This window comes from Pinus tabuliformis, chromosome 7, assembly GCF_031772625.1.
Source record: "Pinus tabuliformis cultivar Carrire ecotype Pingquan chromosome 7, CPIR1, whole genome shotgun sequence".
Lineage (NCBI taxonomy): Eukaryota > Viridiplantae > Streptophyta > Pinopsida > Pinales > Pinaceae > Pinus > Pinus tabuliformis.
This window is the reverse complement of record NC_142293.1, coordinates 186,358,917-186,431,005: the sequence shown is the minus strand read 5'-3', so window position 1 is coordinate 186,431,005 and position 72,089 is coordinate 186,358,917. Positions and strand designations below refer to the sequence as shown.

At 38.9% G+C, this 72,089-nt stretch overlaps 2 protein-coding genes across 2 annotated transcripts; both read left to right on the top strand.

Moving 5' to 3' along the window:
- The first annotated feature begins 13,859 nt into the window (after window positions 1-13,859).
- LOC149246471 (ubiquitin-conjugating enzyme E2 variant 1D-like) lies at window positions 13,860-65,374 on the top strand. Its single transcript, XM_089457934.1, has 4 exons — window positions 13,860-14,035; window positions 39,986-40,125; window positions 40,338-40,463; window positions 64,785-65,374. Exons 1-4 carry the CDS (start codon window positions 14,011-14,013, stop codon window positions 64,923-64,925), a joined length of 432 nt encoding a protein of 143 aa, XP_089314060.1. The 5' UTR covers window positions 13,860-14,010; the 3' UTR covers window positions 64,926-65,374.
- Window positions 25,547-27,737, top strand: LOC149246472 (uncharacterized). The gene is made up of 2 exons (XM_089457531.1): window positions 25,547-27,473; window positions 27,597-27,737. Exon 1 carries the CDS (start codon window positions 25,547-25,549, stop codon window positions 27,233-27,235), a length of 1,689 nt encoding a protein of 562 aa, XP_089313657.1. The 3' UTR covers window positions 27,236-27,473; window positions 27,597-27,737.
- Window positions 65,375-72,089: the final 6,715 nt, after the last annotated feature.

The window sequence follows — 72,089 nt, the reverse complement described above, 5'->3', positions numbered from 1 at the left end:
TTTGGAGTTCCACGTGAATAATTATTTAATCGACGTTTCAGGCTAAATATCACAGCCCATTATTAGGAGATTCATGGAAGAATCTTGGATATATCGATTTGATCCGTGGTGTAATGTCGGCTAAATTTAAAGAGAGGTAAATTTAAAAAAAAAATAGATAGATATATATATATATATATATATATATATATATATATATATATATTACCTCTCTTTAAATTTAGACGACATTAGACCTTTAAAAAATAAAAATTAAACACTATTTATTTACACATGGATCAAATCGATATATCCAAGATTCTTCCATGAATATTCTAATGATGGGCTATGATATTTAGCCCGAAACATCGACTAAGTAATTATCCACACAAAACTCCAAAACTTTCTTCAATGCAAACCTGCGAAAACTCAAACATTAAGCCTATTAGTGGTTAAGTTTGATTACATCAACTCTTAACTAGAGTTACAAAATAGACACTTCTAGAGCATTTTACATCAAAAACACGTGGCTAGCCCCTTTTCCATGAATAATGTGGGTTGACGCGACATCCTCCTACATTATAGATGTGAAAACAAGAAGGTAAACTTCTGAGTGGCATAACTTTTGCATACAAACTCTGATTGACGCACTTCTTGCATTGTTGGAAAGATCTCTGTGTGTAGAATAGCATGAAAAGGAGCACATTATTGTAGCAAAATTTACCCCCAAAAAATGTCGTTTGATGACTCAAAATTCTCCTGGAAGGTTTCAGACCCCGTTTTGCCAAACTGGGTCTTATGGGTAAAAATGGTCCCATGCATTGATTCCTCCACTTTTCCACTCTTAATGAATTGATATGGATGAAAAACGATATAATGATACAATATGGATCACACCTCCCCATTTTGGGAGCCTTTTGGTCCCCAAAATCTTTTACTGAATGAGGTGAAGAAATTTTCCCTTCACCTTTTCTTTGGTGTACTATTTAGTTTTGCCTAGAAGTTGTCCCTTCAACCCAATATGCCAAAGTTCATGTTGCCCTTATCTTGTAGTTCTAGTTTTCTTCTGTAAAATGGTATCTTTTGTCAACTCTACCTGAGCATCTCGTGCCAAATCCTCCACAGAAGGTAGGACCTGTTCCTCTTCCTGATCTAGTATGGAAGGCTCATAAAGTTTCAAATTCTCTACATTCACAACTGAGTAAATGCGCATGTATGGTGGTAAACTGAGTCGGTAGGCATTATCACCCACCTTTTCTAGTATCTCAAAGGGACAATAGCTCAGAGCCTTGATTTTCTTCCCAGGTCCCAACAACCTCTCTTTGTTCAACTGTATCCATACCTTGTCTCCCACTTTGAACAATTTCTCTATTCTGTGTTGACCATGCCAGGCCTTATACTTCTCCTATGACTTCTACAGTGTGTCTTGTACCTCTAGATGGATCTGCATGATCTTCTCTATAAATGTTTTAGCCCTCAAAGCATCTCCTGTAAGATCTTCCCTCGCTGCGCCTTGTTGCCCATATGTAATATCCAAAGGTGAAGATGGAAAATATCCAAAACAAGTATCAAATGGGGGCTTTCCTATAGAAGTGTGGATTTCTTTGTTGTAAGAGTGTTGTATATAAACCATATTTTCATCCCAAGTCTTCAAATGCTTTTGGTTATATCCCCTTAGAAGCTGAACTAAAGTCATGTTGTCTACTTCTGTCTACCCTCTTGTCTGTGGATGGAATGTTGTAGATCTCTTCAACTTCGTGTCCATAGCCTCCCACAATGTAGTTCAAAATGCACTACGAAATATTGTATCCCTATCTGAAATGATGCTCCTTGGTATACCAAAGTGCACCCATACCTGTCCAAAGAACAAGCTTGTGGCTTCTTGTTCGTTGATGGTATTTTTAGAGGGCATTAGAACACACATCTTGCTAAACCTATCAACTACCACAAACATGCAGTCATGTCCCTTCCTGGTTGTCGGTAAACCTCCCACAAAGTCCATGGAAATGCTTTCAGGTAAGGGATAATATAGACCTTGTTTCCTATTTCTAGGCTTGTTGGTACAACAAAGCACGCACCCTCTTATGAACCTAGCTACCTTCTCTTGCATCTTGGGCCAAATCACATCCTTTGCAAGTTAGCCACGGTCTTCCATGCACCAAAGTGCCCTACAAACTTGGAGGCGTGAGCCTCTCTAATCAGCTGTAATCGCTCACCTTTAGGAACACATACCTTATCTAGCCTGTAGAGTAACCCATATTTGAGATGGTAGTCAATAATGATGTCACTATCGTGCACATGAATCTGACTCTGCAACTGTTGATAGACCTCCTTGAAGTCTTCATCCTCTAAATATGCCTCTTTGTATGCACCATGGGTGAATGACTCCATGTGCATACGAGTCCCCAAAGCTGTAATCTTTGATGTGGGTGGCCTTGAAAGCATGTCAACAAACTTGTTTGTGTTGCCATTCTTATACTTGATCACCAAATGAAACTGATGTAAAAACCCCATCCACTTGTAATGCCTCGTCTGTTGTAGCTTACCATGGGCCTGCAAGTACTGCAATAGTTGGTGATCTGTGTGGATTATTGTCTCCTTTCCCATCAAATAATACTTCCACTTCTTCACAACTTGCACCGTGGCATAGATATCCTTATCGTAGCTAGGGTAGTTAAGGACTGCACCATGAAATACTTCAAAATGGTAGCATACAAGCCTTCTTCCCTACATCAAGACAACTCCCATAACATACCCACTCGTATATGTCTCTACTTCAAAGGGTCACTGAAAGTTTGGTAATGCTAGAATGGGTGCCTGACTGATCTTCTTCTTTAACTCCTCGAAAGCCCTTCGTTGACCTTTTCCCCACTGGAAACTCTTCCCACTCGCTATTATGGCCTGGAGCGGTTCTGCTGCTGCTAAAAATGAGGCTATGAATTTCCTCAGGTATTGTGTTGCCCCAGTGAAACTCTTGACCTCATAAACATTAGTAGGCACTAACCATTTCATGATGCCCCCCATATTGAAAGGATATATCTTAAGTTCTCCTCCACCGATCACATACCCCAAATACACTAAAGATTGTTGTGCAAACTCACACTTCTTGAGATTTTCTAGCAGTTGGTGCTTCTTCAATGTTTCCAGCACCTGCGTCAAATGTGAAATATGCTCCTCCCAGGTAGCATTATATACCAGTATATCATCCAAATAGACAATAATAAATGAATCTATAAAAGGGCGCAATACATAATTCATTAATCTCATAATGCAGTTGGTGCATTACATAGACCAAATGGCATAACTAACCACTCATACAACCCTTGCCTGGTTTTGAAGGTGGTCTTCCATGTATCTTCTTCTTTGACTAGAATGTGGTGATATCCAAACTTCAAGTCCAGCTTGGTGAAGTACTTTTCTTGTTTCAACTGATCCAACAAATCATCTATCATGGGCAGAGGGTATCTATTCTTGAGCGTGATTTTGTTCAACACCCTATAATCTCTACACATTCGCCAAGTACCATCCTTGTTTGGCACAATGATGATGGGTGACCCACATGGTGATGTACTTGGTTGAATGACACCGTGTTCTAGCAGCAACTGCAATTGTTTCTTCGCTTCACTTGCTTCTATAACAAACTGCTTGTAAACCCAATATTTGGCAATTGGGAGTTTGGAAATAGCTAGATCTCATGCTCCACTTCTCTCTTAGGTGGTAACCCTTTAGGCTCTCAGAACACATTCTTATATGCTTGTAACAACTCCTCCAATTGTTGTTTTTGTTTCTTACTACACTCCTCCAAGGATTCCTTACCTCTTATTGATTCCTCTCCAGACTCACTTTCTCTTAAAAACAATAAAACATACTTCTTGTTGGAACTGGTAAATTTCTTAGCTTGGTTGGCACTTACTAGTGGAATTTTTGACTTGCCTTTATGCGCGTTGATGATGAACGATTTTCCATCATCGACGAGCCAATATTGGTTTGCTCTCTTCATGAATATTACATTAGGCATGTACATGTATGGACTCCCAAACACGACTCCACATATATCAAGGGGAACCACATATAGATCTACTTCATCAATAAAATTAGCACTGGTAACAAATCTAATTTTACACTGTTTTGTTACCTTCACCTCTGCGTCCTTATTTACCCCCCCCAGTGGATATGGGTTTGGATGGTCATGAACTTCCAGCCCCAAATTCTTGACCAGCCTTGCTGCAATGAGATTCGCCTGCGATCCTAAGTAAAACAAAGCATCAATCTTTGTCTTCTTTACCTGTATCTTTATATGGAAGAGTTTGGTCTTTTCTTTCTCTTCTTGTTGCTGAAGGCTACTCAGATTCACCTCCTTTTGCACTGACGTACAAACTATCTTCTCATAAATGTCTGAGCTACTTTCACCTTGGTTGCTCAAATCTGTGTCCATGATATTCTTCTTCTTGTTATCTTTCTTCTTGTTCTTTAGGTTTAGCTCTAGATGCAACTTTCAACATTTCTCCTCTGTATGGCCATTAATGCTGTAGTCGTTGCTAGGACCTTTGCACTGGTATGCTATGATTATTGTCTTTTTATCTTTTCCCCCTTTTTGCTTCTTCTTCCCCTCCTTACAAGCTTCCTATTGCTCCTTCTGCTTCAATCCACTTGATTGCGCTTTTTCAGGCCTATGTTCTATAGGTTCTGTGCCTGTACACAAGCCTCGTCCAATGATTTGGGCTTGAAAATAATCACTTGCTCATGCAGATGGCAGTGCAGACCCGCTAAATACTTGAGTAGCACATCTCGGTTCTTTGGAGAGATACCCAACATTATAGCCATCTTTTTTAATTGTGTGTTGTACTCCTGAATGCTTTGGCCCAAATTTTGCCAGAAGTAATGCCATTGGACCCACTGGTCCTCAATGTACCCAATGGGATAAAATTGTGACTTAATGAGGGTTTTGAAATATTCCCACTTAGTCACTGGAGGTTCACCCTCCAACCTCAGGGTTTCCGTGTGGCTCTGCCACCAAGTCAGTCCATGACCCTCCAATTTCAGTCGCGCAAATAAGATTTTATGTCGTTCCTCAATATGATGGATGCTGAAATAAACTTCCAGTTGCTGCAACCAATGGTTTAGCTTTAGAGTGTTGATCTCGCCATGGAATGGCTTGATATCAACTTTTGCTTCCATTTTAAATAGGGACTGATTCATGGCACTCGAACCAGGTTGATCTTTTTCAAATTCTTTCTTTGATTGGTTCTCTGTTTCTCCCTAATCTTTTGATCCCTGTTCAGATTTATCCTCTACATTCGAACCCCCATCTTCTCCAAATATCCCCAACTTGTTATTCAAGGCCGTCGTGGGGAGTCTTACATTGCGGTTGATATCTATGACTTGTTGTTATAGCCCTGTAAACCTTGTATTTGCAAGATCACGAGGTTCATTTACAAATTCATCGGTCATGATTAGAGTTTTACGATTTTCGGCCCCGCCGATCTGGATCCCTCCAATATCCAAAAATACCCAAGGAAACCCGTTCTGATACCAAATGATCTGTAAACTGTCATGGATATTCCACTAGACAGTTCGTCACGACAGATCTGACAATATTATATTAAAAATCCAAAATTTTACACTATTACAATTTTATTTTATTTGTAGATCTGTATATTTTACTGTAAATAGTGCATGCATGTGAATGGAAATTATGCAGAAAAGTAGAAAAAGACAAAATAAGCTCTCACACACAAATAAGACACAAGATATGATATGGGAAACCCAACTAGAAAGTGAGGTCGCTTAACTATCTTTCTCTGTCTGGAAATATGGCTGCAGGTTCAAAGAACTAATGTCTGTGGCCTGTGGGCTACTACAATGCACAAATCATCTTTGTGTTCTCTACCTCCTATCTATCTTGGCTATCTTTGCTCAACTATGGAACAAAATGTTCTCGAAAGAATGGAATGCCTCTTCCTCCTAGTGGCCCGGTTATAACTCAGCTTGATAGCCTACTAGTGGTTAAGTTTGCCTATATCAACTCTTAACTAGAGTTACAAAATAGACTCTTTTAGAGTCTTTTACATCAAAAACACGTGGCTAGCACATTTTCCATGAATAATGTGGGCTGGCGCGACATCCTCCCGAATTATAAGTGTGAAAACAAGAAGGTCAACTTTTGAGTGGCAAAATTTTTGTATACAAACTCCGATTGACACACTTCTTGCGCTGTTGGAAATACCTTTATGTGTAGAATAACATGAAAATTTGCATGCTAAAGTGGTAAATTTTTACCCCTAGAAAATGTCATTTGATGCCTCAAAAATGCTCCCGGAAGGTTTTAGACCCCGTTTCGCCAAAGTAGGTCTCGCCGATAAAAACGGTCTCATGAGTTGATTCCTCCACTTTTTCCACTCTGAATTCATAGAGATGGATGACAAATAATATAATGATCTAATCCAGATCAAAAACACAAACGAACATGAAATCTATAGGTCATGAATGCATATCTAAACATAGAAATCTGAAACTTATCCGAGAATCATCAAGAAGGTCTAATGCCCTCTCACATTAGCTACAATAACATCTACTAGGTCATGCATTCAATAACCATACATTTACTAATCAAACATGATAAGGGCCATAACTTTAATCTATCATAAAATCATGCTTATAACCAACATATAACTAGATTAATAACAATCATAAAACAATCATCAAAGCCACATAATAACAAGTACATTTATTTATAAAGTATAAGAGGAACTCAACTCTTAGTAACATATGCAAAAACCAACCTAGTCAGGGACTTCCATGTACCACCTAACCATAGATTGGGTTGAACCAAATCTTTCTTTCATCCAATCACCCCTTTGCCATATTCCAAGCATGAATGTGGGATCTCATGGGATAAACCAACACATAAAAAAACAAGGGAATACAAAGGCTAAACCACTTCCACCCTCACATTACTGCAATCTCGCCTAAATCAGTCTTGAGATCACAAAACCAAACCAAGTTTGGATGCCTTAGTATTCCTTCACCATCCCTTGAGGAATTTTCTTGTCTACACCCACTTGTTGAGGGCTTCCTAGATAAATCCCAACCCTTGGGGTTTTCCTCATACCACCTCACCCATATCCAAAACCTTATGGAAATACAAAGCTCAACCAAGAATGAAATCCATCACACCATGGCTATTCGGAAATGGAAAGGCAAGGTTGAAGCCACTGTCAAACTAGGCAAAACCCATGCTAATAACAACAAATGGACCAAATACACACATGCATGTACCATGCATGCCAAAAACCATCTAGGAAATCATACATGCAACCTGTTACATGCAAGTATTCCCACTAAAGTCGCTTGATCCATTCTTTCCTTGCTTGATCCTTGGTTTCCTTTGCTTCCTTGTCCTCCCTTTGTTGGCTTGCTTTCTTTCTCCTCTTGGTGCTCTTCTCCTCTTTGAAGCCAATTCTAGAACTCAACTGACAAAAGGGCTAAACCTGCAAAAGCAGTGAATTGATCCTCATAAGCCTTTTTATTATTGATGCCTATAATTTCTTCATTTTTCCTCTATTTTCCTTCAATTTCCTCCTGATATGCAACCTGTGACCCTTCATCTCGCTTTCTCCTAATTTCCTTTATTTTCATAAATAAAATACCAATAATGCCCTTTTGCCTTTACCAATTTCCTCTCAACCATAATTAACAAGATGTGATGCCCACTAGGATATCTTACCCAACATTAAGCTTGGAATACGTGTCCCATGACCTTAGTCTTATTTTGCCTTTATTAACTTTATTACATGAACTTGAGCCCAAGGTTGTCACACTCAAATACCTTGGAATGATTGTCCAGGACTCTTTGGAGATCTGGAGAAATGGGTGATTTCGATGTTTGAATATGGAGTGAGCATAATTGTGCAATTACACCTTGTTTTCCTTTCTTCAAAAGCCTTGCCATGCCATTAGAGCTGATTATCTTCCCTAGTTTTCCTGCGATACCCCTTAATTCAATTTCCTTCCCTTCCAAAAAAAATCAAGAAAAAGTTCTTGAAAATTAGAAGCCATCGTCCCCAAAGATTGTAACCATTAGACTCCTAATACAACATCAACACCACCCATTGGAATGGAAAGCATTGGACTATTAAATATATATTCCCCCATGGTTCGCTTGATATTATGACACTTCCTAGAGCAATTTATAGTTCCTCCATTTGCAATCATCACTTGGCACTCTGGTGCTGGATATAGAAAGCAATTCAATTCCTTGGCTAGTTACTATGAATAAAATTATGGGTACTACTTGAATCAATCAACACTATTACCATTTTCTTCTTGATATATCCTTTTATCTTGAGAGTTTGAGGAGTGGTAATTCTCGCCAATGCTTTACAAGACACTATCAGATTAATTACTTCTTTCTCTGGGTTTGGTTCCTAGTCTATAACCTTTTTATTTGAATGTTTCTTGTTCCTTTTCTTCCTTCTCTTCACAATCTATGTAAAATAACTTCTTCTCAGCACACTTATGACCTTTAGTGTATTTACTATCACAACTGTAACAAAACTCTTTTGCTCTTTTTCCTCTAGTTGTTGCGGTGTCAACCTTGTGGGTTGTGGGAGGCTAGGAGCAACAACACTTTCATATTTATGGTTGTGAATGACATACCTCCTTGTTTCCATAAATTTGCTTTCAACTTTTCTTGCCACCCTGAATGCATTTTCCAATGAATTAGGTTCCCAAAGGCAAACCTCACGTTGAATGTTATCCTTTAAAGTCCCTATGAAGACATCAACCATATGCTCCTCTGGAATATTAGTTACCTTGATATTCAATCTCTCAAAGTCTCAATGTGCTCTGCCATTGAACCCTTTTGTTTGAGAATTATCAATTGGATAAAGAATGTATTGCTCTTTGTATCCTCATAATGTGCTACCAATTCTTCCATAAAAATTGTCTAAGTAACAATTGATTTATGAGAACAAAGCCATTGACACCACATAAACTAATTGGGTTCTAAATATAAAGATGCAACACATACCATTTGTGTGTGTGGCACATCATGTAGATCAAATAATTGCTCCATTTGTATTATCCATGTTACCGGTTCCTTGCCATCAAACTTCCTCATATCGATCTTTGGAATGTGGTTGATCTTCAATCTTGAGTTAGAATCTCTAAAATCATGATTCACATTCTTTATGTTCTCATCATGAGTTTCATGAACTACCTTGTCACCGCTAAGAAACCTTTCTTGCAACAGCTTTGTCCAACCTTCCTTCAACCCTTCCATCTTGACATTCATCATTGCTTCCATATATGATTTTAAACCAATCATGTCGCCTTTTATATTTACTTTTAAACAATCCAATTCATTTTTGGTTTCTTTTTGTGAGAGTTAAATTTGTTGCACTTGGTCTAATAATTTTGATATATCATGTTGCATTTCTTCCTCTTCTTCTTGTGTCATAATAGAGCTTTTTGTTGGCCTACTAGGTGTATCCATTCTTTTGTTTCGAGTCATTTTAGAACTAAATAATGATATCTATGCTTCGATATGCCCTTTGAATCACTTCAAACTGATTTTTCAAATAAAAATTATGCAAATTTAAAAAAAATCACACATTTTTCTTACTTTTTGGAGCCTGATCTTGAAACTATTGCATCTTTATAATTTTAGCCTCCCAAGGTTTGAAAGCTCATCCTATGGTAGCTCTTTATGTCCTCATTCCAACACCACCAGTTAGACCAAGATTGGATTCTTCAAGATAAAGTTAGGCCAAATCTCTCAAGCTCACCTACTTATGAACTGATTTAGTAGAGCGAAGTTGTACAGAATGTCATGTGTCACTATTTCAGCTTTCAACTCTGAAAATGGTACCCATGAAACTACAACTTGTGTACTTTTAGCCTCTTTTTATGAAATTTAATTTGGATGCCCGAAACAAAAGTTATGAGGTTTTCCCCACGACACCTGTTTGAGACAGAATTCAAGAGCATACAAAAACCTTAACTTCATTGAATCATATCTCCGAGAATATAACGAACTAAGGCTTGAAAATTTTATAGGATGTTCACTAAAATTTCTGCTCCACGTGGTCGAAATTTCAACTTCTTAAGCCTCACAGAAAAAAGATTATAGTGGAAATTCCAAGATGACATGTTTGAAGCATTGAAACCCTAAGATCCAAAGCTCTGATACTAAATGTTATGTAGCCAAATCACAAAAACAGAAGAAATGGTAGATCGAAGACTTGGAAATAAGTCTCTTCGAAGGGGAAACCTCCTTTACATCACATAAATGAACAGTTCTTTGACAAGACATCCTTGGTATATATAGGAGTCTAAAATGTCACAATATAATCAGGGCCTACATAACAATACTAATATAAGGGCACAAAAATAACAACAGTGGGCTTCTATGGAACACAACAATAATAATATGGAGGCTACATGGGACACAACAATAATAATATGGGGGTTACACTAGTATTATAGGGACCTAACAAAATTGTTGGGATATTTTCTCAACAAGCAATCTCCTTGTTTGGAATCTGTTGGATCTCATAAGCACTATATATGGGATGTAATTTGGTTTTGATGTAATATACAAATAATTTTGTGTGTCTAATCTTTGAGCAATGTCTGCTTCTCAACTTGCTTTGTCATTACCATGGTTTTATAAAAAAGTTATTTTTGTCCATAAATAAGAGGCCTTTACTAGTGACTCATACTTTATTTTACTTAGATTTAAAATTGAGAATGAAAAAAGAACCTTTATATTTAGACCCAAAAAAAAAATATACACAATTTTTTTTAATAATGAACATAACTTATTAAGCCTATATATCATTTAATACCTAATACTTTAAATATGGGTCTCCATTCTCCTTAATCCACTTAGTAGCGAGCTAAAATATAATTAGGCATTTTGGAATCTTAATTAATGATTTTATAAGTAGGTTGAATTATTTTGTCCATAAATCAAGGTGCCTTATTAGTGATTTTTTTTCTATTTTATTTAGTTTTAAAATTAGAAATAAAAATGATAAGTCACATTTTTCAATTTTCTTTTAATAATCTATAAATTACTTTTTTTTTAATAAAAACTATAAATTATTAAATCTATGTATCATTTAATATTTTAAATATTATGCTTTTACTCTCCTTAATCATTGACTTTAGGAACATGAAATATTTTTATCATATGTATAGACAAAATTAACCCATGACCTCTTAATAGTAAATGTGCTTTAAAAACTAATTGAGCTAGAGCTAAATTTATGATTATTTTCATTATCAAAAAATCTTTTTAATACACATAACTTCCAATTCTAAAATTTAAATTCTCACCAACCCTCCTATCATAATTGGCCTTTTTTTTTTTCAATTTATATGCAAAGTTATTATTAATATTCATACCATTAACTTATATAACGGGTTACTATTCACTTTAAATAAAAAACCCTTAGAAATTAATAAACTACTTTTGATTTTTTTTTTTAATAAAAACCATAAACCATTAAAACTATATTTTAGATATTAGGACTTCGTCCTCCCATGAGTAGCTAGCTTCAAAGTCGAGATGAAATCAGGTTCTTCTTAAAAGTTGGGAATAGTTACTTGATATTTACATAATATTACACTTTAAATATTAAGAAATAAAAAAATATGAATATTTTATTTTTTAAAGATATTTATATTAAAAAATATTAGATTTTAAAGTTTTTATTTGTATTGGTAAAAAAATGTTTTGTCATTAATTTTAATAAAAGGTGATGATTAAATTTATTAAGTTGTTTGTATTTTATAAATGATTTTTTTTTTAATTATTTTATTTTATATATATATATATATTTTATGTCATATTATTGATTTCCAATTTTGAAATCTGCATTTTTATCAATCTTGTTGTTACAATTGTTTTTTTGTGCACAAAGGTGCTTTGCAGGTTAGTGTGTAAGAGATAGTTGTAATGTCTTGTCGTGTCTTCTTATGTAAAATTTTTGACTCAGTCATATTATATATTTTTTTGTAAGCTTGGTGGGACTACATCTTCATCATGTCCAATATATCACTTGGATCGGGGAGGGAATTGAATCGATGGCTTCACATCAATGAGTGCCTTAACAAAGCACCCAATCACCATCTATCCAAAACCTTTGTGGACGACTTCGTCATATTATATTAAATAAAAATAAAATAAATAAAATAAAATAAAATAAACAAATAAAATTGATGTAAAATATTTAATTTTTTTGGCTCTAGATTTTCACAACCTATGGTTTTGTGAATGGTATTCTTATGGAAGAAAAAATAAAAAATATATAATATATACAAAACTAGTCTAGATCCATCTTAACTATGGTTTTGCCAATGATATTATTAAGTAAGAAAAAAATTTAGAAATATAAATAGAAATAGAAATATACATATTAATATTATTATCTAATTTTAAGGTCACGACCAAGCTAGACACCACATTGGTGTATGAGACCCCCTTGTTTGTGGGACAATGGACCCACCTCCGCGATTTGACTGCTAAGTCTACAAAGGCATACATACTCTACCCCCTCTGGTTTTGAACTAGTGACCTCTTAGGAGGAAACACATGCTCTTAACCATTAGGCCCACACACACACAACACAACTAGCTTAGATCCATCTTAACTCTGGATCTATCAAGTTTCTTGAGGGATCACATTTCTTGAGGTGCAAACATCTTTTAGAGTGAAAATATTAGTAGATCTAGAGTTAAGAGGATTTAGGTTGGTTTGTTTATATTGATATCCTAAACTTATTGATGTTCATGCCATTTAACCTATATACCTTTTTTTTAGGCTAGTTTATTTGCATTGGTATCCTATACTTATGGATGTTCATGCCATTTCGCTTATATACTTGTTTTTTCTTTTACTCTTGTGACACAGGGCAACCGCGATAACTTTAGGTGAACCACACCACCCCATCACATAACCCATAATAAATTGGGGGATTTAAACCTCAAATTGCATGGTACGTAACACTTCATTATCACAAAGACCAACTTAATCATTATTACAAAGATCAATAATTAAAGATCATATTTAGGAGCAACTATTAAAGAAAAAACAAGGGTGCTAGTGGCACAATTGAGGACAGGGTCACATCACCTTAGATGTGAGACTCGTAGGTGGAAGATCCCTAAGGAGGTTTGGGAAGAGAGAACTTGCATTTTCTGCGATAAAGGTGTGGTGGAGACGAAATGATACTTTGTCATGGAGTGTGCAACATATAAGGATATCCACATTCAATATAAAAACAATCAAAATTAACAACATGCATCATCTATTTGACAAAAATAAAATCAATCAAATTACTAGCATCCTAATAAAGACTCATAACCAAAAATCCAACATTGAAAAAACTATAAAAATAAATTAAAATTGTTATTCTTTAGGTCATTACATTGCTTAACCTAGTAAACATCATTAAAATCATTCCATCATTCAAACTACCCCTAAAACGTTAGCTTATGTACCTATTACTAAATACTATGTATTTATCTCTTTTTATATATTTTAATTTAAAGAGGGGAAAAAGGTGCCAAGTGAAATACATTAACTCTTATCATTCTTGTGTGGATAGTAAAATCACCTTTACCAACCGCGAACTTCAAATTATCGCGTGGGGGGGTTAAAATCACCTCAATAACCACGTGGCGAATTCGGTCAAGGAGGTTGAAATTTGAAATGGAACAAACCAACTTTCAGCCTTTGAATGGTACGAACCATTTTTGGCCTTTTACCATACCTAACCTTTTTAATTTGTAATTTTTGTTTTGCCTAATGAATTTAGGCCAAATATCACTGCTTAAACGGCCCAGACCACTAAGAGTCATTCTTTATCCCTTGATCTTCCATGTATATATTTCGGAGAACGACGCTTGACTTATTGTAGTTGGCAATTGAGGTGAAGGAATCCAGAGCAGAGGAGAGCGGGAGAAGGAGCGCAGGGTAGAGGGTCTTCACCACTGCCAACGTTTTAGATCGGATCGGCTGCGATGGCCAACCACTCAACTGTTGTTGGTGAGTTCATTTGCCTCACTCCATATCAGGGCTATAGATGAGCTCCGGGCTTCTCAATTTATGCTCAATAAGGGCAAATCCTTCTCCACCCACGCAATAGACACATTTTCTTCTGTGCATTTACAACAATTTGTGTATTTCTATTGATGGGCCTTTATGTTTTATCTTTTATTTCCTTCATTTTATAAAGGGTTTCGTGCTTTTTATGGGAGGGGTTATTAGGTATTTTCGTTTTGTCAGCGACAGTGTTTTGCATGAAGTCCTAAACCAAACCTGTAACACCCGCAGAGTATATGTCAATACATAAACTGCTGCAATTTTGCGGGCTGCCATTTGTGTCATTGAAATGATGGTGAATCTTCGAAAACCTACACGTCCAATCAATTAGTGTAGCCATGCCCGTTATTCTTTTTAACAGATTTATTGTAGTAACTAAGGCAACGAACCAGATTTAGACTGGAATGGGCTTTTTGTTTTCTTGAAGATGATGCGTCCATTAATCAGAAAGTTCGCCCTAGTCAGGCAATAAGCACTCTGCAGCAGTGCAATAAAAACGGTAAATGTGTGTCCATCTTTAACCTGGCATATATACCGGTATATATATTCCACCTTTAATGCAATGCAAAGCAGGGTCCATAGCGATTGCCTTGGGGTATCTACATTCCGAATAAGTACAGAGGAGAGTCCCATAGTCAATGTGCTGAACTACCAATTAGCCGGGTCAACACACATGAAAAGAATTGACCAATGTTGCTAAAATCATGTACGCCAATAACTTGGCAAGTTCCCGAAGAATAAAAATGGGGAAAATTAAGAAATTGTTTTCTAATTTGAATCCGTGCTTAATTGGCACTTCTGATAACTCTGGAATTGACCATTCTAAAAGCCATAACTTAGAAACCATTAAAAAATAGGACCAAATTCCAAAGTTTAATGGTCCAGACTCCAAAGATCATGAAAGAAATGTAAGTCCTGGTCTTCTGGTTTATCTTACCTAGATTTTGATATGTTCTCTGTATTTGATTGATTGATGAGGTCTAGACCAGTTGGTTTGTGTGGGGTTTAGTCCTCATCAGGTTTCAGGTTTAAATCACATGGGAGGGGTTGAGGGTGGAAGCCAGTTGTGGGGATTAAAAATTGCCCGGAGGGGCATCCAGGCTTGACCATGCCGTTGCACAATCCTGGTGACATCATCTTATAGTCGGGCAGAGAATTCTAGAATTCTTCCATCCAATATGTAGGCTGTCCCTAGCCTAATCTCAGCCTAGTTCTGAAAAATAAAGGTCTGAGGTTCCTACTATTGCCACTTCTGTTCATCTTACCTGCATTAAAGTGACTATTGATACTTTATGTGGAATCTGGTATCAAAGGAAAACGTAAAATACTGGGGCTAGACATCCATACGTTATTTGTTACTCTCTAGATGGAGCTGTGCTGGTAGATTTTAGAATAGGTTGAGATTTGTTCACAGAAATGCAGGGAGGCTTCCAAGGAAGGCTGAGCTACTTAGCTGGGCTTCATCTCCAGTAATCCGTAGATATGGGCCATAATGTGTCCTTTACTGGGATGTCAACAATCAAGATAGTTCATTGACGTTTTATAATCAATCAATTACCTTGCTTTACTTGACTGCCATTGTATTTTTTTCTTGTGTATGCTTTCATCTATGTTTTTTCTTAAATATCTTCATATTCAGTGTCATTTCCATGGGAGGCACATTTTTTTTCTTCCATGATGTTATCGCTAAATATAGCAATGCTACACCAAGCCCAGGGCCATACTAGGGAGGCCAGATTTGGCTGAGAAAGGCTGTGAAACTAGCGATGGACCAATATTAATGATCAAATAAGGGTTTAATTTTGAAGTGGCTTTGTTTATGGGCAATCATAGGATTACAATAATTACAGATTATTTCTTGCCAATTACTGGAGTCTCGCTGGGAAAAGTTTTAGGTTTGATTGAAATTTTTTATGCTTTATCTCTGTAAATTGTAATTATTCCAATCCTCTATTTTTATATTTCTGTCCATTGGATGCCATGTCTAGTGAGATGGATCCCTATTCTGATGCAACATTAATATATTCAACTAGTTTTTCTGTGCAGGTAAGCACGAGTTAATTGCAAGCAAGGACAACCTAGTAGTGCTAGACAGAGACATTATTTGAGCTTTTCACTTTTTGTGTGAGATAGGGTTGAAAGAGATGCCTCAGTGAGTCAGGATCATCTGTGCGAGTTTTTTTATTTGACATATTGAAGCCCACCCAAAGTCATCATCAGCATAGACTGAATGGTGAGAAAGATAACAATTCACAGGTTAAATAAATACTGATTAAGGGTGAAACACTGCGATATGTCTGCCTAATCCTAAAGATTATTTATTCTTTTAGTTATAAATTAACCTATATTATTTTATGAGAACCTTATAAAGTAGCTCCTTCTGAGCTCCCTATAATGTCCCTCGGATACAAAGACTTTCAAAAATCCACAAGCATAATATTCTGCTCAGATCCATTTGTAACACCATTGGGTCCCTGACATATTCTCGTGCAAAATATTTGGCAAACAAGCCTAGATAATTGGGACTTACAAATTCTTTTATCAAGGATTTGATGTTGTTTGTGAACGAATTAGAAATTCAAAGGTAGACCAAGGTAATATTCTTTTTCACTCTATGTCTTGTTACTATACATGATGATCCCTATTAGTGGCTGTTAAGCTTATAAGGAAGGTCACTGACCATAAGTTAGTAGGTTTTGTTGATATTTGTCTAGAGCTATAATATTTAGTTTTTAGGATGAATTTACAAACAAACTTGTGGGCCTGCCATGGGATAATAATTTTGTAATCATATATAGGTACATTGAACAATATTTATGTAACTCATGATGACGATAAAAATGAAATGATAAGGGTTAATTTGTAAGTAGCATAAAAAATAATCTTTAGGGTTGGGCTGACTTATTGTGGCGGTTTCACCTTTAATCAATATTTATTAGACTTGCCATTTGCTATATTTCTCATGATTTATTGTATCCCAAAGTTGATCGTGAGTGGTGTTCAAAACTTCAATATGAAAAATTCTCTTGTAGATAACCCCAAGGAATATCTTTCAAAAACGTCATTCATTGCACCAACTTATTAAGTTATTATGATAAGCATATGGTGCATAACAACATAAGTGATAGTGATAGGCGTGTTTTGAATTGTATCCAATGGGTGGAGTCAAGATATATCAACTAAGGTTAGTGGGGTAATTATAACTTATCATATACCAACTTTAGGCACTAGTTCCTTTTCATGTTGTTTCAATGAGAGTATTCATGTCTTCACAATTATTGCTGATCATGTTGTACATGGAAAAATTTAGAAGTTGCATGGTGACATTAGAATCTTGATCCATTGTGGGATGCAGACCTCTAATAGATGGTGAGTTTGGTGGTATGCAAACATAATTGGTTTCCTATTATTAGAATACATTTGGCAAGTGTAGTTGAGGTTATATTCAATTGTAAACTTTTTTAGGGATTTCTAGTCTCTACTTATCAGTGAAGGATGCGAAATGGGTTCGAATCTTGATTCAATTACGATATTGATGAATTTTGGTGATTGGGGGAATTCATGGCTATGAATTTTATAATATTGTTGAGTCTAGGGGGTTGATGACCAAATCAAAATTGAGAGGTTCAAACTTCAAACCCAAATTGTTTGCCTTTGCTTATGATCCTTGATTACAATTGTTTATTTACAAAAAGAGATCATAATATTCAAAGTGTCCACACGTCCATAGAATATACACATATTTGCAGTTGGTATTTTAATAAATTGATAATGTTCCATAGTTGAATATAAAAGGCAATGTTATGAAAAGGTTGGGGGGCTTGGCATTTGAGTTTAGGGGTGGCTAAGAGACTTACCAAATTTTATTTGATGACATACATAGTTGGGATTACCAATTGCAAATATACACAACTTAACAACCAATCAACAACTAGACATGTTGAAAATTAAAACTTGAAATAGTTGAAATTGTTAATTGTTAAATTTCTTTCTAATGTGAAGATAAAATATAAGGACATATGTATAATAGATATGCATTTTTATGGTATTTGATATTGTCCCAAAAACACACTAATATTATTTACATATGTTAGCTATAATAAAGACTAATGTCATTACTGACCATTACCGACCTTAAAGAACTTGCCAATTCTTTGTCTCAACCAGTGCAACAATATTTCAACCTCCTTAGGGCTAGTGCCACCATCATTATTGTATCATTGTCCTCTCTTCCAAGTATATTTTTAATTGATGTTTTGTCCACGATGCCCACTCCTTCAAATGTGCTTTATTTTGAACTCAAATGGGATAGTGTAATAAGTCTTTTTGGGAGGTGAGTTAGTTTAAAATGTTAATTATCACTAACTTAACAAATATAAATGCTTCTATCCACTTTTTATGACTTTTTAAATATATTGTAGGTCATAGGGAATGCCTAGATCTCCTCAACAAGGATGAAGATAAGATGAGATAATTATAGGAATGTCCAACAAATGACCACAAGAAGGATGAAGAGATGCTCATCTTTTTGTGTTCTAGGATTTGCCTCGGGGTTGTTTTTGAAATGGCTGTTTTCGACCAGGGATGTTGTAGAAATATCCTCAAACCATCCTTTGTAAGGGTTTGATTGGGGATGTTCCCACCCCTTGGTAGGGGACAAGTCATTGACCTTCTAGAGCACATCCTCTACACTACTTTTTATAAGAGGGTTAAATGTTCTAGGATTTAGAATGTTTCATCATTAGAATTTTGCTAGGTAATCTTTGTTGACATTGCAATTCTTATTCGATGGAATTGTTGTTTATGGGTTCAAAAATGGATTCAATACTCTCAAAGACCTTTATCTTAGCCAAATTGGGCAATGTTAACATTTGATGTCTCCTCGTGGGACGACTCAGTGTTTAAAAAACCGGCCAAGTCGACTTCGACTCGGCCGAGTCAAACTAAGTTAGAGGCTGACCCGGACTCGGTTGGCTCAGTAACAACTCGGTCGGCTCAGTAACAACCCGGCCGACTTGGCCGAGTCCGAGTAAACTGAGTTGGCTCGGTAAGAACGGCCAATCAACGACCTTTTTTTTTAATTCGTTTTTTTGGGAACCCAAAGCTCATTCTAATGTGCCTTTGGTTTCTTTGGGGTCCATTTCCCTCTCCTAAACCCTATAAAACCCACCCAACCCCTCTCATTTCCTCACAGCCATTTCATTGCATTTGAGTGAGAATTTGTGAGGAGTTTGTGAGGAGTTGTGGAGTTTGTTTTTGGAGCAGCAGTGAGGAGTCTTGGGCAAGCATTGTAGTAAGAGTGAGGAGCTTCTTGGGTAGCCATTGGAGTAGCATTGAGGAGTTGGTTTGTTGGAGCAACTTTGAGGAGGCAGTTTGTGCCTAGAGGTATTTTTTTTCACTTCTAAAAATCTATTTTTGCTTATTTAATTTTTTTGTGCAAATCTGGAAATTGAAAAGAGTGTTTTTTGTGAAAGAAATGAACAGTGAAGCAATGCTATTTTTTTTTGTTTTCATTTCAGATTTTTTTCCTTTGATTTCCAAGTGAAAAATGGCACCTAGAGTGAAAGATGCTGCTTGGGCATATGTTGAAATGGTTGATAGTAAATTGCATTCCAAATTTTGCCATAGAAAAATTACGGATGGTCTTGGGGGCATTAATAGGCTGAAACAACACTTGGCAGGGATTAGAGGCCAAATTACTCCATGTGAATCACCAGAGATTGGGGAAATTATGAAGGATTTGTTAAATAGTTTTGAGAAGTTTAAAAAAGAAAAGGCTAGACAAAAAGAAATAGAGGTTGAAATTGGGAGGAAGAGGAGTATACAAAAAATGATGGGTACCAACCCCTATTTTGATTTTCTTCTATCCCTTGTATTGATGCATCCAACCCCTTCCGATATGTTCCTCTCTTTTTGGAGTCTATTCAAGAAAAGGGTAAGGATAAAATGAAAAAGAAGGGTGATATGAATATCAAAAGTTATTTCACTGTCACACCCTCCTCTCCATCAGATGCACATGGAGGGAGACTGCTTGATTACATGTGTAGATGGAGGTATGATGCTGATATCCTCTTCAATGCTTCCCGTTCACCATATTATGAGCCTATGTTTGATGTCATACATGTTGTTGGAAAAGGCTTTAAAGGCCCTACTATGCATGAGATAAGGAGGTATCGTTTGCAGAAAGAAATTGCCTCCATTAATGAGTATTTGAAAGATTTCAAGGACTCATGGGCAAGAACAAGATGTACCATCATGTCAGATGGATGGGTTGATCAAAGGAACCGTACCATCATAAACTTTTTTATCTTCTGCCCACAGGGAACCATGTTTCTAATATCAGTTGATGCATTTGATAGGGTGAAAGATGGACAATTGTTGTGTCAGCTATTGGATGAGGTTGTTGAGGAGGTGGGGGTGGTTATGTTGTTCAAGTCATCACAAATAATGCCTTCAACTATGTTCTTGCTGGTAAATTGTTAGAGGAAAAATACAACCATAATTTGGACTCCATGTGTTGCACATTGCATAGACCTTATGCTTGAGGATATTGGCAAATTAGGTTCGGTCAAAAACACTGTAGATCATGCCAAAAGCATAACAAAATTTATCTACAATCATTCATGGATTTTGAGCCTTATGAGGAGACACACCCGGGTAGGGATATTATTAGGCTTGCCATCACTAGATTTGCTACTCATTTTTGACATTGCAATATATGCTTTCCCAACATAGAAAATTGCAAAAGATATTTTCCAGTGATGAATGGAATCAAAGCCAGTGGTCTCTCAAACAGGAAGACAAAGAATTGAAAAAGAAAGTTAATGAAGAAATATTTTGGAGAAAGGCAGTAGAGATTGTGAAGGTTGCTGAGCCATTGGTTAAGGTGTTGCAGTTGGTGGATGGGGAAACATTGGCTGTGGGCTTCATTTATGAGGCTATGGATCAAGCAAAGGAGCAAATAAAGAGGGCATACAAGGATAAAGTGGCTAAGTATGATCCCATTTGGGCAATCATTGATGAAAGATGGAACAATCAACTCCATCACCCTATACATTCAGCTGGCTATTTTTTGAACCCACGGTATCATTATAAAGCTCTGGCGGCAGGAGCTTTGAGGATGGAGGTTAGAGATGGATTGATTGACTGCATTGATCGCATGATCCCATTGGAGTGTGATCAACTGGAGATACACCGACATGTCACAACCTTCAGCAAAGCCACATGTACCTTTGGGAAGAACCTAACAAAGATTGCAAGGGAAGCAGATGAGTTAGGTAAACAAAAATTTCAGTTTTCAAATTCTTAATACTTATTTTGTTAAATTGTTTATGATTTGAAAGTTGGATATAATTTGTAATTTTGTTGAGCTAACTCATTACACTCCTATGTTTTTTGCAGCACAATGGTGGGAGGCTTTTGGTAGCCATTGTCCTCAATTGCAGAAGTTTGCAATTCGTATTTTGAGTCAAACTTGTAGTGCTACTGGGTGTGAGTGCAATTGGTCTGTCTTTGAGAGGATTCACACGAAGAAGAGAAATCGTTTGGATAAAAAACGGTTAAATGATCTAGTCTATGTCCAATACAACCTTCGGCTCAGACACAACCAATTGCTGAACAAAAGACTTGATTCAGATCCCATTGTGTTGGAAGAAATTGATCCAACATCAGATTGGGTAGTGGAGAGTCATCCAACAGAGTTTGATTCTAATGAGGAACTTGATTTGGAGTTACAGACGGTGGCATCACTAGAACATAATGTTCAGTTGAATGTAGATCCACTTGTACCAGCCAATGTTTTAAAACTCCGACTCCGACTCCGACTCGGCTGAGGGTCGACTCCGACTCGGCCGGCTTGATTTCAGTGACTCGGTTGTTGTAAAAAATACATTAAATATTTACTTTTTATAAAAACACATAATTTTAAAGATTTTCATTCATGTTTCCAAACACACAACATTAGAATATAGATAGAAGACAACATATGATCAAAGTAGGCTCATGAATATATCCATTATATCAAAATGGCACCCAGTGCATTGTCCAATACATACACGATGATGATATAGAGATCAAAACAAAAACACATAACCAAGGAGGCTATAAATGGCCTCTACAACAAAAGTTTGTGACCAGTACTATTGGCTACTGCTAGAGTTGCCAACATCATCTGGCTCAGTGTTACTTGGGAGCAGGAGCGAAAGTGGGGAGCGAGAGCGAAAACGAGAGCGGGAGCGACATTTTCAGAAGCTCCTGGTTTGGGAGCGAATCCCAGAGGAGTTCAACAACCAATGTCACTAACATCAAGGTACATAAAGGGATTGGTGCTCTTGATTAAATACGAGTTCCAAACCCTAATACATGACAAAATTCAATGGAAACATTGCAATCCTCCAATCCTGAAATCCTGAAAAACTGATAAGTCTGCTGGATTTTGAATGAAATCTAAAATTCTACTTTCTCCATATGAAATCCAATGAGGCCGAAACCACTCTCAAACATCCTGAGTCATTTCATGGTAATGTTAAAAATTTAAGTAAAAGGATGAAAATGAAGATTAAGGAGAATGTCACTTTTATTCTTAAACATTACCATGAAATTTGAATAGCATATCAATAGTAGAGAGCATTTGAGTGTGTTAAATAGGGTTTGGGAGGGGGAAATGGACCCCAAACAACATTTAACTAATTCATAAAACACATTGGAGTCCAAACCAATTAGCAAACACTTCAAAATTTCATTAAAAAATGTCAAATCGCTGTTTTGATGGGGTTACGGGCCGCTGGTTATGACTCGGCCTACTGAACTGTTTCCTCCACCGAGTCACATTTCTGGGCAATGAAACGGATCAACTTGGCCGTTTCCGTTTCGAATCGGCTGAATTTAAAACTATGGTACCAGCCTCAGGGCTAGCCCCAAGTCCTCTAGTTGCAGGTGCTTCCTCTGCTCAGCCACGACGAAAGCGCATATCTTGTCTATCTCAGCAGCCACCAGCGGCACAGCCCGCTACTGCTACCACTTCTACAGTTGCAGTTGGAGATGATGATGAGGAGGAGCCATGGGTTTCCTTGTCTGACTCTGATTCAGAGGTTGAGCCAGATGATGTTGGGTCCTCTAGCAGTAGCCAGTAGTACTGGTCACAGTTTACTTTTGTTGTAGAGGCCATTTCTAGCCTCCTTGGTTATGTGTTTTTGTTTTGATCTCTACATCATCGTCATGTAGGTATTGGATAGTGCACTAGGTGCCATTTTGATATAATGGATATATTCATGAGATTGCTTTGATCATATGTTGTCTTCTATTTATATTCTAAAGCTTTGTGTTTGGAAACATGAATGAAAATCTTTAAAATTATGTTTTTTTTTGGTTGTGTTTTTTGTTTTTATTCATTTGGTTAAAATATAAAAAAATAAATGTTTAATGTATTTTTTACAATGGTCATTGAAATCGAGCCAGCCGAGTCGATACCGAGTCAGAGTCGGAGTCAGAGTTTTAAAACATTGGGACGACTGAGTGGTTGGCATAATGGGATGTTATCCCTCCTCTTGGTTTCAAATCCCACGAGGGGACATATTTGGCCCATTGTGTTGAAGGCTCAAGGAGTAGGCTCCTCCACCCTCGTCGAGTTTTGGCTCTTGCTAAGTCATAAATTCTTGGTATATTTGGCTTACAGGCTGTTGGGTATACTCTTGGTGTTATATTGGCAGTCGCTAGCTTTGATCTTGGGCCTCGCTTAGATTACTCCAATGAGTTACCTATTCAACATTTGATATATGCAATTCCATCAACCCAAAATGATTTTGGCAAGTTTTAAGATAAAAAATGTTACTTTCGCCTCTTGTTATCTCGAGTTGTTAGAAAAGGGCTATATTGTATTGTGCTTATATTACTGCCTTTTTTGATAGACACCCATTAGTCAACATGTGCAAGTGACACCTTTTTCAATATGAGAATTTAATGAAGTTAATATGTTTCACAATGGACAAAAGCAATCCTTCGGTTGAGATGCACAATGGGGGTATTTATTTTGCCAAATACACCCATAACATTTTTTTCTTGAGGAAAAATTGTAACTTTCCATTAATTTGAAAAATTACATGTAGTAGATGCCAGTGGCATATGCAATCCGTTGGTTGTAGCCTTCCAGTAGTAATCAAAAATCAAATGATCGAAGCCATTTCAAAATAGTAATAGTTCTGTACATATATTACCACACAAGGCATATTGATAAGTCTTTAAACAGAAAGATAAATATATACATAATATCGTCAAGTCGCTGTGCTATAAACTGCTGATAAAAAGAAAAAATAACTTAGGGCCTGTTAGCCCTTGGATATGCCCTATCAATGTAGGGCCAGTGATAGTATTGATATTGTTCATCTCCAATCTGTTCTTGTATCAACCACAGGCCTCTGGGATGTGTCGTAGCCTCCTTGGATAATTTGTCAGCAGTTGAGTTACGTTCCCTGTAAATATGTTGACATGTAATAGAATTAAAATGTGTTTTTAATAACTAGATTTCATCCAATATGTTCTTGAGAGAATGCACATGGCACGCATTTGTGTAATTGAACCTATTTATAATGATTTTAGAATCATCGAATATTTGTAAATGATTGCATGAATGAGCCAGTGCAAAATGCAAAAGATGTCTTAGGGAGATCAATTCAACAAAGTTGTTAGTTGCCACTCCTAACCCCATTTGTATTTTGAAATGGTGGTGTTCAGATCAGTGTTGTTTTTTCAAAAAATCGCGTTTTTTTCACCTTAACGCATAAATCGCGCGTTTTATCCCAAAAAATCAGCGGTTTTTTTTATAGTGCTTTTTCTGAAAAAAGCGCGTTTTTTTCGAAAAAAGCGCGCTTTTTATGTAAAAAAGCGGCGAGGCGCGGGGCAACGGGTTATAATAACCAAAATGCGATTTTTTTTTTATGTCATTTTTGACTTGGGCGCGCGTTGGAGGGGGAGAAGTGTTGGGAGAGAGGAGCTGAAGGGTTTGGAAGCAAATCCAAGTGCTTGTTGGAGAATTTCAAGAGGAGATCACAAATTTCTCCATAAAAACGGTATGTAGATTATTTTTTTTTTTGTTTTCCTTGTTTAAAAACTTTGTTTTTCATTGTTTTTGGTTGGCAAATTTCATATGGGCAGTGGGCACCATTTTCCTTTTGTTTTTAAAGAATTTATTGTATTTTTTCATTGATTTGGGATGGGTAACTTGGTATGAGTATGGGAACCAATTTTATTTTATTTTTCATTTTTTTAAAACATTGTTTATGTTTTTTCATTGTTTTTTGGCATTGCCATTTGGTTGGGTAACTTGGGTTTGGAAATTTGGATTTTGGAAATTTGTATTTTGTAAATGCTAAATTGTAATTTGTATTATGTAATCCTAAATTCCTATTTCCTAATCCTTATTTTTCCATAGGTTTGCAAATTCAAAATTCAAAAACAAACATGCCAAGGAAATTGGATCCTTTCTGGGAATATGGTGAACCTAAAGCTCCGAATGATAGACAAAACTTGAATTGCAAGTTGTGTGGAAAGGAGATAAGCGGGGGGGTGTACAGGTTGAAGTACCACCTTGCACAAATCCCTGGACATGATGTGGGGCCCTGTATAAATACAAATCCTGAACTTATCCAAAGAGCCATGAGAGCATTGGGAGAATTAGAGCACACTAGAGAGGCCAAAGAAGAACTCAAAAGGCAACTAAGAAGGTCAGCTGAAGGAAGTGGACCAAGTGGCACTGGTTCTACTGCAGCGTCAGTCAATCCGGTAGCTGCATCATCATTTTTTGTTCCTCGAACCACACCTGGTTCACAACCAACTATCGGTTCAATGCTAAAAAGAACTGAAAAAGAACAAGCTGATAGGTTGATGGCAAAATTTCTCCTCTGGAGTGATATTCCTTTCAGCATTGTAAGGAATAATCCATTTTTCCAACCTGCTATTGATGCTATTGCCAGTGTTGGCCCGGGGTACAAAATCCCTTCTTATCATGATTTCAGAGGCCGGATTCTTCAAGAGGAAAAGCGTGACTGCACCCAAAGATTGGAGGATTTTAGGGCATCATGGGCACAAACAGGATGCACTGTTATGTCAGATGGTTGGACTGACCAAAAGGGGAGAACCCTTATAAACTTCTTGGTTAGTTGTCCCAAGGGGACTATGTTTATCAAATCTATTGATGCAACTCATCAAATCAAAGATGCAAGAACTTTATGTGATTTGCTGGATGTGTTTATTTTGGAGGTGGGTGCAGAAAATGTTGTCCAAGTCATAACGGACAATGCTGCAAATTATGTTGCTGCTGGTAGAATGCTTATGGACAGGCATCCTACTTTATTTTGGACACCTTGTGCTGCCCATTGTATTGATTTGATGTTAGAGGACATAGGGAAAATTCCCTTTGTCAAAGATATTGTTGACTCATCAAAAAGCATCACAAAATTTATATATAATCATACATCTGTGCTTAGCTTGATGAGAAGATTCACCAACAACAAAAAGTTGGTGCGCCCCGCCATTACACGGTTTGCGACGAGTTTCATATCTCTTCAATCCCTTTTGAATTCTATGTGGGATTTGAAGAGAATGTTTCTTTCAGAGGAGTGGCGTGCTTCGTCAATGAGCCGCAAACCAGAAGGAGAGGCGGTATGCAGACTAGTTTCATACCAGGAAGACTTCTGGGCGGGAGTGCAGGAGGTGTGCGCCGTTACTGAACCTTTGGTAAAGGTTCTTCGGTTGGTTGATGGTGAGAAGCCCGCAATGGGCTATTTGTATGAAGCCATGGACAGGGCCATAGAAGCCATTCGGTCCTACTATGATGATAAGGGAGATGATGGGTTTCAGAAACAACTCCTTCTATGGGAAGTGATTGATGAGCGATGGAACAACACACTCCATCGTCCCATTCATGCTGCTGGGCTTTTCCTGAACCCTGCATTTTCTTATGCATGTGGGTTTGATTTTGATGCCGAGGTCGTGGAAGGATTATTAACCTGTGTCCAGAAGATGGTGAGATCTCCAGAACAACGTATAGAGATCTCTAGACAAATTGAGACATATAAGATGTCAGGTGGCACATTTGGCTTTGAGATGGCTGTCACTGATAGGACGATTAAAATGCCAGGTATTTTTTAGTTTGTACTTTGTAACTTTGTTTCAAATTTCATTGTCTCTTCAAATTCCATTTTTTTCTTATGTTTATTTAAAATTTTATTTGTAATTTTGTTGTAGACGCATGGTGGAAGATGTATGGTGGCAGAGTACCCCTTTTGCAAAAGCTTGCCGTACGCATCCTCAGCCAAACATGCAGCTCCTCAGGATGTGAGCGCAATTGGAGTGTATTTGAAAAAATACACAACAAGAAGCGCAATAGGTTAACACTTAAACATTTAAAATATTGCAAATTTCCAAATAAATTTTTGAATTCATTAAAGTTTTAAACAATATTTTTTTTATAATATTAATTATTAATTATTATTTCATGAACTTTGTACAGGTTGGAGTCCCATAGACTTAATGACATGGTCTATGTCTACTACAATCTTCGATTGTGGGTGAGGCAACTAGAGAGGACACCTGATATGGAAGCCATCTCATTGGATGGGATTGACACCACTGCTAAATGGAGGGTTGAGACCGAGAGGCCTCTCATGGATCCCACTGATGATTGGTTAGTGCAGGAGGAGGGGGAGGAGGAGGAGGAGGAGGAGGAGGAGGAGCAGGAGGAGGAGGAGGAGCAGGAGGAGGAGGTGACACCGCCTACCCGGGCTACCACTACCACTAGTAGAGGACGTGGTCTCCGTCTACCTCAGCCTCCTGTAGCTGCTACTACTAGTTCTTCAGCTTCTAGAGCACGTCAGACTCCACTGCCATTTCCACCAGCACAGGCACCAGCTTCTACATCTAGAGGGAAAGAGAAAGTTGTGCCATTTTCTCGCAAGAGGGGCAGAGGAAATCAATAGGATTAGACTTTCATTTTATTGTATATGACATTATGACATGATGAGATACATTATCATATTTTTTGTTGATATTTTGAGCCTGAGTTGGGACTCAGGACTTACTATTCAGGACATGATTCAATGTTATGTGTGATTTTAGCGCTAGAAATGATATTAAACATCTTATATATTAGTTTTTTTTATCATATTTATGTGTCAATGTATTTATTTTATGTTGTAGATGGTTTAGATATTAAAAAAATTGAAAAAAAAATGAAAAAAATGAATATTTTTGTGCCAAACGCTTTTTTCCCGCTTTTTTTCCGCTTTTGCCGATTTTTTCCGCTTTATTCCCGGCGCCGATTTAATCCCGCTCACGCTTTTAACAACATTGGTTCAGATAGATGGAGTAAAATTCTCCCTCCACATCCCTGTGCTTTGGCTGCGCCATCAAAGTAAGCCCATGGTATAGAAAAATCAATATGTTCAGGAGATACTACTCGGTTTGCTTGAGTGTGATCCTCGTCCGGTAATTCATGATAAGCAGCTATGATTTTAGTTGTGATGTATGGCCATCTAGCCTCTTTTCCCCTGAAAATAATCCCATTCCTTTGAATCGCCGCTCGCAGCTCTCCAGAGATCCCAAGCTTTAGATGCAGGTTGACCATGCCATCTGATAGATTTGGAAAGCATATCCACCCATAACTTGCCCTTTAAACTCATGAAATTACCCACTTACACAGACAAGAGGACCCATGAAGGGTGAGCTTCTGTTTAGGGGGATTTGAATCTTAGTTCGAAGGGGTGGATAACGACACCCATGCTTTACTAGCTAACCAAGCCCATGTTGATTTACTACAAAACCTTGACAAAAACAATTTCCTTTTAGAACATTGTGTATTGCATGACTTGGCTATTGTCATTGAATTTCAATTTCACTTTATACTGTTAATATCATAAGAAACTTATAGACTTTATCTTCTCACTAATTGAGGGTATCAGGAAAATAATAAACACATTGATGCTTTAAGAATCTATTGTCTAAACAATTTCTGAAAGTCAACCATTGTTTATCATTAATCATCATAGCCATCGATTAACCTTTTAGATACTAGTTGGTGAACAACCCTTAATCAATTGGCAGTGTATTGAAAGTAATCGATCATTGTCCATCATTAAATGGAGTGATATGTAAAATAGTCAATCAGTGATTGATTTGAAGATCTTGATGTTTTCCTTATTTGTTGATTGTAAGTATTCTTTGGTGGCTTGTTAATAGGTAATTTGTCAATTCCAACTGTTGAAACATTGGAATTCATATTTCTTAGGCAAAGGCAAATTCAGGCAACTTTCAACAGGTTGTATAGATTCATATAGTTGTATGTGCAGGTCATATGGGCAGGTCTTATATTCAATCGTATAGTCGTACAACAATCATATTCTCTCATTAGATTGTTTCGCTTAAGTTTTGGATGTTTTTTTTTTGGTATCTTTGTATTGTTGCTTTTTATGGGCTGCTTGTGGAGGTTTCCTTGTAAGTTTTTTGAAGGAATGGAAAATTGATTTGAAGGAGTAATTTTGTTTTTTGTTGGCGTTACTCATGGGGATTTGAACCTTGAATCTCATTGTTTACGTAATGCTTCATGTCATGGTGATCACCAATTGAGTTGCCTCCGTGGGCGATTTGAAGGACTAATTATACGTGTACATGTGAAATTAATTTTTATGTTTCTACTATCTAATTTCTTGCTATTGTGTATTGATGCTATGGTTTGAAATTGAATTTCAACGTTAATTAAATTGAACAATCTACTTGTTTGATTGAGATCATAAGGGCATTAGTCACCCAGGGCTTGAAATTTTCACCTCAAGAGATTTGTTCCATCTTGACGCCTGATAGATTTAGAGTTAAGACGGATCTATGTTGGTTCTTTATCACACTGTTTATATATATATATATATATATATATATATATATATATATATTTCACATCTCTAGATATAGAAATATTTTTATTTTTAATTCTATTAAAACACTCATAATACATATAACTACATACGTATACACATGACATTTTTATTTGACATGTTTTTATAATTATTTTTTGAATGTGATAGACATCAATCACACACAAAAAATTTAGAAAAAAAAGTTTATTGTAAGTATTTGCATTATATATATATATTTTAAATTCTACTAAAACCCCTAGAATACATATAACTACATACATATGTATATGACATTTTTCTTTGACACGTTTTATATTTTTTTTCAATTTTTTTTTTTAATGTGATATGTATAGCATTGAAAAAAAGAGTATAATGTAAGTATTAAGTTTTTATATGGTTATTATCTAAATTAAAACATGAGATTTTGAACTATATGATGGTTTCGAATATGTAATGTAATTATTTAAATTTCATTTAATGTGAAAAAGGCATATTATGAATTTTTTTTTGGGAAAAAATTGTTTGTAATTTTATTAATAAAAACAAAATTGCAATACAAGAAATTGACTTGAGTTGACTTCTTACTTTTATTACATTTTTGAATGGATATCGTGTTTTTTCATTATTATTTTTTGATACAATGCCTTTGGATTTAACGCTCTATTACATCTTCCCCATACTGGGTTGTAGAGTGCTTGTTGGTACAATGTGCCACTCTTCCTACATGAACATATCTAGCTTGGTAATGTTATCTCCTCCACCATGTCTTGATCTCCTTCCTTTTCATTTTGGATAATGTGGTTCTTTTGGCCTTTACCCAGAGGGTTAGAGAGATAATTGGATGCCTTGTCTAGCCTTTGTGATCTTTGATAGCGAATGATCAACTTGGGTAAAGTAAAGGTTATGCTTTTTGAATGGGTCGAAGAATGTCCTAGACTACCATTTTTATATCCAAGGGGTGGAGATTGAGATGACCACAACTTACACATACTTGAGGGGTTCAATTCTCAGGGCATAGATTTGGTTCAAGGAAAGCTCTCTAGGTTGGGATCAACAAGTGCTATGGGTTTCTCACACTTTTCAAGAGACAAATGCTTTTACATCCTTTTATAGCACATATTGCCCAAGATGGACTTTATGGATGACATTATTAGGCTCATAGCTTAGTATGGATATTAGGTTTGGGTCCCTAGTTTTTTAGAGTCAAACCAGGCCATGATGGAGAGAGTTCAAGTCTTCATGCTTTGTTGCATCATGAGGATGGTTCACTAACATATTTTCTTAAGATGGAGTTTGTAGTGCCTCTTTATGGGATTTAGGCTTTAGGCCATTTTTGGATATGTTCATCATTTGGGACATAGCCCTTAAGTCATATCCCCATTCCATTCGATCCACTTCCACCTCCCCAAAAACCAACTCCTGTCCTATGAACCATTAGTATGACAAAGGATGCAAGGCTCTCCATTGCCAACTTCCCATGCTTTCCCCAACGTCAAAGCCTCCTATTGTGATCTTCTTTGCTGCAAGAAATGCCTTTTTGTCTCTCGGAGGAGAATGCGAGGCTCTCCACTGCGAACTTCAGTTCATGCACACCCATTCTCACCCCACTTAACTGAAATAGGTTGGAGTCTACAACGACATCAATAAATGTTTAGCGGTCATTATTTTAGGTTTACATGCTAGATACTTAATATGAATATGATGATCAGTGATTATTAGAAGAAGCAGGAGAAAAGTAGTGGACATACCATTTTTTTCCAGGGAAAAAGGCACAATTTTCATTATATATTTAAGAAAATTACATGTTGTATCAGTCCAGCATGTATGAGATGCAGTCACAGTAGGTAGCAAATCATAAGTTTAGAAACCGGTTATACAAATTTACATCATGGAAGTCCATAGAGATAATATGTGTAAAGGATAAACAAAAAATACATAGTATATGTCCTTAAAGTAACTATAACTGCAATAGGACAAAAAGCAAAAAGAGAGTGATCATAGATCACTCTAATAGATCCCTGTTCATCTCTATAAACGGCTTGTGGAAGAAATGGTAGAAGACACCTTCCCTGAATTCCTGAATTTCCCATTGTCCTCTGTTTAGCTGCGTGGCCTCTTTGGAAAGATGATCAATGATCTCATTCCTTTCCCTGTATATGTGAGAGCATACAATAAAATCAAATTGAGGTTTTAATGATAAGATATCCTCCATCGAGTGTTCGAGTGTGTGCAAGTGACAATTATAAACTTCATTAAACCAATTGATAACTAGTTGTGAATCCTCGAAAATCTGAATCTTTTGGCAATTTTTTTCCCTCGCAAAAAGGAGGTGGTGTTTTAGACTGCTTAGCTCGACAAAATTATTGGAACCCTTGCCCAATCCAACTTGAATTTTGTAGGACACTATTGTTGATGTGCAAAATAGCCCCTCCCCCACAACCCTCAGCTTGGGCCGAGCCATCAAAATATCCCCATGGGAAACTGAAGTCGATAGATTCAGGAGAGATAACTCGAGGAGGTTTGCTATCCGGATCATCTGGGATCAAATTGTAAATGGCTAACAAATTTGAACAGGAAGTTAACCAGTTGATCGAGGCATCCAGGAAGACTTTTCTGTTTCTGTTGATCCAGATACCCCAACAAATGATCAGGGGATGGTTTCTGGCTTTGTGAGATATAGCCCCAGACCACCAATTATGCCAAGCCTCCCCAAAATTTTGCCCAGACCAGCCTGTCGGCAAATTCAGACTGGCCCAGAAACTGACTGTCATCGGACATGACAAAAACAGGTGGTTTGTGTCCTCTTCTTACTCTTTGCGAAAACAACATCTTGAGGGTCCTTGAAAAGCCCGACATCTAAGGTTTAACTCAGTTGGGGCTTTTTCTGAGAGAATGCACCACATGAACAGTCTGGATTTTGGGGGAGCTTTTAATTTCCAGAGGTGGTGCCACCACTAGATGCTATCACCCATTTCCCGAGCGGCCATAGTTGCCACATAACCAGCTTTGGGAGTGTATCTACTGAGAGTATCTGTGGCCCAAATGAGAACATCTTCCTGGTCAGATAATCTTATATTGGCATTCTCAAGGGCCCCAATGTAACATTGCCAGTCCTCAATCCATCTAACTGGGATGTTTAAGTCCCTATGGTCCATCCAACGCTGGGGCATCCATTGATCATGACCCGCAACAACAATCTGTGAGAGATGAGTGTAACCAGACCTTGAAAGGTAATGACACAGATCACGTGGGAGAATATGTGCATTACTGCATCCACCCCAGGCATCCGTGCCTAATCTCACCTGAATACCTTGTCCAATTTTCCATGCCAGCCCGTTTTTTATGATAGGAAGGGAGTGGGTAATAGCCTTCTAGATGATAGAAGCTCCAGGCAGGAGCAAGTTGGGCTTGCAGATCCAATCCATCATTGAGAGGGGGTGGATGTATTTGAAATACATAACCTCCTGCCAAAGGCTCCAAGAATTGATAATATGCCAACCCATTTTTGCCACAAGAGCCCTTGCAAATAACTGAAGATTTTTTATGCCCCATCCCCCCAATTTTTTGGTTTTGGCAATCTGGTCCTAGCTTACCCAAGTGAAGGTCTTCCCTGAATTTTGGCCCCTCCAGAGGAAGTGGTAGTAGATTTGTTGGATTCTTTTTAGAATGCCTTTAGGGATCCAAGCCAGCGACATCCAGTAAATAGGGATAGCCTCCAGAACTGCTTTTATAAGGGTGAGACGACCCACTCTGGAGAGCCAACACTGCTACCATATATTGATTATGTTTTCGATTTTTGCTAGGAGCCAAGCCCAATCAACAATATGGTATCCATTCGGCTTCAGACGAAAGCCCAAATATTTTAACCCTGCATCTAGCTCGTGACAAACATAGGCATACAATTGAGATGCGAATCTTGCCTCATTAGGAAGGCATGTTACAAAGATGATCGAGGACTTCGCATAATTTGGTTCCATACCTGTTGCTTTACAAAAGAGAGAAAGGATATTCTTGAAAACTTGTGAGTCACGAATAGAGCCATTTAGAAAAACAAGTACATCATCAACAAACAGAAGGTGAGAGAGAGTGGTCATATCCGAAATTTGGACACCCCCCAAATCTCTAGCCACATGAGCATTTTTAATCAATCTGCTAAAACCTTCCATAATGAGAAGGAAGAGTAAGGGGGAGAGAGGGCAGCCCTGCCTAAGCCCTCGTTTCGCATGAAAGAAACCAGAGGCAACACCATTTATGAGAACACTAAAGGAAGCAAAAGTGAAACAACACATAATCCAGGCAAGAAAAGCATGGGGGAAGCCTATATGAATAAGAGTGAGCTGAAGAAAAGTCCAACTAGCCCTGTCGAAAGCTTTGGAGAGGTCGATCTTAAGAATGATGGACTTTTTATTCTGCTTTTTGATTGAATGAAGGGCTTCCTGAGCTGTCCCTATAGCTTCATGAATCTGGCATTGACTGAGGAAAGCAAACTGCTCCAAAGAGATCATTCGAGATAGAAAAGGTTTAACTCGAAGAGAAATGATCTTAGCAATGATTTTGTAGATACTGTTGCAGAGGGAGATGGGGCAAAAGTCATCAAAGGATGAGGGGTTGTTTGATTTGGGGATGAGGGCCAAGAAGGTCGCATTAAAACTCCCATACATTCAGCTTGTGCTTCTGTAGTCCTTGATGACCAATATTAGATCGTTGCCAATAAGATCCAGGAAGGCGCTGTAGAATTCCACTGGCCACCCATCCGGACTAGGACATTTGTCCCTTTTGAAGCATTTTAGCATAGCCTCCAGTTCCCCTGTAATTTTTTTTGTTATTTGTCTTTCTTTGTTTATTGTGTTATTTGGTTCTTTTCTTTTTCTTTTTTTCTTGTTTGTTTTGGTTGGTTGTTTTGTTTTGTTTTTCTTGTTTTTTTTCTTTTATTTTTTGTGTTTTTTCTTTATTTGTTTGTATCTGCACTGGCTAAGCCCCTGCAGTTGAAGGAGAGGCACTTCATGGGAGATCGATAAGTGGGTTACCCTTTGCTCTAAGGACCCAATCAATGGGATGTTGCACTCCCAAAGCCACTTCAACACTCTGCCCTCTTAATAGCTTTGGTGATTTTAGATTGATTGCCATGGGGGGGTTTTAAGGGGAAGAGGATCCGCTTCCAAACCGAAGGCCGTGGACTGTGAGGCAAGGAGAGAGCGGAGGAAATATTGGTGAGAGCCACTGGAGGTCGGGTTGCCCCCCTCCCCCGACTAAGGACGAACAACAACGAGTTGGTAGCGGGAGAGGATTCAGGGTAGGAGGGAGGGGCCGATAGAATCGGACACACCGGGGAGCACAACTTGCTAACCTCAGGGAGCAACCCAGACGAACATATAGAAGTAGAAACAGAATCAGAAACCATACATTCAACTGTAAACAAACGAGAAGGGGGGGAAGAAGTACTTGCAAAAGCCGAGTCTCTGGCCCATGGGCTGGTGAGTGGAGTCGCGACAGTCAAAGAGGTTGGCTGAGTGGTGGGTTCCTTCGTGCCCAGCATCTGCGGCTCCATATACACAGGATGCACCTCCAGTGAAGGAAAGTCTGAGTCCACCGTTTGTGTGCTAGTCGAAACCAAAGATTTGGGAGGTTCCTGATGTGCCCCGGACATAAGAGGGCAATCCTTGTACAAATGACCCACCTTGTGGCACCTTCGGCATCGGAAAGGGATGCCCTCATAGTCCAGAATCTGCCTACGCGTAATGTCCCCCATCTCGAGCAGATAGCTCTCCACCAGGCCCTCTTTGGTGTCAAGGTGCACCAAAATGCGAGCCAGAGCCAAACAACCTGTGTCCTGATAAGCCCGATTGTGGTCGAGGCACACCCAATGTTTTAAAACTCCGACTCTGACTCCGACTCCGACTCGGCCGAGGGTCGACTCTGACTCCGTATCGACTCGGTTGGGTCGATTTCAATGACTCGATTGTTGTAAAAATACATTAAATATTTGTTTTTTTATAAAAACACATAATTTTAAAGATTTTCATTCATGTTTCCAAACACACAGCATTAGAATATAGATAGAAGACAACATATGATCAAAGTAGGCTCATGAATATATCCATTACATCAAAATGGCACCCAGTGCACTGTCCAATACATACACGATGATGATATAGAGATCAAAACAAAAACACATAACCAAGGAGACTATAAATTGCCTCTACAACAAAAGTCTATGACCAGTACCACTGGGTACTGCTAGAGTTGCCAACATCATCTGGCTCAGTGTTACTTGGGAGCGGGAGCAAAAGCGGGGAGCGAGAGCGAAAATCGGAGCTGGAGCGACATTTTCAGAAGCTCCCGGTTTGGGAGCGAATCTCAGAGGAGTTCGACAACCAATGTCACTAACATCAAGGTACATAGAGGGATTGGTGCTCTTGATTAAATACGAGTTCCATACCCTAATACATGAAAAATTCAATGGAAACATTGCAATCCCCCAATCCTAAAATCCTTAAAAATTGATAAGTCTGTTGGATTTTGAATGAAATCTAAAATTCTACTTTCTCCATATGAAATCCAATGAGGCTGGAATCACTCTCAAACATCATTACCATGAAATTTGAATAGCATATCAATACTAGGAGAGGGGAATGGACCCCAAAGACCAAAAAACCAATTAATAAAACCATTTGGAGTCCCCCACACTTGGAAAAAACATAAAAAATAAAAAAAATTGCGTTTTTGGGGGTTCACTGGTTGCTTTCCTTGACCTGGCCGGGTTGATATGGACTCGGCCGAGTCATGCAATGACTCGGTCGACCGAACCGGTTCAACCACCGAGTTGAATATTTTTTGGTTGACTTGGACCAACTCGACCGAGTCGGTTCCGAGCCGGTCGGGTTTAAAAACACTGGGTACACCACTAAATCATCACCAATGACTCTGAAGACCTCCTTTGCCCAAAACTGGAGTGGAAGGCCTGGCAGGCGAACCCATTTCGGACCAGCACCTAGGTTTTCTTTGTTCGGGTCGAACAGTGGAGACCATCGCTTCAGTAGTACCGGGGTCATTTCGATATGCCAGTATCTCGTCAACACCCAATCGACCTGGACAAGCTGAGAGAAGATCAGGGCAAACCACCCTTGAGACAGGGTGATGATGCCAGGAAGTTGCGCCTGCAGATTGCCCCAAACCTCTGCAGTCCATTTCTGCAGCCGTGCTGGTGTGTAATTTCTGCCTCTAACCCTACCCATGAGCACTGTGCTCTATGTAAGGGCTGCCTGAGCCATTGTAATGCCTTCTCCAAAAACCAATTGCCTATTTCTTTCTCGGATCTTGGAGAGCTTTGACTTCCTCTTTTCTCGATGGATTGGTGGATGAGCAGTCGGGGCGCCCTCCTCAGGAACGTTCTCGTCTGAGTTTGAGGACCTGTTCTCCTCAGTGCTTATGTCAGTCCTTGCAATACCATTGAAAAACCCCGAGGGAGGAGCTGTGACCGAGGGAAGGTGAGTTGAGCTTTTGGGCGCCAAGCCCCGTAGGCCAGCCTGAGCATCAAACCCTTGCGAAACGAGGTGAGAATCACTAGACCCTCCCGCTGAGATGTTTGCACCACCTTGAGGGATTGAGGGAGAGGGTATGGAAAGGAAAGGCGATTCAACACCCTCGCCTGAGCTAAAAAGACCTCCTGACGCAGCCACCACTGGTTGAGGGTTACCCAAGTCTTGAAGAGAGACCTCCATATCAAAGAGTGAGGTAAGTTCTGTTACCTGAGGGGCCGGTAAGCAGTTACCTTCTGGTGCAGACTCGACAGTTGACGGGTGTGAGTAGTTGACCTAGATGTCTTCTGGAGCCAGCGAGTTTGAGGAATAGTCGAGAAGCTGTTCTTCCATTCAACTGACAACTACCGTAGAAAATAGCGGGGCTGTTCCAAGAAAACCGAAAGAGAACCCTTGTGCCCACTGACCAGGGTTAGAGTGCAACCCAAAACAGAAAACCAACAGTTGGAAACCTTCGAGGGAAAAAACCGTAAACGTTCGGAATGAAAACCCGGAGGAGGTAAGTCTTCAGCCGCTGACAGTGCCACCAAACTTCGTGACGACCAAAGTTAGACCACCCTTACAGCAATCAGTAAAAAAATGATAAAACCCTCGAGAGGCCGCGGCGGTTAGCGACAAGGAAGCACAACGGACAAGGTATGAAAATATAAAAACCAAAGTCAAATAACCCCAAGGCAAATGGAGGAAACCAGGTAACAGTCAATTCTGTGAACTATCCGCGCTTGGGTTCAGTAAAAAGTTAATTAGAAAACTTCCATGAAAACCCCAACCCGCCTTCGAGCCCGTCTGCCCCTGTTTCCATCATTTCCCTCCCATAACACCAGTGGACATACCATTTATCAGGTCAGGTCTAATCATTCTTTCAGATATGAATATGATGAAGGTCAGTCATTATTAGAAGAAGCAGGAGAAAAGTAGTGGACATACCATTTATCACAATAAACCAAAAGAACTGAGAAACTAAAACATTACTTACATGGCCAAATATACGATAACATAAGTTAATTGCAAAAAATGCTTGGTATTTCAGGTTTGAATGAAACACATGTGATGCCCTGACATGCAAATTCTATCAACTACAGATTCATCTAGGCCTGGAGAGTCATTGATTGAACTTTGAAGAAAGCAGACATTATGTAAGGAAGGATAAAAAACAGGGCAGCGCATTAAGCAAAGAACCAAGAAAGTTATGTTGGATGATGAGCTTAGAAGTTATCCACACAACTGGGCAGGAGGTGGTTTGATGTACTTTGTGTTTATTTGCAATAAGAAAATTGGTTCTGCATGCAGTTGCAAAAATTCACATGGCCAAAAGGGTGTTCACACTGATGAATCTGGCTGCAGATGCACATGAAATAGACACAAATGGCCCAGGGAAAACATGATTAGGTAAATATGATTTTTCAAGGAACAGAATATCATCCAATGGCTGAAAAATGGTTTACCAATGGATTGGCAACAAAATTCTTGAGACTGCTCAGAACTCTGGAATAATTTTTTTGATACGCTCACAGATCTGGCTAAAGCATTGGAGGGAACAGTTGAGGATTTTGATGGATAAAGTTTAGGAGATTCATACATTCCAGTAAACGTGAAAAATCTGACAGACAAAACCTGCTAAGAAGATGAAATATAATGTGTGGCATTTACAAAATGAAAGAAAATCAATAGCATGATCTCCAAATATTGCTTCTAATTTATAACTATGTAAATGACAGGTCATAGAATACATACAAACACACCTATATGTAGTATCTTGATCATACCCCTACCTACCTACCTAAATACATACATTCCTTTGTTGGATGCCTAGTAAACAAATTGCTATGAAGTACTAAATTTATTGAAGTGAAATGTTCTGCTCAGGAGAAGTGTGGTTTAATACATACATAGGCCGAAGGAAGTGCATGTTAGACAGTGTGGTCCCTGGGCTCTGGGATTCATTGTCTTCAAATGCCTAGAACCTACACAAGGTTGCATCCTTGTTACTATTTAGTATTTTCAGATTAGTAATGATGCTTTTGTAAATATTAGAAGGCACCCCTATTTAATAAAAATACTGCCTATTCCTGCAGATAGAAAAGTAATGTTTTTATTATTATTGTTGTTCACTGTTCAAGCTATGGATGAATATTACGCTTATCAATTGCAATTATTGGTTGGACACATAATGAAGGTTTTTATTATTTTTCCAGTATCTGAATATAAATGTAGACCCCCCATCAAATCAATGACCCCTTATTTCATTTTGTCTCTATTTCAAGCCAATTACCTTTCCAAGTACATCCATTCTTTTCCTGCGATAAGTTAAAGTTATAATGAGCACTAAAAATTTCTGTAAATTGAAAGAGTGTGCAAAATGATTAACTGTTTTAGCAGCTTATGCTTAAGGAAGATGTAGTTATTATTATTTGAAAGGTGACCCCACATCTTTCTGTCATATATTCATTGCACAGTTCCAAGAAATTTTCGATTGCTGGAAGAGCTAGAAAGAGGAGAGAAAGGCTTTGGAGATGGGACTGTCAGCTATGGAATGGATGATGGAGATGATATCTATATGCGCTCTTGGACAGGGACAATCATTGGGCCACATAATGTATGGAGATGTTTAGTATGTTAAAAATGGTTTTTGTCTGCTTCTTTGGCTGTTTGTTAGTATTCTACTAGTATGTGTCACAGGTAATGAATTAGCCAGTTTTGTGCGAAGTGGAACTTTCACTTTGACCATTGGTTGTTATTTTCAGTTGTAACTTTTTAATAGCTCTGTTATTCTAGAATTGATGGTTCATTCATTTTTTTTTGGTGCAGTCAGTTCATGATGGCCGTATATACCAGCTAAAATTATTCTGTGACAAGGACTATCCAAACAAACCCCCAACTGTCAGATTCCTTTCTCGAATCAGCATGACATGCGTGAGTAAGGAAAGTGGAGTGGTGAGTCTCATTGAAACATTCTCTGCTATATTGGGTGATTTTCTAGTGGGGAGCTTTGGCTTGTGAAGTTTTGCTTTTATGAACTGCAATAATATAAGCTATTTTATTTTAGATTCATATCTATGCTTAATATTTCATAATATGGGATGATTATAAACACAGTATATAGGGACTTGATTATTATTGTTTCCCTCTTTAAAAATATTGAGTTTTTATTTTTATTTTTTTAATTAAACTAAGTATAATGAAGAATTGATATAGATATGACTTAAGTCCTTGGTACCTTGTTTGCTACTTGATTGATATTCTTCCCCAACTTTCTTAGATTTTGGAACATCTTCATTTTGGGTGCATTGATATTAAGATCTGACTATTTTTGGGCAGAGATATTTCTATCTATCTTCAGCGTTTCCAGAGTGTTTCTACCAACAATTTGGTCCAATTGCGAGTGTGATTTGTTAGTTTTTGTAGCATTAGAGGTGTTCTAGTCTCGAAATTTTGTGGAGAGGCTAAAACACAGAAGTTCTCCATAATCCAGAAATCGTTTATGGAAATTCCACCTAGAAGTGTCTCAATTAGATTATTAGCCTATTTTTAAAATATTTTCTAAATTTAAACTTAGGAAAAAGGGTTAGTTAATCAATATTCATTGAGAAAGGTGTGAATCATCGAGAAACTCATGATCGATGTAGAAATAATCTCAGCCATCGATTATATTTTAATCTTGGTCGTTGGAGTCCCAATTGGAGTTTATAAGAGGAGGTTGATGGGTAGGTGAAGAACACACACTTGAGATCGATTTCCTTGGGCAGTTTGATCCTCCAGAGAGCAACAATAGTGGCTGGAAGAGTTAGAGCCAAAGAATAAAGCAGTGACAGGGAGGGGCAAAGATAGTGAGTTTGGAGGAATTTTTTTCTAGTCATGGAGAGTACATTGCAAAGAGGCAAAGATAACCATAGAGAGGTTGCGCAAGGGCTGCGCAAAAGCCTCTAAAAGGCAGTTCGATCTACATATTCGGGAAGTCGTTTCATAATTTCAGAGGCAGGAAAATTTCTTAGAGGTCGGGAGAAATGTTTTCAGAGTCAGTGGTAGGCTGAAGAGGCAGCTCAGTGTGAGATCCATGCAACACGAATTTGTGGTTGCGCAAAAGGTGTAGGAATTTACAGGGTAAGTTCCTCAGAAAGAACACCAAAAGGACACCGCTCACAACCAGATCACAGATCAATATGCCAGTATTTTTGACGTGGTTAAAACCCTCAAAGAGGGAAACAGTCCACGGCCTGTCCCAACGTGGGTACTACAGGCAATTTATTAATCAAAGAATGAAAATTTACATAAGCTTCTCTCATGCACGGATTACCCGAACAATGACCCTCCATGCGCTTTAAATAGAACTCATGGACCAATCTGGTGTCAAGCCACAGATCAAGTGTCGGTAATACCGAGGTGAGAGTGAACCGTCGGATCACTACATATCGTGACCGTCGGATTGTAAGTTACAAAATGTACAACGGTAAAGAAACACACTTTACCTAACTCTATACCTAACTCTATACTAGACCAAGTTGAACTTAACTATTTCCTATGTGTCGGAATATCCTAACATCCCCCCTTAAGAACAACATGGGATAGGATTGAACGATTTACAAATATGACACAATAGGAGAAAGAAGGAGGCACTAGAGCCTATCCCCCCTTAGTGACAACTTCCTGAACTCCAAGCATATATCGAAGTTTAGTGAACTTCGCCTCTGTGAGAGCCTTTGTGAAGATGTCTGCAACCTGATCATCTGTTGAACAATATTGCACTTCAAGAACATGGTCATGAATGAGCTTTCTGATGAAGTGCATGTGTAGTTCAATGTGTTTACTGCGCTGATGCTGGATTGGATCTTTGCATAGCTGAATGGCACTTTGATTATCACACCAAAGTGTGGTTGGATGCTGCTGCTCAAAGCCAAACTCTGATAGGATCTGACGAAGCCACAAGGCTTCCTTACTAGCTTCCACGACACCACGATACTCTGCTTCTGCTGACGAAAGAGAAATGGCAGCCTGTTTCTTACAAGCCCATGTAATAGGTCCTGAACCAAGAGTGAAGACATAACCGGCAGTAGACTTCCGATCATCAGGGTCACCAGCCCAATCAGAATCAGTGAAACCAACTAATAGAGGAGCTGCTTTGGCACTGTAATGAATCCCAAACTGAACTGTACCTCGAACATAACGAAGTATTCTTTTAGCTGCTTTCCAATGACTTTCACGGGGGTTTTGCATAAAGCGAGCAACAAGGCCAACAGCAAAGGAAAGATCAGGACGAGTATGGGTTAAATACAAGAGTTTTCCTACAAGTTGACGGTATAAGGTAGCATCAACTTCAGGAGAAGTACAAGAGATCGAAAGTTTGACTCCAGACTGAAAGGGAGAAAGGGCTGGCTTACAGTCTTCCATGTGAAAATGACGAAGAATATCACAAGCATACTTGGACTGGGAAAGGGAAATACCCTCCTTGGATTGCAAGACTTGAAGACCGAGAAAATAGTGTAAGTGTCCTAAGTCTGTCATTTCAAATTTCCTTTTGAGGCTAGACTTCACATGGTTTATAAGGTTGGGATCACTACCAGTAAGGATAAGATCATCAACATAAAGAACAAGGATGATAAGAGAGTTGCCCACTTTCTTGGTGTAGACAGTATTGTCAGAATGACACCTAGAAAAGCCAGATTCTAAAAGAAAGCTATCCATTTTGGCATACCAAGCCCGAGGAGCTTGCTTGAGACCATAAAGGGATTTCTTAAGTCGACAAACAAGGCTGGAGTCTGTTTGTATGAAGCCAATGGGTTGTTCCATATAGATTTCTTCCTGCAAGTCCCCATGCAAGAAGGCAGATTTAACATCCATCTGATGGACTTCCCATTTTAAAGAGGCAGCAAGGGAAAGAACAAGGCGGATAGAGTTCATTTTGGCAACAGGGGAGAAGGTTTCAGTGTAGTCAATGCCTTCAACCTGTGAAAAGCCCTTAGCAACAAGAGGAGCTTTATGTTTATCAATTTTCCCATCTGGTCCATACTTGGTTCTGTAAACCCATTTACATCTTACAAGTTTGCGTCCCTTTGGTAGAGGAACAAGATCCCATGTATTATTTGTCAATAATGAATGATATTCTTCATTCATAGCTGCTTCCCAATGTGGATGGCCTGAAGCTTCTGCAAAAGTGTCAGGATCATGATTTACTGGAGCTTGAGCCAGTAAAGAAGAGGCTCTTTCAAACTGAGAACGTGTACGTTGTTGATCTGTAGGATCACCGGCAAGATCACCTGCTGCATCCCGAGTAGCACGGACCCATCTTGGAAGTTGAGGATCCTGAGAAGGTGGGGGAGGATTATCATCCTCACTTTCATCATCTGAAGAAGAAATGTTTTCAAAAGTAGAAGAGATAGGAAGAGGTGGCACATCCGCCGGACTAGGCTCGCAGGCCGATTTATTTTCATCAAATTTTACATCTCTTCTAATGATAACATTTTTGGACTTAAATGGAATAAGTCTATAACCTTTTACATCTTCAAAATATCCAACAAAAGTACATTTCTCACTCTTAGGTTCTAAAGCTTTATGCTTTTCATCTGGAATATGGGCCCATGCTTCACTTCCAAAAACACGAAAGTGACTTACATCTGGTTTAATGGAACTCCAAGCTTCTTCTAGAGTGATATTCTCTAGAACCTTAGTAGGAGTGCGATTGATTATATAATTTGCACAATTAATTGCTTCGGCCCAAAAACTAAGACTGAGTCCTTTAGATTGCAACATACAATTAGCCATTTCCTTTAAGGTGCGATTTTTTCTTTCAGCTACACCATTTTGTTGTGGAGTGTATGGAACAGTATGTTGCATTTGAATTCCATTTTCGGTGCAAAAGTTGATGAATGTGTTTTTAACATATTCTCCACCATTATCAGTTCTTAGCTTAAGAATTTGATGTCCAGATTGTTTTTCAACAAAGGCTTTGAAGGCCAAAAATGTGTTAAATACTTCGCTCTTGAGTTTTAAGAAGTATACCCAAGTGCGTCTGGAGAAATCATCAATGAAAGTTAAGAAATACTTGCAGCCAGAGAATGAAGCAACAGGAAGAGGACCACATAAATCACTGTGCACAAGCTGTAAAGGGGCTGAGGCGTGCCAAGAGGCACGTTTGTCAAAACTGTCCCGATGATGTTTGCCGAGTACACATCCGAAACAAACACCATCTCTGCAAGATACCATAGGAAGACCTGTCACCATATTTTCTTTACATAGATGCTGAAGGGAGCGATAGTTTAAGTGACCAAATCGCTCATGCCAAAGTTTGCTCACTTCATCATTATGAGCAACAAATATTGAGGGAAGATTTGATGACCCAAAGTTGTGAAACTTATACAACCTTGTGGAATCATCAGCAATACCAGTAGCTAGAATCTGTTTAGGATCTCTTAGATCCTTGATTACAACATCATGAGGTGAAAATTCAACAATTTTACCTTCACATGAATGAGTTATCTGATATACAGATAGAAGGTTGCAGGATAAGGTTGGAACACATAATACATCATTAAACTGGCCATTGTCTAGATGAACAGTTCCAGTCCCGACAACATTAAGAGATCTATCATCACCAACATATATATTTTTGGTGTTACAATCATTTAAAGAAGAAAACATGGCTTGATTTTTGGCCATGTGATAAGAGGCTCCAGAATCAATGAGCCACTCATGAGAAGGAGAGGAAGAAGATACATTTAATGCATAACCAGACTGAGATGATTGACAACGACATGCAGAAAGTGCCATTCCAGAAGTTGAAGTTGAAGTAGGCTCCACATGGATGTTATGTTTCTTCATTGCGGCTTCCAAGGCTTCCATCTTCTTAAAGAATTTAGATTCTAAGTGGCCATCTCGATTACAAAAGTTACAATGTCTATCAGTCTTCTTCCATTTGTTTTTATTGGTCTTATCATTTTGCTGAAATGATCTTTCATTTTGAGGCTGAGTTGGTTTAGGACCATTCTTTTGAGGATATGACTTCTTAGGATTCTTTGAATTTGGTTGCTGCTGGGCGGCTAACGCTTTTGTGGAAGAGTTTCCAAGATTGAGAAGACCAAGGTGTAAGAGTTTTTCTTGTTCTCTTATTAAGGAATCACAAAAGGAGTCAAAGGAAGGAGCCTTGTAGTCTTTTCCTTGACAAATGAAAGCTTCCCTTGTAGAATGGAAAGTGGAAACAAATACAGAGTAGGCTAGTCCCAACTTAGTAAGGATGGAATAAATAAGGTTACCATCTTCTTTCTTAACTTTAACACCTTCCAAGAGATATCTAAGGGTCTTGAATTTGGACAAGAAATCTTCAATGCAAGAAAAATTATTAGGATCCAAAGTAAGCAACTCATTTTCAAGTTGATGGGCTCTAATTTCATTTTTAATCCCAAAAATTTTAGCGAGTTTTTCCAATGCTTCATGAGGAGTCTCAAGTTCTGCAATATGGAATCTAAGATCAGGAGAAATAGACATCCCTATCAAACCACGTGCTTGATCTTGTCTATTTTCCCATTTTGCAGTCTTGTCTTCATCTTTTGGTTTCTTCTCTTGGTCTGTGGCTATTCTGAAGAGACCTTTACTTCTAAGTAAATCTTCCATGTAGGCTACCCATTGGAAGTAGTTAGTGCTGTCAAGAATGACTTGGCATGGACTTTCCATTTTTTAAAAAAACTGAAGCTGAAGATGCTGAAAGTAAGTGTTCCAATGGATAGATCTTGAAAAATTAGGCTGTTTTAAAATAAACAGCTCTGAAAAAGGCTTCCGGATGAAGAAGTTATGGCTATTTGAAAAAAATTTGTTGAAGTTGCCGGCAAAGTGCGCGAATGTGCGGGAATGAAAAAAAAGTCCGCCCCCACAAAATGGAGACTTGAACCCAAGACCTCTACTCTCTTAAAATAGCTTTGAACCAATTGATCTATACAAAAAATTTGAGAGAGAGAGAGAGAGAGAGAGAGGGGGGGCCTTGGTTTGCGTGCTTGCCTTGAGAAAGCTCTTTTTCCCTACAAAACACAAAACACAAAACCCAACACGAATATGCAAAGAAAAACGAACCTTGCGGCTCGAAGTTAGCTTTAGCCAAAAAACTAGAAATTTAAAAAAAAATCTCAAAGTTAGCTTTAGCCGAAAAACTAAATATTTTTCTCAATGTTTCTGATTTTCCGAGATCACACTAAGGTGCAGGGAAAAGAGCATATGCATGAGAAAAATCCTTCCTTTCTGTTTCTGATTTGCCCAGATCGCACAGAGTCGCAGGGCAAAGAGCATACGCAGAAATGAAAGGTATAGATCCGGTTAAAAAAAAGGGCTAAATAAACCGAAACCGAAATAAGCAGAGAGAAAATAACAGTAAACTGCAAAAACACTGTATACCTCCCGATCTGAAAAATGACGCAGCTAGGGCTACCGGAAACCTTTTCGCGTGAAACGAAAGGGGTTCCTCACTAGAACAGATGCTCCGAACGCAACAGAGCAGTCCTCTCGGCCCGAAAGCAGTCAGAAACAGCAGATCTAGGAAACGACAGCCGCATGCAGTTCTACCGGCTTCAAATTTGGATCACCAACGGACGCGGCCCTCAAATAGCTCTGATACCATGTAGGAATTTACAGGGTAAGTTCCTCAGAAAGATCACCAAAAGGACACCGCTCACAACCAGATCACAGATCAATACGCCAGTATTTTTGACGTGGTTAAAACCCTCAAAGAGGGAAACAGTCCACGCCCTGTCCCAATCTGGTACTACAGGCAATTTATTAATCAAAGAATGAAAATTTACATAAGCTTCTCTCATGCACGGATTACCCGAACAATGACCCTCCATGCGCTTTAAATAGAACTCATGGACCAATCGGGTGTCAAGCCACGGATCAAGTGTCGGTAATACCAAGGTGAGAGTGAACCGTCGGATCACTACATATTGTGACCGTCGGATTGTAAGTTACAAAATGTACAACGGTAATGAAACACACTTTACCTAACTCTATACCTAACTCTATACTAGACCAATTTGAACTTAACTATTTCCTATGTGTCGGAATATCCTAACAAAAGGTGACACATGGCATTTCGTGGAGGGGTTTTAGAGGCCAGTCTTCAAAGCTAGATTTCTTGTGGGCAGTGTTTTATAACTCCGACCCCGACTTGTCCGAGGGTCGACTCGGACTCGGTGTCGACTCGGTCAACTCGATTTCAATGACTCAGTCGTTGTAAAAAATACATTAAATATATTTTTTTTATAAAAAAACATAATTTTAAAGATTTTCATTCATGTTTCCAAACACACATCATTAGAATATAGATAGAAGACAACATATGATCAAAGTAGGCTCATGAATATATCCATTATATCAAAATGGCACCCAGTGCACTGTCCAATACATACATGATGATGATATAGAGATCAAAACAAAAACACATAACCAAGGAGGCTAGAAATGGCGTTATCCTCCAAAATAGATTGTAAGTCATCAAGGAACTAATACAAGGGTCCAAGAGTGTTCCTCACTCCAAAAGAGTTCCAAAGTGCATGTGTACATCTTCAAAAGGTGCATCCTCCACCATGATGTCATCTAGGAGAGACCCTATGTCACCCTTTTCAAGCATGTGAGTGACATGGCACCCCTAAGGGTAAGCATTGGCATCAAAGAGGGATGTGCTAGCCCTCCTAAGTCATCTCAATGATAACCATCCTCATCTGTGCTTTGGAAGAAGGCACCATCCACCAAAATAGGGTCAAGGCCAACCAGGGGGCATCTTCTATCCATTTGGGCATATCATCAAATAGTCCAACGGCTTTTAAGTTTAGTGTTTTAGCATTTGGAGGCTCATCAAGGGGTGTAGCATCACGTGGAATCAACTCAAGGCTCGATGCTCATCTTTGGAGGGCCAAGGTTGGGGCCACAAAGTTAGGTTTGCTTTAAGAAAGGGGCAAAGAACCTATTGGAAGGTTTTGAAGAAGAATGAAGCTATCCCTTAAGGAATCTCTACTATATATGTGATACCACCTAAACAAATCTCTCAAGATCAAGCTAGATAAATGTATTTAGGGACAAAAAACCATTAAAGTATCATCGTGAAAACCTTGGAGTCCCCCAAAAGCAAAAAAAAAAATCGTCGTTTTTTAATTCACGGGCCGTTGTCATCCAACCCAGCCGAGTTGTTGGACAACTTGGTTGGCTCGATAATAACCTGGTCGGCCGAACCGGTTCACTGGCCGAGTCGACCTGGTGAGGCCTTGACTCGGACCAACTCGACCGAATTGGTTCTGAGCCGGTTGAATCTCAAAACACTGCTTTTGGGGTGAGGAAAATTCCTCACTAGGTTTTTTCCAGTATTTTTATTTGTAGGATTGCCGACTTTCGACATCCAGCTGTACTCAGAATTTCTCACTGTTGCTTAATAATACAAACCCTCAGCTATTGCACCGATTTTCGCAAGTTAGGTTTTTCTAGGGACTTTGTCCGAAAATCACTGTGTCATTTTTTTGTGTGCTAGTATTTTCTAAGTTTCCAACACTTTTATTTTCTGCAGTATTTTTTGTGAAGATCGCAGTGGTTATTTCATTGTTGCCATAGTAATACACTGTTAAATTAATTTACAGTTAGAAGAAATAATTCCATTTGTTGCAATAGTTGAAATTTTCACATGGTATGAGAGCGTTTTTTATTAGAGGGGGAAGCTCAGAAGTGGAGGCAGGAATTCGTTGTTCAAAGGGAGTAGCAGAATGAGTTTTTGGGGGAGGGGGGGTGCACAGAGCTTGAGCCAGGCAGTGCGAATTGCTTGAGCAGTTCGATTTTTCAGTGCAGGTAGGTAGAAAAATTCAACTTGCTAGATTGAGTGATTTCAGCAGGCAAAGAGAGTAGTAGTCCAATATTTTCATTGGGCAGATTCCTTGTTTGGGCGCAAAAGGGTTTGCAACAGTTTGCAGTGGCGGAATCAGCGTTGGTGGAAGAGAGACACACAGATAATTTCTCTTAAAGGGTTTTTAGTCTAGAAATCCCATTTTCCATTTACAATTGGCGGTAGCTGCAAGCAATTTTTCTCACTCCAGGTGGGAGGGTGAGTAGCAGATTTAGCATCCAAGCAGAGGAAGAGGGAGATTTTGGATCAGATTCAGAGACAGCCACAACTAGGCTTAGAGATTAGGATAGGTTGGAGGGAGCCTCCAACTTTGTCATTTGGAAGGCTAGGATGTCCTTTTTGCTAGATGAATACGACTTGAAAACCCACGTAGATAATGTAGTGGCAGTACCTCATGATGCATATCAACTGAAGGAGTATAGGACAAAAATGGCGAAGGCGAAGTAGTTGATCCAGGATGGAGTGGGGACCATGTAGTTTCACATATATTTGGTAAGGGCATGTTGAAATTTGGTACTGGAGGACAGGTGGTTCCCTAAGGCTTTGATCTTTGGCCTAGGGAAAAGTGTCCAAAAGAATTTAATTTTTCTCCTAAAGTGACTATAATTTTATAAAGTTAAATCTAATTTAAAAGTGACTTTAAGTGATAAAGTTACTAAGTCTAATTTTAAAGTAAATGAAAAATTAGAAAGGAAAAGTGACTTTGGAAATAAATGACTAAGTGGATCTTTATTAAAGTGGGATGAATTAAAAAATAGAAAGTGAGATTTAAATGAGCATTTAATCTCAACCATTGATCTAAATCTATTTCAGCCATTGGATTTAGAGATCACCCAAAAGTCACTTGGATCACCCAAAAGTCACTTGAAGTTATATTAAAGGAGGAAAAGGAGGAAAAGGTCATTCATTCTTTCATGAGCAGATTGGGAGAAGGAGAGCAAGAGAGCAAGAGAGATTTCTGAGCAGGGAGGAGAAGGAGACAGCAGCTTGGCAAACATTCCAAGGCAGCAGTTGAGCAGATTTGTAAAGCTGATTCAGCACATAGTGAAAGGCAATTTTTGCACAAAAATCGAGGAGCAGTTTTTCTTTACACAAAACGGAGGCCGTACAACATTTATTGCTGTCCTGTTTGCTGTAATTTCCAGATTGCTGTGAGGCACGGGAAATGAGATAAGTTGTAAATTTGCTTGCTGATTTTTTTGCTGAATAATTCTCACTGTAAAAAGGCAATTTTCAGAAATAAAGAAAAGCTCTCAAACTGGTTTTCCCCAAGAGTTGTAGGGGGTTTTTCCAGGGTCAAGTTGACCAAAAATATCAGTGTTTTAATGGCTGTTTTTGATTGCTGATTTTTAATTCTGCAATTTCCAGCATTCTGAAAAATTTCCAGAATTTGTGTTTTCAACAATATTTTTTTTTTTTTTTCAGTCTGTTAAATGTATGGTTATGGGAATGAGCATTTAACTACATGGGAGAAATAAGGAGAAACTGAAAACCGGGGTGGGAAAACAGAGATTTTTTCATGGTATCAGAGCTTGAGTGCTGAAGGGCAGTTTGGGACAGCAAAAGGAAAAATTACAGTTGCTGATTTTTCACTCAGAAAATTCCAGCAAGCTGATTTTTCACTCAGAAAATTCCGGCAAGCTGATTTTTTCATAAACAACAGTTTTATCTTTACTACAGCAGTGCTATTTTTCAGTTTTAGGACAGCAGGATGTCATTGGGATTGAGGGTGGAGGATAGGCTGGATGGGCATATAAATTACAGCGTTTGGAAGGAGAGAATGCAGAGTATCTTTGAGGAGGCAGAAGTCTGGGATATCATGGTGCATACCGCACAGAACCCTGTTGTTGTGCCCACTGATGTTACTCAGTTGGCTGAGTATAAAAAGAAGAACAATAAGGGTAAGAGGCTGATTCTAGACGGAATCAAAGACCATTGCATTCCTCATGTGAGAGAAAAGAGCAATGCCCATGAGATGTGGACAACATTGTCCAATCTCTACCAGAGTACCAATGAGAACCGGAAGATGGTCCTGAAGGAGAAGCTGAAGAACATTAAGATGGGGAATGATAGTGCAGCTGGATATCTCACAAAGATTACCAATGTGAGAGATGAGTTGGCAGCGATTGGAGAGGCCATTCCATCCACTGAGTTGGTGCGTATTGCAGTGAATGGCCTCCCCCGTTCATGGTTGAACTTTGCTGATGGGGTTTGTGCACGTGAGACCCTTCCCACCTGGGAGAGGTTTTGGGATGATTGTATTCAGACAGAGATCAGGAAAGGTCAGCTTGGGGCAGCCAAGCCAGTTGAGCAGGTTGAGGACGTAGCACTGGTGGCAGGAGGCAAAGGGAAGAAGCAGGCTTCCACAAGCAGTGGTGGGGGCAAAGGCAAAGGTAAAGGTAAACATGGGAACACATAGAAGGACTATTCCAAGGTGAAGTGTTGGAATTGTCAAAAGATGGGACACTATGCAGTTGTGTGTCCGGAGAAGAAGAAGAAGAAGGGGAAGAACCAGGACGTGGCAGCTTCAGCAGAGATTGAGGACTTTCCTGGTCGTTTTGACCGAGAGTTTGCGTTCACTACGTGTGAGTCCTCTAGTGCAGGATCACCTGCCACACAGGTTCAGAGGGAGCATGCTTTTCCCTCGATTAGCGGAGCATCTACAGGTATCTGGTATGTGGACAGTGGGGCTTCACGTCACATGACAGGAGTCCGTGAGTACTTCTCAGAGCTTTCAGAGAATGGCACTGATATTGAGGTAGTACTCGGTGATGACAGAGTTGTTAGAGCAGTCGGGGTGGGGACAGTGACATTTCAGAGGGAGTCCAAACCTCCCTTGAAGGTGTCAGAGGTTCTTTATGTGCCAGGGATGAGGAAGAACCTCATATCCATCTCAGCTTTGGAGGACAAAGGATATGACGTACTGTTCAGGGGAGGACAGGTGTTGATGTATCCCAGGGGCACTCCAGCTGATTCAGCTAGAGTGATAGGTGTACGCCATGCAAAGGTGTACAAGTTTGCATTCCAACCCCTTTTGGCATTGAGCAGTAGTACCGACAGCAGAGCTAGCAGTTCTGAGCTGTGTGAGATTTGGCACCGCAGGATGGGACATATGTATCATGGAGCCTTGAGGACATTGCGGGAGATCACTACAGGTGTGCCAGATTTCAGTACTGATCACTTTGATACTTGCAGAGGTTGTGCGATGGGCAAGTTTGCCAAATCCCCTTTTCCTAGCAGTGACAACAGAGCGACGGGGATACTTGATTTGATTCATTCCGATGTGAGTGGTCGGATGTCTCATGTTTCCTTGAGTGGATATGAGTACTATGTGTTATTCATTGATGATCACTCCAGGAGGACCTGGATTTATTTTTTGAAGACCAAGAGTGAGGTCTTCAAGCGGTTTCAGGAGTTCAGAGCTCTTGTGGAGACTCAGACAAGTCGAAAGATCAAGTCCTTGAGGTCGAACAATGGAGGAGAGTACACCCTTGGAGAGTTTGTTGACTATTGTGCGGAGGCAGGCATTAGGAGGGAGTTCACTGTTCCTTGCAACCCCCAGCAGAACGGGGTTGCAGAGAGGAAGAACAGATCCATCATAGGGGCTGCCAAAGCCATGTTACATGATCAGGGGTTGGCATTGTTCTTGTGGGCAGAGGCCTGCAACACAGCTGTTTACTTGCAGAACAGGAGTTCGCATCGTGCCTTGGGGCACATGACTCCGGAGGAGGCTTTCTCTGGGAAGAAGCCTGATATTGGTCATCTTCATATCTTTGGATGCATTACATACTCCTATATACCCAAGGAGAAGAGGACCAAACTAGAGCCCACCGCAGAGAAGGGTATCTTTGTGGGCTAGAGTGAGACCTCAAAGGCCTTTCGGATTTACATTCCTGCACAGAGGAGAGTTGTTGTCAGACGGGATGTGAAGTTCGAGGAGGACAGGGCCTTTAGGAGGTCACGGGAGTTAGAGTATCTGGATCAGCCAGACCCTCAGCAGCAGTTGAGTCAGTCGCAGGGATCCAGTGGGCAGGGATCAGGAGGATCCGGAGGTACATCTATGAGGATGTCAGGTCCATCAGTGAGCAGTGGCTCGCCGAGCCAGAGGGGTGGTGCTCCGGGCAGCATGCAGAGCAGTTCACAGAGCAGTTCACTAGGGAGTCCACTGATGGACAGTTCACACGGTACCTCAGCTTCTACAGGTTCAGGTGCAGGCAGGAGGACAACAGACAGACAGTCAGGAGTTCAGGCTACTGATGGTGATGAGGAGGAGGAGTTTCATTCTCCTATGGGAGAAGCATGCTCAGGGAAGAGGAAGCCCAAGTGGCTTCAGGACACCTTGAGAGATGCCACATCTGTTGCTGAGCCGAAGAGGTCGGTCAGAGAGAGTAGACCACCTGAGAGGTTTTGTAGTTATATGGCGATGGTTACCAGCATCCTTGACTCTGAGCCTTCTAGATATGAGGAGGCAGCTAGCCAGCAGGTCTGGAGAGAGGCCATGCAGGAGGAGTATTCTTCTATCATGAAGAATGATGTTTGGGAGGTGGTGTCGAGGCCTGAGGGCAAATTTGTGGTTACTTCCAGATGGCTTTACAAGGTAAAGCATGCTGCAGATGGCAGCATTGAGAAATTCAAAGCGAGGTTTGTGGCTAGAGTGTTCTCCCAGGTAGAGGGAGTTGATTATGAGGAGACCTTCGCTCCCGTGGCTCGATATACTTCGATCCGCTCCATTATATCGATAGCAGCGGAGATGGGTTGGAAGATCCACCAGATGGATGTGAAGACCGCATTTCTCAATGGCTTCATACAGGAGGAGGTGTACATTGAGCAGCCACAGGGCTTTGAGGTGCATGGGAAGGAGTCCCATGTGTGCAGATTGAAGAAGGCCCTTTATGGCCTGAAGCAAGCTCCCAGAGCTTGGTACTCCAGGATAGATGCATACTTGCAGGGGATGGGTTTCACAAAGAGTGAGGCAGATCCGAACCTTTACTTTATTGTGATTGGTGAGGAGCCTCTCATTCTGGTGCTGTATGTGGATGACTTGATCATTACAGGTGCAGAGAGACTCATAGAGCACTGCAAGAGAGATCTTGCGGCGGAGTTTGAGATGAAGGACATCGGTTTGATGCATTACTTTTTGGGTTTGGAGGTGTGGCAGGAGGAGGGGCATTTCTTCCTGGGGCAGGGGAAGTATATTGTGGACATCCTTAGCAGATTCCACATGGAGGATTGTAGACCCATGTCGACACCGATGATCACCAACTGGAAGAAGCTTCATGCTTCGGATTCCGAGTTGGTGGATCCCACATTGTACAGGCAGCTGATTGGTTCCTTGATGTATTTGGTCAACACTAGACCAAATATCTGTTTTGCAGTCAACACGATGAGTCAGTTTATGTGTGAGCCTAGGAAGGTTCACTGGGTGGCTGCAAAACACATTTTGCGGTACTTGCAGGGGACAGTGGATTATGGTCTGGACTACAGGCAGGGAGATGGAGTGAGATTGGCAGGATACACTGATTCTGATTGGGCAGGTTGTGCTTCTGATAGGAAGAGCACTTCAGGGTGCTGTTTTGGGTTGGGTTCAGCAGTAGTGTCATGGTTCAGCCGGAAGCAGAGTATATGGCAGCCAGTCTAGCTAGTTGTGAGGCTATCTGGCTTCGCAAGATGTTGTTTGGCTTATTTGGTCAGCCGTTGAGACCTTCAGTGATTTACTGTGATAATCAGAGTTGCATTAAACTCACAGAGAATCCAGTATTTCATGACAGGTCAAAGCATATCGGGATCAGATATCATTTCATCAGAGACTATGTTCAGAAGGGAGTTGTGAAACTTGAGTATATTTCCACTGATGAGCAGGTTGCAGATATTCTTACCAAAGCCTTACCACGGGGCAAGCATGTCTACTTCAGGGACAAGATGGGTGTGGTGAGGAACACCTTCCTCGGTAAGAGGGAGTGTTGAAATTTGGTACCGGAGGACAGGTGGTTCCCTAAGGCTTTGATCTTTGGCCTATGGAAAAATGTCCAAAAGAATTTAATTTTTCTCCTAAAGTGACTTTATAATTTTATAAAGTTAAATCTAATTTAAAAGTGACTTTAAGTGATAAAGTTATTAAGTCTAATTTTAAAGTAAATGAAAAATTAGAAAGGAAAAGTGACTTTGGAAATAAATGACTAAGTGGGTCTTTATTAAAGTGGGGTGAATTAAAAAATAGAAAGTGAGATTTAAATGAGCATTTAATCTCAACCATTGATCTAAATCTATTTCAGCCATTGGATTTAGAGATCACCCAAAAGTCACTTAAATCACTCAAAAGTCACTTGGAGTTATATTAAAGGAGGAAAAGGAGGAAAAAGTCATTCATTCTTTCATGAGCAGATTGGGAGAAGGAGAGCAAGAGAGCAAGAGAGATTTCTGAGAAGGGAGGAGAAGGAGACAGCAGTTTGGCACACATTCCAAGGCAACAGTTGAGCAGATTTGTACAGCTGATTCAGCACATAGTGAAAGGCAGATTTTTGCACAAAAATCGAGGAGCAGTTTGCTGATTTTTCTGCACACAAAACCGAGGCCGTACAACATTTATTGCTGTCCTGTTTGCTGTAATTTCCAGATTGCTGTGAGGCACGGGAAATGAGATAAGTTGTAAATTTGCTTGCTGATTTTTTGCTGAATAATTCTCACTGTAAAATGGCAATTTTCAGAAATAAAGAAGAGCTCTCAAACTGGTTTTCCCCAAGAGTTGTAGGGGGTTTTTCCAGGGTCAAGTTGACCAAAAATATCAGTGTTTTAATGTGTTTTAATGGTTGTTTTTGATTGCTGATTTTTAATTATGCAATTTCTAGCATTCTGAAAAATTTCCAGAATTTGTGTTTTCAGCAATATTTATTTTTTTCAGTCTGTTAATGTATGGTTATGGGAATGAGCATTTAACTACATGGGAGAAATAAGGAGAAACTGAAACCGGGGTGGGAAAACAGAGATTTTTTCAGGGCATTTCGAAGGAGATGTAGGATGCTTTCGACCAACGATTTCGGAATACTTCCGAGCAAGGGAAGATGTTCTTGCAAGAAAAGTTGAGAAGCATCTAGATGCAAAAGGGTAAAGGCATTGATCCCTTGCTCACCAGGATTCAGGAGGTTCGTGATCAACTTGCAGTTGTTGGGGAGGCACCTCAACCGACAAAGCTTGTACGATTGGGGGCATTGAACAATGTCTCAGAGGAGTGGCAAGTCTTTGTCCTAAGTATCTTGGGCCAAGACACATTGCCTAGATTGTATAGGATGTGTTCAGACCTATAAGAGTTGAGGCGAGCTCTATTAAAGAGCACCATCAGCGAAAGCAACGAGAAGGCCACGAAGGGTGGGAAGGAAGAGGAGAATGTGGCCCTAACATCAAAGGGTCCCAGTCGGGGACATGGGGAGAAGAGGAAGAAGGACCTATCTAAGGTCAAGTGCTTCAGGTGCGACAAGTTTGGCCACTACAGTACTAAGTGTTCTCTCAGGAAGAAGGCAAAGCAGGAGAAGCAAGACTAGGCGACAATGTCCACAGAGAGAGACAAGTTGTCCTCCAGTCTGGAGGAAGATTTTGCCATGTTAGCAGCAATACCTCCAGAAGTGAGGTGGGGTGACTTGGAGCTATTGTCCCAGAGTAGCACAAAGGTTGTGCAGGGTCCACTGATGTGTCCTCTTCATGGATCATTACCTTGCTACGAGGGCCCACAATATACAGGAGCAGGATGGATCAATGTCAGTTGATGCAGTTAGATTCCCGAGCAATAGTTGCAGATTAGTTGTAGTTAGACGCTGAGGAGCGCAGATGCAGTGTTGAAAGCAAAGCATTGGCTTGGTGCAGAGTTAGTAGCAACACAGATTCTTCAATGGACTGTGCAAAAGCTAGTAGTAGTCAGATGCTTAGGAGACCGATTCAACACAAAGACATTTGATTTAGTATTTCAGATGCTTCTTAGTTGTAGTGGTTGTAGTTGCAACAACAGATGAGAGGAAGTTGCAGTGATTATGCAGAGTCAGCAGCAACACAGATGCAACATTAGAGTTGTGCAGTGGTTGGTGGGTAGTGGCAAGCAGTCACAGTGGCTAGGCAACAACAACGTGACAGAGGGTGATACATAGACAGGTTGTTATAGCAGTTGTGCAACACTAAAACACCTTCCTTGCTAAGAGGGAGTGTTATTTTTTGTAGCATTAGAGGTGTTCTAGTCTTGAAACTTTGTGGAGAGGCTAAAACACAAGAGTTTTCCATAACCCAAAAATTGTCTCTGGAAATTCCACCTAGAAGTGTCTTAATTAGATTATTAGCTTATTTTAAAAAGATTTCTTAAGTTTAAGCTTAGGAAAAGGGGTTAATTAATCAATATTAATTGAGAAAGGTGTGAATTATCAAGAAACTCACACTGATCGATCCAAAAATGATCTCAAACATTGATTATGTTTTAATCTTGGCCGTTGGAGTTCGAACTAGAGATTATAAGAGGAGGTTGATGGATAGATGGAGAAAACACGCTTGAGATCGATTTCCTTGGGCAGTTTGATTCTCCAAAGAGTAGCAGTAATTGCCGGAAGAGTTCAAGCCAGAGAAGGAAGCAGTGATAGAGAGGGGCAGAGATAGTGAGTCCAGAGGAAGATTTTTCCAGTTACAGAGAGTTCATTGTAGAGAGGTAGAGATAGCCACAAAGAGGTTGCACAAGGGCTATGCAGAAGCCTATAAGAGGTAGTTTGATTCGTGGATTCAGGAAGTCATTTCAGAATTCAGAGGCAGGAAAATTTTGCAGAGGCCGAGAGAAATGTTTCCAGAGTTAGTGGCACGCTAAAGAGGCAACTAAGTGTAAGATCTAGGCAACACGAATTTGTGTCTGCATAGAAGGTGACGCAGGGCATTTCATGGAGGGGTTTCAGAGGCCAGTCTTTAAAGCTGGATTTCTCATCGGGTGAGGAAAATTCCTCGCTATATTTTTTCCAGTATTTTTCTCTGTAGGATTGACAGATTTCGACATCCGGTTGTACTCAGAATTTCTCATTGCTGCTTAATAATAAAAATCCTCAGTTGCTGCACCGGTTTTCCCAAGTTGGGGTTTTCTAAGGACTTCTGTCCAAAAATAACTGTGTCAAATTATGTGTGTGTGTGTGCGCGCACCAATATTTTCTTAGTTTCCAGCACTTTTATTTTCCGCAACATTTTTTGTGAAGATTGCAATGTGATTATTTGTTGTTACCGTAGCAATAAGCTTTTAAACTAATTTATAGTTAGAAGAAATAATTCCAGTTGTTGCAATAGTTGAAATTTTCACATGCTTCACATGCTCTACACTTTCATTTAAACCTTGCTTTGATCATATATGTCACTCAAGAACAATGGGATATATACTTATAGTTTGTGTCTTTGCATTAAAACAAGGAGTATTGATTTTTGTCCCCATTTTGTCTGGGTTTAGGAGCTGTAAGGTTGGAGGTTGTAGGTTTGGGATATTATTGTTCCAAAACCCTTCTAAATTGAGGAGGCCCATCATAATAACTAAAGTTCAATGATTATTGATGTTCACCACTTTAAATGCTAATTTTGAAGCCCCTCTCCATTACTGGTTACTAAATGTCGCCAATGTTCATTATGTAGGTTTGAGATCAATGACCTTATTTTTCATCTTGTCTACCTTATTGTTGGCTTTAGGGACATGATTTGTTTGTTGAGATGTTGCCATTGATGTCAAATCAAGGGCTAGCCAAGCATGGTTAAAGTCAGATGGTTGAGAGGTTGTCATTGATGTCAAGCCAAGTTGGCTGAGCAAGTAGCCAATGTGTTGAAGAGTTAAGATCCAATGGAAATAAAACAAACTCAATTCCCACAAGGAGTTCACCATGTTGATTATCTCCTTGAAGCATGAATAATCTACTTGACTGAGAGGAATAACTCTTCTCTAATATTGATAGGTCAATACTTTGATCACCATCCTCACCTAAAAAGGCAATCTATTGCCAGTCATGTTCATCATCACATGACTGCTGCTATCTATGCTGTTTTGTCTGCACCAATTGTTGCTATTTCTAAAGAGTTGGCATGTTGAAGTAGGGCATTTGATAAGATTATTGGATTTCATGATTGCGAGAAAGCTGGAGGCATTTTTGTATGGCAGTGATATGCAATATATGAATGGTATGATATGAATTATGAATGGAACAATAGTATATGAATGGAATGATATCAATTATAATGGTCCAAGGCATGTCATGTAAAACAATAACACTGTTTTGATGCGAAATATATTAGACTTGAGTTCTCGTGTTCAAAAAAATTGCCACCCTTAAGGTGTCCCTAGATTTAGATTTAGACTTGTCTAGTCTAGACAACCTAATTCCAAATGAAAATGAAAATGGGGAAAATGTTGCCATGGTTTCAATGTAAAGTTGCCTCCAAGAATGAATTTCAGGTTGGTTCCAAAATGTGCTTGGACATATCACACACACACACACACACACACACACATAGGCATGTGACTTGTAGAAGACGTGAAGGATTTTGAGGTGAAATTAACTGCTTGGCGAAGTTTAGAAGAATTTTCATGCACAACTTCTGAGGCTTGTTATACTTGGATGCTAGAGTTCCCTGTCTCTCCAGATTGTCGCCCTAGTTTCTAACTTTAAGCAGATCAAGAGTTGCATAAGTTCTAACCTTTAATTTTGAATTGAAGTATTCTTACCTTTCACAAAGGGGGAAGGATTTTGAGGTGAAATTAACGTCTTGGCAAAGTTTAGAAGAATTTTCATGTACAATTTCCGAGGCTTGTTATACTTGGATGCTAGAGTTCCCCGTCTCTCCAGATTGTCGCCCTAGTTTCTAACTTTAAGCAGATCAAGAGTTGCACAAGTTCTAACCTTTAATTTTGAATTGAAGTATTCTTACCTTTCACAAAGGGGGATACTATCTCAAATCTCTCGACAAAGCAAACCAGGATAACTTCAACCTTCATATCCAGTTTGGGAATAAATTAAACGATCATTTTGGCGAGGGTTTTGAACATTGATTTTGTGCAACTTGTGGGTAAAAGTTGTCTTTGGCACTCAAGATAAATGCGTTGAACTTAATAGTGTTGATGTCAAAGTATTCCTCTGGAAGACTAATATATTTATCTTCTTGCATGTGTAAGCAAATGGTTTGCAGAAATAGAGTAATGTTCATTTTGTCTGGTGATGTATAGGGTCAAGGCATTCACAAGATCAAAGCACACATTGTTTTCAAAATGTTGAAAAATCTGAGTAGAGAGAAAGTTAGGTGGGCCTTATTGATCTAGTAAAGAAAGAGTAGGTCCCTCTGAAGGAGGAAAGTAAAAGATGAAAGACAATGGTCAAGGGGGTCATACTATAGAAGATAAGCCAAAGACAAAAGAAGACATGGCAAGTATAGGACAATGGCTACGATTAGGCTTAAAGGAGCAAACCCGAGGATTGCATGGTTGGTGATGATTCACTGGAGGAACCTTGTGACAAGAAGTGCTTGACATTTGGAGTCCATGTTGTGGAGCACACCACTTGAGAAGCCTTGTCTTGACATGTGTACACCTAGAAGACGAAGAACTTCTCTTGAAGATCTATTACGAGGACTAGATTAGGTTGCTTGTGGGCTTAGTCCACTTTTGTAATGTACTTAGGGTGGATAATATGGGGTACCTAGGGAGGTATTCAAGGTGACAATGAATGTAATGTTGCTAATAATGATGGAATAGGTCTACTTGGTAGTTGTGAGTGATAAATAGGCCCACTAAGTAGTTAAAGGGAAACAATATAATAATAAGGGGTGGTTGGCATAGACCCCTAGGAATATTGATGTGAAGGTAAGGTAACATTATCAAATACTCCTTATAAAAGCAATCACTCCAAACTCATGCTTGCTACAAAGCAATACATCCAACACATCCAATACAATGATTCATTTATATTTATACTTTCTAATGAGTATTCCTATGGGTCTATGGCAACTACATAATAGACATATTTATTAACCACACTACAAGTGGACTTGTTCCATGTTTATGGACACATTACATTCATTAACCCATTGGGTACCTCCCTAGGTACCCTATATTATCCTCTATGTACATTACAACTTTACTATTGTTGGTCTTAACTCCTATTCTATATGAGAAGCTTAGTCCTCTATATCAATTTTGCCATAAATCTTATCCCCTGCATGTGATGCCTTACCCTGGGATGACTAGACCAATCACCACATACTTCCCTATTGATTTTTTAGATTGGAGCAACAAATGAAAAATAGAGTTTTAGAGTGCAGTGGACAACATAATGGTGAGACCTCGGGTTTCTCCTTAACCTCCCTCTTTGGGAGGAAAATCAATATTATCGAGATTGACTCAATGGTACTAGTCCATATGTTATACCACATATTCTTAGAGTGCTAGAGATATAAACTCCAAATGGATTCATAGTAGAGTACCTCTTGTTTGTCAGAGTACCTCTTTCTTTGAACTCCTTTGTTTGAGTTTCTGCATCTTGTGAGTGGCGTGGACCAAAAGTCGGGTGCAGGCTGCCTTCTTAGAACTTTCACATATGTAGTTCATTTGGAAGCCACTTCCTCATTGCTGGCTGCGACTTTTTTTTTTGCCCACCTTTCCTTTAATTTCCTTTATGATGAGGATTCCTCTCCATTAAGCTCTTTCTCTCCAGCCTACCCTTGCTTATCATCTCCTGCCATGGTCTCCTTCATGGCCTTCGCAATTTCCTCAATGCCAGTACTTTCCTGATTTGCATTTATCCCCTTGTCCATCTCATTACTGTGATCTTTAATAACTTACAAATGATTAGATGTCAGGGCAGGGGCTCTTGTCTGTTGGGCTGGAGTGGTGGTTGCCTTCTTCTTCTGCATGTTTATTTTCTGTATGGGCAGTTTCTTTTCCAGCTGATCCTTTGGTAGTAGCTGTCCCTTTTTTGCCATCTTCACCCAAGTGACCATACTCATGACATCTGTTATTGCATGAGAGTTGTTCGTAATCCATTGCCTGAAGGTGACATCATCTGTCCAGATTCAATTGTACAGTCTTGGGTAGACCTTTCTTTAGATCAAATTATGCTCATCTTCCCACACATGCATACTGGCTTACCTTTGGTGCTGCTCTGTTGGTTTATTTACCGATACTGTTTCAATTTACTTGGAAGGTCAGGTCACCGTAGAATGTTTGTGGTAAGTGTGGGAGACAAACCTATAATGATATTGTTTTGAGGATATCCTCTTTAGGGTTGAAATCTACAGATGGACCATCGGTTCATATACAACCGTCAGTGTGAATTTAATCCATTTTGGACCAAAAGGCCATGATTCTGAAACAAGAGGGCCATGTAATTTCGACCACAAATGAGTAATGTCATTGCCCCCTTTATTGGGGGAACCCATTATTCTGGCAGTCATTTTTTTCTGATTAAACAATGCTTGCATGCAGGTTCCTCCTTTTCTGCAGTGATGGCAGTGGTGCCACGTACTCCCTAGGCTTGAACTTGTGTGACTAACAACTTTCACTCTGAGTTCCTTGGCAATAAGGATATAAAGTTATAAACTCTATAGCTGCTGGTGGGAGCTACATCGTCTCATCTTTTTTCTTGTTAGAGTCCAATATCTCGAATCGTCTATAAGTAAAAAGGAAAAACATTCAAAAAAACTTAAAACAATTCACGTTTACAACATTCTAAGCATATCTATCAGTGTTTGCTGCAATTACCTTTGAAGTATATTCAGCAGTTGTCATTTCTTGAGGTTTTTTTGGTTCTTTGGGAAGAACTTGACTTTTTGGTCGTCGTTCTGAAGGTTGTGTTAAGTTAGTTGCCTTTTAGTGTCATTTGTTCTTATTGTTGTTATCCAAACTTGATTCAAATGCCTTAGATTTTGGATAGACATACTCTTAACCCCCATGACCGTAATAATCTATTACATTCTCTTCAAGAAAAGGAGAAGAAAATGAGAAGAATGAAGTGAGGAATTTGCTGAGAAAGAGAAGAATCCCAATGAAGTTTTTCCACATTTCTTCATGCCTACAAAAATACACAAACAATGCAGAAATCATAAAGACATGAGAGAATGGAGGTGCACACGTTGAAGCTACACTGAAGCACACTGCACACTACGCCTCTATTACACTACGACTCTATTACGCAGAGTAAACTGAAACTATTACCATGCCTCTATTACCTTCTTGGCGTATGAGTTGCGGGCTTGAGCAGTGAGAAGTCAGTTATAGACCAATGTTTAATTTTTAACCTAACTAAACCATGCAGTGAAAAATGCGGGAACCCTAAAAGTTAAAACCCGTGCTCGCTGAGTTGAGAGCTGAAAATTGCCTCAGTCGTCTAAAACACAATTAATCGGTCAGTCACAAGTCAAACTCACCTTGACCACAAGTCAAACTCATTCAATGCGAGTTTGACTCAGCCAGAGTTGAATCGGATTGTTTGAGGGAAGCTCAGAGTTTGACTCGCAAGTGATCGGAGATTCATGTTTCACTGCAATATATAGAAGTAGACACCGTTTTAAGCAAAGGTTACCATACTCTCCTAGTCAGCATAGTATGTCAAGTTGGCTGACTCAATGAATTTGAGCTGCTGAGTCATGCTGAGGTGTTCCAAGTTATGTGTTGAGTTATTTCATTTTACTGACTGATTTATAACTTACTGTTAAGTCTGTTGAGATTTGTGAGCTTCATTTGTGGCCATGTGCCAGCTCACTATCTGGCGTATTGAGGCCCTTAAATGGGCCAGGTGTTGGGTAGTAGCCAATTTATTACACTAGATTGTATTTTAGTGTATATTTAGTCTATTAGGCCTAAGGCTGGCCTTGTCACCTCTTGGGGCTTGTACCTAAATAAATCACTCAACTCATCGTGCACATCATTCATTCAAGTTTGCAATTGATCAAAGCCTAAGAGCATCTTATCTATATCACATATTTGTTGGAGTTCATGTGTTTTATGATGTGGTTAATCTCTCGTGTTTATCATGCAATTTTCTTGAATTCGATTAGGGTTTGTTGTAGAAATTCACTGTAGATCCTCTACCTCATTATTTCAACAGTATGGTGTTGAGTTTTCTGAGTTTCCAAATGACTTCAGAATGTCTGTCTTGTTTATAGTCACATCAGAGTCTGACAGGCTGCGTTTTGAGTTGTATGTCTTGCTTTGAGGCATTCTAATGAATTGAACTGGATTGTCATTTAGCTGTACTTTTGGTTTGTCATCATAGTTTGGTGAGATGTTCTTGATCCTGATTGGTAGCAAATAATTGTGCATTTTGTTCTCAAAACGAAAACTGAAGTGTTCAGTCATATATCATCCTTGGCTATGAGCTTGATTTTTGACAGATGATTTCATTTTGCATATTTTTCAGGTAGAACCAAAGCATTTTCCAATGCTAGCAAATTGGCGGACTGAATATACAATGGAGGATATATTAATGGAGCTAAAGCGTGAGATGGCAGCACCGTATAACAGAAGACTGTCACAGCCCCCCGAAGGAAGTACTTTTTAGGAGAGGCTTGAATAAAATGAAATATTAATTTTATTCTCACGTCTCAAGGACTTTGATATGTACAGTATTGCTGCCTTCTGATTCATGGATACTCGTAATGTGAAAATCACTCTCTGGAATTGTGACTTGTACTTGTTTAGTGTTTATCTTGGATTGGTATGCTGATTTTCCAGAGGCCTTTAGCTAGGGATCATGTTGGGTGTTGAATTTCATTATCTAGATCAATATGGTTATTGATCAAAGAAGCTTATTTTTCCAGATGGAACCATCTACTTGTTTTTTAAAATTGCTTGGGTTTCTCCTAAAGACGGACTTGATTTGAGGCTTTTTTAATTATAACTTTCTCAAGTGAACTGACACTGACAAAATTCGGTGTTTGAATGTAAAAGGCAGATAAACACTGCTCAAAATCTAATGCTAGAGTGTTTCAAATTGAACATCTATAGGCATGCACATTTGTAGGCAAATGTATTATTTTATTGGACATAATCCTAGATCTGTAACTGAACGGATGTGCTGTGTCTTTAGTAACTTGGTTAACACTAAATCATGTTATTTTTTTATATCCAGCTTGGTATATAATATTAGTCAAATGTCTTACATGCATTCTTGCTCGCATGCTGATAATTATATCATAATTTCTCTTTGAACCAATGCTTAGTAGCTTACTAGTGACGAGACCAGTTGTCGGTTCATTTGTCTATTTTGTCACATAATATTTCAAGGATGACGATGGTACTTGAATCATGATCCTTCATCAACATGGCTACTTTCTAGAATATTGGTTCATCCACATATTCGTACCATCCCTTAAATGCGGGATTTCTTTCGTATGTCACAAGTTGCCTATTATATTTAAATACCACGTTAGTTTTCGCAACAGCACGTCTTTATTTGCGGGGATGTTATGGACAACAATCGACTCGCACTGTTTGAGAATGAAATGATATTATATTTCAATATTTTATATATGAAAATTTGAACCGGATGATTAATATTGGTCATTTTTTTATGAAATTGATGACTTGAAAAAACTTTGCCCTAAATTTGATGAAATTCCTTTCTTAAATTTAGGCTTTCGGTTTGTTCTTGACCAGAGTAAATCACATAGCATTACATCCTTAGCCAGACATGTGGCTTCTACAAACAAATGGAGGGCTGTTTTTTGCCTTGGGGTGTTGAGTTCATTCCTTTACAACTGCATTTTTTTACTTTAGCACTTCTGTTATTGTTCTTATTTTCATTTTTGTGAACATGTTCAAAAAGTTTTTATTGTTTTTAGTGCTAAATGTAAGAGTTTATGGATAGCTTTCCCTTGAATGCATGAATAACAGCTCTGGAGCTTTTGCCTTTGAAAGCCTTGGATGGTGTTACTGTGACGATACATACCACCACGGTTAGGATGAATGTATTGTTGTTTCTTCCAAATATCCCTTGAATGCATAAAATTGTGCTATTGAGCCTATCCGTACCACTAAGCCTAGGCTGAATGGGCTATGTTTTCTTCCAAATTATTATGAATTGAATATTTTTCTATTTTAATGGTCTCTCATGCACCCAAGCATAATAGCAATGAGAAATGACCAACCTTTGATGCAAGCATCGACAGCATGCCACATGCCATATCCCAGCTGTCTTGGGCTAATCGCCTTTTATTCTTGTAAAAAATGCTTATTTAAGTTTTATAAACTTTCGATTTTTCCCAAGAAATAAATGTAGCGACTGAACAATCAAGTTCGAAAGGGTTAGATTTTATGGGTATTCTTTCATACGACAAGTGTTTAGAATTTCACTTACATCGTAAACAAGTATCACATGAAAAATAAGGAAAAGCACTACGCATAGTTGGAGAAAATAGTTTTATCCCAGCATAGTACTGACTAAAATGAGATCAAAGGAAGCCTGAAAAACATGTAGAGTGGACTTCCACAGTCTGTGAGGTACAGAAGACGATGAGGGAAGTACCCAGCGCTGTGAACAAAAGCTATAAACAGACAGATTTTGCTGAAAAAGAAAACCAAAACGTCCAGACTAGTATATAAGCATAGAATGTGCACTCAACAAATTCTTTATAATAAATGAAACTTGTGCCCATCGAAAGAGCTCTTTTTGATAAAAGGTTTGCTATTGTATTTAACTCACTGTGGATGTGCTGAGAACTGATTTCTTGGAAGCAATTCCTTATTTCTGCAATTCCAAGAGGCTAAGTTGTGATTATTTGGTCCAGTTTAATAGAAAAAGAATGAAAAATTAGCGCACTTGTACGGAATTTAACTCGTAAAATTAAAGCATGCTTCATTTTAACCATCATTGGCATGAATACTTGAGTTGTTTCTATAAAACACTTAAACACCCCATTTCCTTTTGATTGTGTTATCTATTTTTTTTGTTGTCAATATGTATCCTCCTCCCAAAAATAACATTGTAAGTAGAGTTAGCATAAAGTGGACTTTGTTAACTATAAAAACATCCGATATTAAGTTAGCATAAAGTGGACTTTGTTAACTAGAAAAACATCCGATTCAAATATCGGAAGTAAAGAGGGGATAGAATAAATATGTTGTAAAATGAAATAATGGTTTTACCATTGCTTTATACGACACACATTGATTGGTCATGAGCATGGATAGAAATGAATTTTGATTAAATTGTGTTTTAGTGTTATTATTATTATTTATTTAACATAGCTTAAATATATATTACACACATTGATTGGTCATGAGTATGAATAGAAATGACTTTTGATTAAATTGTGTTTTATTATTATTATTATTACTACTATTATTGTAACATAGCACAAATATATTTTACATGTTTTTGTTTTGTTCTTAAGTATAATTAGTAGAACTTGTTTGTTCTTGTTTGTACTTCTTTTATATTTTACATGTTTTTGTTTTGTTTTTAAAGCATAATTAGTAGAACTTCTTTGTTCTTGTTTGTACTTCTTTTATTATTATGTTTGTTGTGTTGGTTAAGAAAGTAAGATGGTTATATTTTCAAAGCTTCGGAAAATATTGTTGCATTGAAAATGATCAATTCATTTAAGTTGCTCTTTGATATGATGTTGTAAAAGAATTGATTTCGGTTTCGTCTATAGCACTTGTTAATATATGTTTGGAAATAACCATATTAGGGTCTCAATATTTAAGGTGGAATGACTTGTTTTAGATAGGTTGATATGTAGATTGTTGTATGTGATGACTTCTATGATCAAGGTGATAATGATAGGGTCTAATAATTAAACTTGTATTTATAACAAATTTGAAAGGCGATTCCTTGGTATTTATTGCTTTATCAATACTTTTACATTGAGATGCAATTTTATCAACATTGAAAATGAACCTTTAAATATATTATTCCTCCGCTGCTCTTCTGTCATCATCATTCTCTCATCTTGAAGATGGATCCCATTTGGGATTTGAAACGTTGGTTCAAAAATGATAAAACTGTGGATTCTCCGGTCAATGATTCAAAATATATCAACTTGTCGATCTATTGTATCGTTTGACTTCATTGATGATTGCTTGATCTAGGTGGATATTGGTGGCCACCTGCGTATTCCACTTGGATTCCCAACACTGTTTCTTTTCGTTTCTTTAATTATAGTACTATTTACTATTTTTGGCAGTTCTTCGGGGCATAAACTTCCAGAGCTCTTTTGAGGCTTTAAATGACGTTTTTTTTTTTTTAAACAGAGAAATCCATAGCTTACGACAAGGGTTTGCAGTCGAAAGTTGTTGTCCTCAAATAACTCTTTATCACGAGGTATTGTTTGCGTCAAATATCATATGCCAAAGTTACAACCTCAGAAGTTGATATACCAAGCAACCCCAATGCAACCCACAAACTTTTGACGCCTCATCTCTTAGGGTTAGGTTTGTGGATGCTTAGGGTTTTCCATTATTTCTCAATAAAAAAAACCTCCGAGCTTCATTGTAACAATTCAGAAAGCATGTAGTCGTCACATCTCTTTTAAGAGATAAGCTGCCATCACCCAAGCTAATTTCTTTCCATTTTGCATATAAATTTGAGTATTTTGTTATTAATGAAGTGAAGTTCAATTTTCGTTGTAGCTTTGTGTTTCTGTTTAAATATGTATTTCATTTCGTTCTTGCATAAATTTGGATCAGTGGTGCAAGAATGGTTTGCTCTTTGTTTTTCGGTGCATGTCCTCAACGTGGTTGGGGTATAAGGAGTTAGGACTTGACCTAGTTGAACCCTTGCAAGACCAGGCTCGCTGAAGTCGATGACCTCCCATGGTGGAAGAAAAGAACGACCAGGGAGTAGGAGATCCTTTCAAAATATTGCTTGAAGAAGCCCTCAAGCAACAAAAGAATGAGATGATGGATAATTTTTCCTAAATCTTTTGGCGGGTATCAGCAGGCGAAGCATCTTCAACCGACAACCACCTTGGAGGCGCCACCCTCATTAAGGTACAATTTAACTTTGACATTCCTATATTTTAAGGCCAAATAGACGCAAATGCTGTAGATAAATGGTTAAATTTGCTGGAAGGATATTTTTCAGTTCATGAATTTTCTAGTAGGGAAAATATTACTTTTGCATTCCTCAAATCTGCCCCCCACGTCAATGATTGGTGGGAAACCTATTGTAAGCAAAGGGATGAGAATAAACCCTCATTGTTTTCAGCTGCACCCACTTGGAATTCTTTTTGAGATGTTGTCAACGAACAATATTACCTTGTCGGGAGTTATGAAGATAAGTACATAAAATGGACCACACTGTGGCAAGGAAGGGACCAAGACGTGCTAGAGTTACACAAATATTTTTCGTACCCTTCGCACGAAGTTGGGTATCAAGGATTATGAGCGGAATCTAGTACTCAAGTACCGCGATAGTGTACACCAATACATTCATGATGTAATAGAGATCAAACAAAAAATTTGAACAGAAGAAGCGAGACTTTGGATCTGTGAATTCGAAGCAGGGAAAATGTACCCCTAAATCGCAGAACAAAGAACACAGCCAATGCGGGGTGACTCAGGACAACCCATTGAAGTTGCAAGCAAAGAATAGCACCATGAAAACGAAGGACATATGAAAGTGGTGTGAGTTCCATAAGAGCCCCACTCACAACGCGAGTGTCGCTCTAAACAGTCACTAGTGGCCGAGCTAAAGGCTTCAGAGTTAGATGCATGCTCTGACTTTGAGTCAAAACCCGACAAGGGGAATGACAAAGGGAAGCACATTATTGATGCAGAGGTTAGCACCATTGTTGCAACCACCAAGGTCCGGAAGATTGAGCCTAAAGATCTAGAGGAAGGGGAGCGTTTCTTCCACTCACAGATGTGGGTGAAGGGATTTCCACTGTAGTTCATTGTTGACAATGAGAGCCAAAAGAACCCCATTATAACAAAGGTCTTTAAGCGATTGTGCATGTTGACCACACCACACTCGCAGCCATACACCATTCACTGGCTCCACCAAGGACTAGATCTCCGTGTCAGCCAGTAATGTCACCATCCTTACAACATCAAGCCCTTCACGTATGAGGTACTATGTGATGTTGCTCCTCTTGAAGTTTGTGATGTGTTATTAGGCCAACCATACTTATGGAAGCGTCATGTTGTGTACGAGTCTGGAACTCGCACTATTAATACTACTTTGAGTAGTAAGCTATACATAATACTAGAGGTAGCCTCGCCTACATCCATCTCTTTAATCTCTACTAAGCGATGCAGTAAGATCATCTCCCAGATCAGGAAATTTGTTTTCTTTTTGATTCACTCTCAAAGCAGGGGGAAGATCGTAGCTACATATTGTGAAAATTTCGCAATAGGAACCCCTATTGCAACAACTGATGATATTACTCCTATTTGTTAAATTCATTTAAACAAATTACTTGCAGTTTTCTACGACAAATATTGTAATACATACACTGCGACCTTTGCTTAATTAAATATTATGTGGAAACAAGATATTGAACAAGAAGAAAATACAACACCATAGACATCGTTATTTTTGGACAAATGTTCCCGGAAAAACCCAACGCGGGAAAAACAGTGCAACAACTTTGAGGGTTTATTATTATTAAGTAGTAGCAAATTATGAATACATCTCTGAATATCGCTCAGGTTATTTAGTTACAGAGAGAGAGAAACACTAGCAGAAAGAATTGTTAGATTACCTCACACTATCACTGGAAATCCTGGCTGATCCAGCCCCAGAATGATTGTCCCTCGACTTTTTTCGCTACCTCTGCACAATATTTATGTCAGTGCAACGCCAAGCTTTCTGGGGACAACGTCAATCCTATGGCTGGCTGATTTGTTGCCCAAGGGATTCAATTTTTGCCTCCTGATCGCACACCCAGACTCTCGGCTTATGAAACTCAAATTCCCTCTACAAATTTCAGACTACCTCTTGGCTTCTGCACTGCCTCTGCGTGGCTCTACGTCAGCCTCTGTGGCTTAGCGTTGACACTGCTGGATTATTCTCTGCCTCTCTCTGCTGATGATTCTTCGGCTGAGAAAATCTCTCTCCGGATGTTATCCCTGCCCCTCAATTGCAAGAAATCTCCTCAATCGAATTTCCTCCTGAGAACTTCACTTCAGAAAATCGATCTCTTGATCTCTCGGTTGTCTTTCCAAATGACCCTCAGGGCCCTTCTTATATCTTTCTGTTGGACAACCAACGACCTAGATTAACTCATAATCAAAGGCTTAGATCATTTTGGCTTGATCTCCGTCTTCTTCTAGAAGTTACACTCACGATTTGATTAATACCCATTAATATTTTAATTTTCCTAAGTTTAGACTTAGAAGCTCCATTAAAAATATTAATATTTTAATATAATCATTTTTGGGTGGAATTTCCCAAAACGCTTTCTGGGTTCTTTGGAATACATGTGCCCAAGCCTCCCTACAAAATTTGAGGCATAGAGCACATATGATGCTACCCCAAATCAACACTCCCTCTTAGCGAGGAATGTGCTCTAGCAATATACTATTCCTGCACACTGCTCTGACTTTGAAGCATTGTCCTCTATGGTGCTGATGTCTGACATGCTGTCCACCAAACATTGCGCCGCCGCTGCAACTGTATTGCTGCTGACACTGCCACTGTCAACACTTCATCTGTACTACAACTCCCTCTTAAGTGCTGCATCTATGCTGCTGCTAGCATTGCCACTGCCAACTTCCA

Coding starts and splice junctions, on each gene's coding strand:
- LOC149246471 (XM_089457934.1), top strand. CDS start 14,011: ATGGCCAACCACTCAACTGTTGTTG. Junction 14,036..39,985: donor CAACCACTCAACTGTTGTTG/GTGAGTTCATTT, acceptor TTCATTGCACAG/TTCCAAGAAATTTTCGATTG. Junction 40,126..40,337: donor CAATCATTGGGCCACATAAT/GTATGGAGATGT, acceptor TTTTTGGTGCAG/TCAGTTCATGATGGCCGTAT.
- LOC149246472 (XM_089457531.1), top strand. CDS start 25,547: ATGCCAAGGAAATTGGATCCTTTCTGGGAATATGGTGAACCTAAAGCT.